We start from the raw sequence: 71870 nt of genomic DNA, 5'->3' as shown, positions 1-71870 counted from the left end.
CACCCACATATACATACAAAATAAATAGATGTAATAAAAATAGAATCCCCTTCTCTAAAACACCTGCTGTGACTTACAAAACTTTACCCATCTCCCCCACACTGTGTGTCCCCTCTTCCTCACCCTCCCTTATTGTGATCCGTCCACACCGGCTTCCTACTTCTGTTCTTCAGTATGGGAAACTTCTTCCCACTTTGCAGTATTTATTACTGTAACAGCCAGAAAGTTCTTCACCTTGAATATTTCAAGGCTGCCTCCTTCTTACCAAAGCCCAGCTCAAACATCATTCTCCACACACGCATGCTCCCTTACTCTTGGGGTCATCCTCTCCCCAGAGCCACTGTCCCATGGTAACAGAGTTCCCAGACTTTACAATTTAAAATATAAACTGATTAACTAATACAAAAACAAACTTCATTCCCAGGCCCAGCTCCTTGTAGGGAAATATCATTCCAAAAAGGAAGACAACTCTCAGAAGCCCCAACACCTGGAACAAGAACAGGTTTTTCAGCTATGTCACTGGGGTGGGCAGCCAAATTTAATGTGTACATTTCCTGGTTTTTGTTCTGCTCTCTGTGTGAAGTGTAGTGGTGGGGAAGGTAGAGACAGATAATAACTGGTATGGGCCTGTCTTAGTTAGGGTATTTATTGCTGTCAACAGACACAATGACCAACAGAAACTCTTATAAAGTAAAACATTTAATTGTGGTGGTGGCTCACAGTTTCAGAGGTTTAGTACATTATCATGACGGAGAGCAGGGCGTTGTACAAGCAGATGTGGTGCTGGAATTGAGGTCCTACATCTTGACTCAGAGGCAACAGGAAATCGACTGCCAGTCACACTGAGGGAAGCGTGAGCAAGAGACCTCAAAGCCCACCCCACAGTGACACATTTCCTCCAACAAGGCCACCCTTCCTAATAGTGTCACTCCCTTTGGGGGTCATTTTCTTTCAAACCACCACAGGCCCATACTGTAAATAAACCCACTTTTCCTTCTTATGTACCTTATGTAATTTCTTCTTAATAAGAACAAGTAGCCAGAACCAAAGCCAGGTCATGTGGCCAGGGATTCCGACCACACTGCTTGGTCTTATCTTCTTCAAGACGTTCACCTCTCTGCATCTTCATCATCCCAAGAACTTTTCTATTGGCTGCTTTTATCTTCTGTGTCATCCACTAGGATACAATGCACGTGAGGAACTTTGTTTACCAAGGAACACTTTAAGTATTAGTGGTTCAGTGCCTGGCATCCAGTACGTCTTCAGTAACATAAAAACTAAATTAATGAATAAATGAAAGAATTCCATTAGCCCAAGGCCCACTTGTGAAACTTTATTATTTACGTATCTGGCAATATTAAATTTTTTCAGCTCTAAAATTCTACAAATGGGGGGAGCACCCTGTAGTCCTGGGTCCAGTACTGAAAGGAGAGAGAGAGAGATCTGGAGTGTGAAATTCCAGGACATGCTATGCATAGTTAAGATCTGCCAAGTCTAGAGACATGGCTGTAATCATTGTCCATAGAACTAAAAAGCATATGCATTGTCAAAATGTCTTCCAAACGTCTTCTGTTGTAACATTTTCAACTCTTTCTTAGGCTGAAGAAAGTTGTGGCTTTCCTGTTGCCATGTTAAACACTGGCTAAAACCAAGTTGGACATGAGAGGCTTTATTTGGCTTAAAGGTTACAGTCCATCATGAGGGAAGCCAAAGCAGAGACCATAGATTCTGTGGAGTACAGGAACATTGCTCCCTGGATCACTCACCATAGCTTGTTTACCTACCTTTCCTATATAGCCCAAGCCTCCCTTCCCAGGGATGACACTATCCACAGTAGGCTCTGCCCTCCTACATCTATCAACAATAATGCCCCCCACAAACCAATCTGGTAGAGGCAATTCCTCATTTGAGGTTACCTCTTCTCCAGGTGGCTCTAGTTTGTGCCAAGTTACAAAAACTAATGAGCACACTGACCAACCAGCCAGCATGACCCTGTCCTGATCCACAGGTTATGTGGACTTCCAGTATCTCATATGAATTTTCTACTGAGAAGGATTCATCTTAAACTATGTAGGTACATCATAAGGTTCTAGGTGGACTTGGTTTTATTTAGTGTCTTAGCACTGAAACTGTCATTTGGGTACCCCGCCACTTGGTTTTTAAAAATTATTTCAACAAATGTGTCCCCTATCATGAGCAGTCAAGAGATAGTCAAAGGAGATGATAATACTTTTACAAAGTGTCAATCGATCAAATACCAAAATGATGGCTGTTTGTCAACCATAATAAAGACAATGGCAAGAATGTTTTTGGCAAAAAGAACTGATTTTTTTTATTCTGTGTCATAGGTAAGAAGATGGAGTCACAAGGGCAAAATGATTCTTTCTGACAAGGTACAAAGGCTGAAGCATCCTGTTCAAGCTGAGTGGGGTTGAGAATAGCTCTCTGTGCTCCTCCTGGGTGATACCACCCTCTTCTCAGCCTTGGCTTGTTTGTGAGGTTCTAATTAGCATGTTTGATTAGAAATCAAAGAACCATGGGGAGCTGAATCCATCGTTTCTACACAGTGTAAACTGGCTTCCTGAAGACCCTGATGTCATTACTCACCAGTTTCCAGTATATACATTAATTTGTGTTTATCCCTGGAGAGAGAAAGGAGGAACTTGCAGAACAAGAAAGGCAAAGCCTCAGGCAATGCACAAAGCCCTGTAATAGGCAGTTCTCGTAGGGAGGAGATTACATCAGTTTCAAATATCAGATGGCTCTTATTTTCCTTTGTTCCTGTAACCAGGTACTCCATAAATGTCAGATGGAGGCTGAGAAGCAGTAAACACATTATTATAAAAGAAGGGGAGCATTTGATTCCTGAAAGTTGTTTGGATTACAAAATATTGCAATGTCCAGATGACCTTGGGAATGGTGAAACTTGTGCAATGTTGACTATTTGTATAGATATAGTAAGCTCTAGCGTAGGCTAGAGAATGTATTTATGGGGATTACATGTTCACTCTCTTCCTGTTCTCTTGAATTGGTTGTGTTCTCTTTGGCTGGAATTTGTTCTAAGTCAACCTAGAGGCATGTAGAAGGTGTGTTTCCTACAATGGAGAATCTGCTGTGCTTAGAGATCCTTCAAAACACAAGAGAAGCATTTCTCCAGATAGCAGGACCCTTGGGGTTCAGAAGAACGTGTTTCTGGCTGTCAGTAAGGCTCGGTCATCAGTGTTGGCCTGCCACCTGTGCTGACTTGTAGTTGTACACTGTGACAATTTTCCAGCAGCCACATTGAATATTGTTATTCAGAAAGGAAAATTTTGTTATTTAGAAAGAAAACCAAGACTTTCTGTGATAAGTAAATAATATGATATGGAATTGATCTCAAACCAGCCTCTTGCCCTACACATCTAAAGGAGAAAATTTTATTTAAAATTGTTTGAAGTCAGAATATTTAAACCTCAAGTCCACCTTTACATTAACTGTGTGACCTTGAACCAGTTAAACAACATCCTTGTTCACCATATCATTTATCTAGAAAGTGGGAATAATTATTTATGAATAAGGTCACTGCATGGATTAAAAGAGATAATATATGCAAAGTGCTCTGGGAAGTGGCTGATGGCGAGCAAGGGCTGCTTTTGTTATATGCATTTCTGCATCAGCACAGCCAGAAATATAACCAAAAAATAGTTTGGGGGCAGAAAAGAGGAAAATCAGTAAGAGAGTGCATCTCCTCACAGCTCATTCAAAAGGCCATTAAGATCCCTTTCCTTATGTAACCTAGTCAATCTTGCAGACAGAAATCAGCACTGCGGACAGCTCCACACTCTGCAACTAACGCAGGGAGCTGTGGGCTTTTCATAAGCAGACAGGCAAATAGAGACCCTGCAGGGTCCATTCCTGTTAAGTGTCCAGTCATAACTATGCTCTGGAGACCCCTTTGTTCTGCCTGACCTGATCCCTCAGCTTCCAAAGAAATTTGTGGTTCTCTGTTCCTTTCATTGCATCTCTTTCATGCAAATTAACTTGGAAACTTGAGAGCAGTGCTAAAAAATATTTAACAACTAAATCATCTGAACCAATGCACTAAACCGTGGTGCCAGCCATAGAACTTGGGGGTTGTTCTAGTGTTTTCTGAATACATATCTTCTCAGTGGACCACCAATAGAGCACAATAAAAATCCAACACTAACAGCCAAGAAAGCACAGGGTGGGGAAGGCACACTCTGCTAAACTCAGAATAGAGATTTGATCAAATTCAAGCCAAAGGATAAATTAATAAGCTAGTAGTTTCCCAGAAAAAAAGAATGGTGAACCTGACCTGTTGGTATATATAATCTAGGGTTAGAGCCGGGTGTTGGTGGCACACACCTTTAATCCCACCACTCGGGAGGCAGAGGCAGGTGGATATCTGTGCGTTCGAGGCCAGTCTGGCCAGGATAGGCTCCAAAGCTACACAGAGAAACTCTGTCTCGAAAAACCAAAAAAAAAAATCTAGGGTTAGAAATTCTTTTCTTTCTTCACAGAAGGATTATGTCTAATGTATTCCATCAATGGTGAGCAAGAGGAGTGTAACTCATACACAGCTATTGACAAAGCTGGGATAGTTATGTAACATATTGCACCTTATAGTTGCTTTCTCTTCTATGGCAAGCAATATTGGTTTTTGATTAATGACAATGAAGCAAACTCTCCATATGAAATTAATTATTTAAGTAAAATGTGGCTTGATCTTTAAAATTATGTAAATAATAGTGTAGCTGGGACAAAGATAATATTACTCATGGAAACAAAAGAATCTGGGGTCAGTGAGGAAGCCCAGCAGGAAAAAAAAAAAAAACACTTGCCACACTAGCCTGATAATTTTAGGGTCTTATAATGGAAAGAGAGAACTGACTCCCAAAAGTGATCCTCTGACCTCCATGTGTGTGCTGTGGTACTCACACACACACATACACACACACACACACACACACACACACACACACACACACACACACACACACACAAATACACAATAATAATAATAATAAATTTTAAATAAATAAAAATAAGACCTGGCACTTAGGTAGTGCAATATCACACCATAGACAAACTAATGTCTGCCTGATGGGCCCTCTAAACAGCCCTCTTCCACTATATCAAGTAATCAGGGGGTGGTGATGCTAGCATTAAAGGATGCCATTGGAACATGGCTACAGAATATCACAGGAAACCCAGCTCTAGCAGCAGGCTGAGCTCCCACGTGCCTCACACAGACCACTGAACACATGTTGATGCTTACACACTGCAGACAGTTTTGCCCTGGGCTGGATTCAATTCAGTGACCTAGACAAGAGAAACTGTGCATGTCCTAGTTCCAAGTGTCTGAGTTGTGTGTCTTGTCCTTCCATTCTCAATGCTCGTATCAAAGTCAATTCCAAAAGGCCCAAGAATTTCCCTATCATCCGTTTCTTTCTGAGTTTTTTCTTAAGCAATGTACCCTTTAAAAATTAAAGTTAGCATTTAGAGCTTAGCATCCCCTGGGCTCAGTCTAAATGCATACATATTCATGCATTCTTAGACACATGTCAATAGCCATAAAGTATGTTTCAGAGAAATTGATATTTGAAGGGCTAGGATACAAAATTCAAAACAGATAATGTTAAATAGTAGTTTATTTGTTAATCAGGTAAGCATAGAACTGCCATGCTCAACTTAATTAACTAGATTACAGTGAGGCAAAATTTGAAAACTGACACCCATAAACTGGAAGGTGTCAGTTATAAATGGAGGAGGGGCGTATTGGAAGGTAAGGAAATGGTTTTTAAAGGGTTATTAAAATCAATTTCACACAGCTTAAAATTGGGGGCCTTCAAGTGAAAGTGATTATTCCCATTTTCTTTTTGAGAAAGTGCTTTTATTGTCAATGCTGTAGTTCAGGATTCCTGGCTTAGTATGGGAAATGACTGCCCCTATTAGGTACACCTTAGACTCTATAGTTAGCCACACTCACCGCTTACTCAACTGTAGTACACCCAAGCCTCTTGCCTCACATTTATTACCTGCCAATTATGGTTAGTTTTTCATCAACTTGATACAGGCTGGAGTAATCTTGAAAGTGGGAACCTCAATTGAGAAAATGCCTCCAACAGACTGGCCTTCTGGCAAGTTTATGGGGCATTTTCTTGATTAATGATTCATATAGGAGAGTCCATCCCACCATGGGCAGTGCCATTCCTGGCCAGGTCCTGGTCCTGGGTTGTAAAAGAAAGCGGGCTGAGCAAGGCATGAGAAGCAAACCAGTGAGCAGCATCTCTCTATGACATCTGTATCATTACCTACCTGGAGTTCCTTCTACCCCTTCAAACTGGAGCAATGGACTGTAAGCTATAAGCTAAAATAAACTCTTTTTCCCTGAGATGCTTTGATCAGGGTTTTGTCACAGCAACAGAAACCTAACTAAGACATTGCCTGAGACCAGAGGACAGAAAAAAACCACTGTCATAGAACTGGCCATATGTGTCCAAAAGTACTCAAGAAGGAGATTAAGTTTCACAAGCATACCTATGCACTATGTGCACTTTGTTTTTCTGTGTATCCCAAGAATCTGCCATGTGCTCTATATATTTCTGGGATGGATGAATGAATAGATGGATAGATTGATGGATGGGTGGATGCATGCATGGGTAGATGCATGGATGGAAGAATGGATGGATGGATGCACGGATGGAAGGATGCATGGATGGATGGAAAGATGCATAGATGGATGGATGTATGGATGGATGCAGAGAATGAGCAAAGAGATGAAAGTATATTTGACCAGAGGGAAAGAAGTCATAAGAGGCTATATTGCTTTGTGGGTGAGGCTCCAGAGAAATATGGGGACTTCCATATTCTTGTATGTCAACCCTTCCTATCGTCATGTCAGTAACCTTACTACTAGAAAGCACATTTTCCACAAAAAGGAGAAAAGCAAATAAAGGAATGATAAGAGGGAATGCCCCAAGAATTTTAAAAAGAGCACCTTGACTAGCACTGCAGATGATGGCATCAGAAGAATCTAGATTTGAATCATAGATCTGCCATTCACTAGCTTCTGGCCTTAGCTTGGCTATCTTTACTCTCTCCAGGCCTTCACTTCCTAATATTTAAAATGTGATTACTGCTTACATTGCAGAATATTTGATGATATCTACCCTTAAACTATTATTATATTTAACAGGCATTAAATGAGATTGTTCATATAGAGCACTTGGCTGAGTAAGACAAAACAGTAACATTTCCATCCACTCAGTCAGTATATATTAATAATAGAAAAATAACGGGTTTCACTGTGGCACTTTCATACATATACATGATGTACTGTGGTAAGATAACATCCGCCCTGCTGCTTTCCTTCTCTCTCCTTACCCCAAGCTGACCCCCCTTCTTCTTTCCGAATAGTCTCACCTCTTCTTTCACTTCTTTTTAAACCTAGATTCTACATAGGGGAGAAAACATGTGACACTGTACTTTCGTGCTTGGCTATTTCATCTAACATAATGAGCTCCACTTCCATCCACTTTCCAGCAAACCACATCATTTTGTTTCTCTTTAGAGCTAAGAAACACGTATTTACATATTTATATGTTATATTCATATGCATGCTAATTCCTTAACTTGGCTATTGTGGATGTCACTGCAATAAGCCCAGTGTAAGGATCTCAAGAGAAATACCTTAATAATAAGCATTGCTATTATTATTACCTCCTCTTACTAAACTCTTAGTATTTTTCATTCTCTGTAGATTATTTCCATAAGTATAAATGCACTGTAATAGATTCCATTATTAAAAAGATTAAAGGCCAGACATGGTGATACATCCCTTTAATCCCAGCACTTAGGAGACAGAGGCAGGCTGATCTCTGTGAGGTCAAGGCCAGCCTGGTCTACCTAGTGAGTTCCAGGACAGCTAGGGTTATGTAGAGAAGCTCTGCTTCAAAACAAAAAGAAAAGAAAACACACACACACACACACACACATATATATATATATATATATATATATATATATATAGAGAGAGAGAGAGAGAGAGAGAGAGAGAGAGAGAGAGGATTGTTGGGGAATCCTATTTATTATATCCCTCTCTGGATACCAACCCATTTCTTGCTTCCCTTTAAGACAAAAATCCTCCAAAAAAGGTCACATAAGCCAAGCACATGCCTGTAATCCCAGGGCTTGGAAGGTCAAGGCCAGCATCAGATGCAGGGGAGTTTCTAGTATGATGAATTTCAGATGTGGTCCCCATCAGACCCCTCCCTGAGCTCTAGACATCTATATAGAATGGCCACGGGTATGTGTCTCTACTTACAGGTCAAATGAGACCTTAGACTTAGAGCTACAAAAGTTGAACTTCTGAACTACAGGCAGCAAGCTCAGCTCTCACCTCCATCACGTGGCCAGAGATAGCATCATCCAATAAAAGGGATCCAGCTCCTTGGAGAAATGGCTGCTCTAAAGGCTAAGGAAGAAAATATTTACAATGAGCCCAGAGCACATACATTACAGTGCCAGAAAGTAAAGAAGCCTTAAACATATGCACATATGTGCATACGTGCACACACAAGCACAAACATGCACACAACATCTCAAAAAGAAAAAACAAAACATACAAGTAACATTATGCAGATCGAGGTTATATTTATATGTTTAAGAATATGTGCACATATATATACATTTATGTATATAACAACAATTATCTAAAAAGAAATCATGAATTTGAAAGAGATCACTTGGAAGGGAGGATTTGGAGGGAGGAAAGGGAACTGATGTAACTATATTATATTCTCAAAAATTAAAAAACAGAAAGGGAAGAATATGATCAAAATATGATCAAAGTAAAAATAATCAAGGGCATAAGAATCAAATGGGAGTTCTCCCAACAGTCAAAGCTTGGATAACTTTACAAACATGTAGAGTGGTATTAGATTATAGACAAACAATAAAATAAACATCCCTGCGTCCATACTGACACAAATGATCAAGTAGCTAAGTGAAGGATAGTAGGTACATGCAGAATTCAAAATCATTGATTGAAATCCTCTGCCCAGAAAAAGGCAGCAATCGCATCCTTTAAGGAGAGGGGCACATGACAATTTCCTCTCAAAAAAATCTCAGCATGAAAATGAGGTAAAAACGAGTCCTTTATAACAGAGACACCGAGAAACAATTCCTCACACTCAAAATAAGCATGAATGTGAAGGCCATGCAGACAGTGTGTACTGTTGAGAGGATGGGATGGGATGGGAAGGGCATTTTGTCTCTGGGGTCTTCCTCTTCAAAGTCTATAACCCTATCGTGAGAAAACAGCAGACAAATCCCAACTGACAGGTGGCCTACAAAATATTTGATCAGCACTTTCCAAACTTTCAAAGACATCAGAAATGGGGAAAGTCTGAGCAACTGTCACAGGAAGAACTTAGAGAATGACAGCTAACATCAAATGATAGCCTGGATGTGGTGTCAGAGACGAATAGGAGCAGTGGGCAGAAACTGAGGGAGTATAGCAGTGTAGGGACTCTAGGTAAGAGGAGCATGTTGGTGGCGTGGTGGTAGCGCATACCTTTAATCCCAGCACTCGGGAGGCAGAGACAAGCGGATCTCTGTGAGTTCCGAGGCCAGCCTGGTCTACAGAGTGAGTTCCAGGACAGCCAGGACTGTTTCACAGAGAAATCCTGTCTTGAAAAACAAACAGCCGGGTGTTAGTGGCACACGCCTTTAATCCCAGCACTCGGGAGGCAGAGGCAGGCGCAGGCGGATCTCTATAAGTTCAAGGCCAGCCTGGTCTCCAGAGTGAGTGCCAGGATAGGCTCCAAAGCTACACAGAGAAGCCCTGTCTTGAAAAACAAACAAACAAAAAACAAAAGAAAGAAAAGAAAAACAAACAATCAAATAACTAAAAGGAAGCTGGTTTATATGAGTGGCTGCTGCTGTTTTCCACATCACAGCGTGGGGCTTCACTGAATAGATAAGAAACATAGACTTGCCATGATAACTAACTAATACACTCTCAAAGATGGTGGCATCTTTCCCCATCCCGAGATGTGTGGCTATGACACTTCCTATGACGGAAGGGAAATTGTTCACATAAATTAAGTTGAAGACTTTTAGGTGGAAGAATGACCCTGAGTTATCCAGATGGGCCCAATGGTCCTTGAAAGAAAGACAGTTATTGAAGGAACAAGTTATTACCATGTTTCTGGTTTGAAGACAAAACAAGAGGGCACAAACTGTGGGATGAAGGCAGAGGCTAGAAGTCGGAAGCAGAGAGAGGCAAGGAAACAGATTCTCCCCCACTGGATCCTCCGGTGGGAATCTCCCTGCTGACACCCTGACTTTTAGTCCAGTGAAACTGGTTTTGGGCTTCTTTTTCCAGAACTGTTGTTCTGTTATTTCAACCCACTAGGTTATAGCTACAATAGGAAATGTACACAGACATCCAGGAACGAACGACCATTAGTTCTTGGCAGCATCCAACCTGCCTTACTTCCTTACCCCCCCCATGTAGCCCCCAAATGATTTCTTCTGCTATCTTCCTGAGAATCACATTTCTCCCAGAGTGCATTCCCACCTTCCTTTGCCGTGAGACAATATGCCCAACTTGGTTCAGTCCCGGGTGCTCTGTCAGGTTTTGATGGTAGGTCATGGAAGACCATTCTAGGATCTAAACACTTGTTACAGCTGGCTTATCACCTGACTCTTCCAGCACTCCATCACCACAACTGGATGTTTGTAGACACAAAAACTAAATAGATAAATTTTAAGTAGTATATTAATATTTCTAAGGATTTCTCAACAAGTAAAATGGAAGAGAATATTCTAGAGTCATGCATCAGACAATGCTAAGAGGTAGTCAAATTCAATTGTGGTGGGCAAACATTATTTTCTTTATTTATTCTTTTGAGTCACTCCAAGGGTTGCATAAATCTTCTTTTCTTGCCAAAATGCCACTTGAAAAAGTTCAGCCTTGGAATAATGAGAATTAGAAAGGTCTATGCTGTAGCCAGGAACACCTACCTGGACTTCAGGATAAGAAGGGGCCAGAAAGAGTGGCCTAACACCATACTAATGGCATGCTAACCATTACTAATTGTTGGCCCACTTACTGATTTTATACTTTACACCTGAGACTATGACAATATTTTTGGTGTTTTAAGTGCCTTTATTCATGAGTATTTGTTACAACACGAACAGAATGCCACATTCTTACCCCTGTGTTGTCTTAGCTTACTCTGAAATAGATCAAGAGTTACATAAATTTACTGTCTCTGTCTGGGACCAAGACTAAATCCTTGGAATGCATATAGAGCTAGACGTGACAGCATATATCTGTAATTCCAGTAGTCCTACAGTGCACTGGGAAACCGAGAGGAGAATCCTGGAAGCTCACAGGCCAGCTAGCCCAGCACACACAACAGCCAACAAGAGACCTGGTCGAAGACAAGATGGAAGACACAGACCAAGGTCTGAGTTTGTCCTCTGATATCTATTCACATACGTTACTCAAACAAGAACAGAGAGGGAAGAGGGGGAGAGAGGGAAAGAGAGAGAGGGGAGGGAGAGAGGGGGAGAAAATTGAGACTTAAAAAGATGAAGCAGGAACAGTAAGATGGCTCAGTGAGTCAAAAAAAAAAAAAAAAAAAAAAAGCACTTGCTGGTCAGCTTGATGACCTGAGTTCAATCCCCAGAATTTACAGAGGAAGGAGAGAACCAACTCCTGAAAGTTGCCCTCTGACCTTATAGGCATTCTGTGGCACAAACACACCTGTACACATATGGAGGTTAAGGGGCACATATTTTTATATTTGGGGTTTTTTGTTTTGTTTTGTTTTTAAGATGAAGCAATTTGTATGCCGTCAAACAGTTAACAGGTGGTGGGGTTTGAACTCAGATTTGTCAGATTCGAATTCTCCTAGTCTGGGCCATTATCATCCATGAAAGCTATCTGCAACGTGGCAGGGGTTAGTGCTCTGGATCAATGCTTAGAAAGGAGCATGCTGGGAAACCTGGGTACTAGCTTCTTGAGCTTAGCCATCCTCAGTTCCTTACAACTGATGGCTAAATCCAAACTCCAAGAGTTCTCTGAAGGACTTCCCAGGCCCTACTGTTATTAGATTCCATGGGAACAATTCACTCAATCAGTACTTGTTCATGTGGTGCCTAGGCTGTGCCCGTGCTGAGGCAGGATACGAAGCCCTCTACTCAATTAAGTACAACTGGAGAATATTCCCGATGGGTCTGGCTTATTCTGGAGACTGAAGACTAACATACCCTCTGGTCTTGGAACTAGGGCTTCCCAAACCCTTCAGGTGACCAATAAGTACCTCCCTGCTGCCCTCTGGCACTTTCTGCTCAGAAATTTGGCAAGAAAAATGACAAATTCAGAAGCTGTGTTACATCCCAGAGAGATAGTCACCCTAAATTCCTGGCTGGTCAAAGTCAGTGCTCAGCCCTTGAACTGGACTGTAGAGTCTGGAAATAGCCTGGCTGTGCTCCCTGTGGAGTCTCCACACAGCTTTGTTAGGGTCTAGTTGACATTTGCTGTAAAGACCTATTAAATCCAGGCTTTCTTCCTACAGCTGAGACTCTAGGACAGCTGCAGCTGCCAAACAGTGGGGAGAGCTATTGAAATCACACAGGGGTCTCTCTCTCTCTCTTTCTCTCTCTCTCTCTCTCTCTCTCTCTCTCTCTCTCTCTCTCTCTCTCTCTCTCTCTCTCACACACACACACACACACACACACACACACACACACACACGCACACACACTTGTTTGGCACTAGCAGAATGAAAAGTCTACTTGATGCTTACCTCCTCTCCATGGAGGTCTCTGAGGGGGGAATTCTGGAGGCAGTCACAATGCAGGAGGACAGTGGCAAGTTCAGAAGCCACCATCACAGGCTTGGCAGGGAAAGACGTCCTCAGGTCTAACTCATTTACTCTTATTGATTTTCAGATCAAAGGATCCAGTTCACAAATCAAAAGCTGCTTCTCCTCACCTCCTGCTAAGTCTGCAGCCTCTCTCACCTGCTTCATAAACCCTCCTTTGGTTTTGATTAGCCTAGACATCTCCAAGTTGGAAGCTGTGTAGTGAGGGCAGGGGCTTAGGGGCAATAGGTGTGGCATCACCTAGCTCAGCATGCCTGAGCTCAGAGGTCCCAGGCCTTAGCGTGGGGATATGAGGGGTGAAAGCCTGAGTGCTGATGTCAGTGTCATCACCCATGTTACTTTATAACATTTACAAGGTCACTTAAAGCTTCCTAGGGTATCCTTTTCTATGTTGTCAAATGGAAACAGGAGCCCATACTTCTTGCAGCAAGGTAGCAGAGTCTTTGGAAACAAAAGAACTGACTTCAAATCCTGTGGTGGGATATTTGTACAATGTGTGAAGATGTGTGGTTGTGACTGGTTTCATAAAGAGCCCAATGGCCAATAGCTAGGCAAGAAGAGTTTAGGCAGGACTTCCGGGAGCAGAGAGGATGCTGGGAAGAAGAAAGGCAGGGACACGAGGAGACACAGAAGAAGCAGGAGGTGCAAGGTGAAAGAGGTAACACCACGAGGCAGAACATAGATTAATATAAGTGAGTTAATTTAAGTTGTAAGAGCTAGTGTGGCAAGCCTAAGCTAAAGGCTGAGCTTTCATAATTAATAGAAGTCTCTGTGTTGTTATTTGGGAGCTAGCTGGTGGGACAGAGAGAGACTTGTTACATATGGCATCCAACATGGAGGCTTGAATATCCAAACACAGGGCCTGAGAAAGCTAAGAAAAGTTCTGGACAAGGGGCCAGATATGGATTCCTAGTCCTGAAGTCTCAGGTGGGTCAGCAGCATATGGAGATGTGGCCCCCAGCCACTGCCTGTGAGTTTGAGCCATCGGCCAGAACCATGAGCCAGAGACATGAGCTAAACTCAGCCATGGCAGCTGACATGGCAGTTTAGGATTTGTCTCAAGCCAGGCGGTGGTGGCGCATGTCTTTAATCCCAGCACTCAGGAGGCAGAGGCAGGCAGATCTCTGTGAGTCCAAGGCTACTCTGGTCTACAGAACTAGTTCCAGGACAGTCAGAGCTGTTACACAGGGAAACCCTGTCTTGAGAAACAAAACAACAGCAAAAAGATATGTCTCACATGGTCAGAGAATGCTGCAGATAGCTTAGTTAAACCAGCCCCCCAACACCCACAACAAAATCTCTAAAAAGGTACAGTATGTTTTAAAATGTGCTCAGATGCTAAAGAAAGAAAAGGAAATGGGTATAGATAATCATAGAAAAATAGTTTAAAAATAATAGTCTTTAAAGAAAGAATAAAGTAATATAAAAAGAGTAATCCAGGTAAAGATGGGAAATACACAGAGTGTCTAGATCCTGTATGTTTTGCTGATTTTAAATTTTTTTGTTAGGAGCCAAAGATCTCAGGGCTTGGCATGAGATCCTAGGCCATGCTTGGCCAGCCATATAGTTAATTTTAACCTTTACATAGCAGCTCCTTAGAACCTCAGCTCAAGAAAAGAAACAACTTAACCCAGTCCTCCACCCTATGTTACACCCACAAGCTCAGTCACCTAGGCAACCCTACCTGGACCTCTTACTCATGAACTCTTTACCCTGCCTGTCCCGCGCGCACTATATGTTCTCGCCGGCAAGAAATACACACACACAGGACATTCGGATCCTTCTGCAGGAAAGCTTTAATGCATCTTGAGAGTGGGAGAGCATAAGCTTACCAGAGTGGAGACTCTGAACCAAGAATCCCATCCCTTAATAAAGGCTGGCAAGCAGCCGCCTGGGACGTGTTACCCTATGAATGGCTTCAGCTCCTCAGGCCAAATGAGCCACGGGATAGGCAGAGATCAAAGGAATGGAAATTACCCAGCGCCTGTGAAGTAATTTACATTTTGGTGTCTGCAGGCACCATCATTGTAATGGAGAATGCAGGAACGGCTCCCTACATATCCCCCTTTTTTATTAATTAATGATAAGGCTTTATATTTTTACAAGCAAATAGGTCACCCATATGTTGAGGGATAGAGGCAGAGGTTGTACCTTCCCAAATCAAACATTAAGACTGTGTACAAGAGTCGCCATCAGGCTGTTAGCTTGACCCGAAGCACTCTCGACCTGTCCTCTGCCGTTTTTCTGGGAAAGGGAGGCTGGGGCAGGCAACCCTTATGCAGGACAACATACCTCCCAGAGAAGCCTGCATACTAGGCAACTCTGTGCGATGCCTTTGCTCAACACCCTCATGGGCTGCTCAAACCAGACACTCTACCCTGTGCAATGAGCCTAGGCTCCGGGTGTGCAAGAGCTGTCTGGCCGGTGGCCTATTGCTTAAGCATAGTTAGCCAAATATAAGCGCTTGGGCGATAACCATCTTGTCTCTCTAAGTTTTGAGCCTAGAGCTTACATACCAGCCAGAAGTAACACCAATCCGCAAACAGCTGCATCAAACAATCCCACCCCCACCCCTTAAGCGATACAATCTCTCCGTCAAGGACAGGAGTTAATCTGGATAACAATAGCGGCTCTCAACTCCCGCGGAGAGGGTGGAGTTCCGACTCTTGAAGGTCCGAAGGGGCTCTTCGGGTGAGTCTTTCTGGGATTCACAGAGGATTTTCTTCATCCTGTGGGAAAACACAATAGCTCCCCTGGATCTTATGAGAATAGGATCCGGGCCTCTCCAAAGATCGGTTAAGATATCTTTCCATTTTACCATTTTCTTGGCCTTTTAGGTTTTGAGGTGAGACGCTTGGCCGCGGTATGGCCCCCAGCGTCAATGTTTATGAGGCTTTAAAGCCCCAGGCATTCCAGGCCTTTAAGAAGTGTTGAATAACATACATGGCCTTTTCCCCTATCAAAGACTGGGAAAGCCATCTGTAATTTTCTCCGCTCCTCTAATGGTAAGAAGGAGTTGGTACCAAATAATGGGGGTGCTGATGGAAGTACACCCACTGGATTAATAGGCGATGGCCTCATATTTGCTTTCACTTTTGGCAGCCGATATCTATCGGGGTGGTATCGTGCTGCCTCCTCCTCTAGCTCTGCTTCCTTGCTAGAGTCTAAAATCTCAGAGTCTGAGCTGCTCAGCTCCAAGGCCTCTAGTTTCGTTGTAGGGCAGAGGCTAGGTTTTGAGTCTTTATTTCTCTTAAATTTACTGGGGTGTGACCGGTTATCTCCTATTTTCTCTCCCTCCATTTTTGTTTCTTTTTCAACTAGCTGAGCTGTTTTCTCTAAAACTTTATCTCTTGAGCTTTTAGAGTCATCAGAGCTATCAAGATTTAAAGCTTTAAACTTATTTACAGAATCATCTAACAAATTATTCACTCCCTTGTCATTAGACATCCCAGGAGGTCCTTTTTTCTTATTTGTTGTTGTTCTTAACAAATTACTCACTCCCTTGTCACTAGATATCCCGGGAGGTCCTTTTTCCTTATATTTTATTGTTGGGCGCGCCCCATCTCTCACTACATTCGGTTTCTGACATGTAATTCTGGACTTCTTTAAGATTGTTACAACAGTGAGAAAGGTCAAAATAGCTCCTAGTAAAAGCATAGAAGCCTCTACATTAACCTCCCAAAATAGCAACATTCCCAAGCCAAAGTCCAGAAAAAACATACCTCTCCGAATTTACCACCCTGCAGTTCTGAATCCGCCTTGTAGCCAAGGGGTCTCCGCGGTGCCGGTGATGTTAAGCTTCCCGGGTTTCGGCACCAGATGTCCCGCGCGCTGTATGTTCTCGCCGGCAAGAAATACACACACACAGGACATTCGGATCCTTCTGCAGGAAAGCTTTAATGCATCTTGGGAGTGGGAGAGCATAAGCTTACCAGAGCGGAGACTCTGAACCAAGAATCCCATCCCTTAATAAAGGCTGGCAAGCAGCCGCCTGGGACGTGTTACCCTATGAATGGCTTCAGCTCCTCAGGCCAAATGAGCCACGGGATAGGCAGAGATCAAAGGAATGGAAATTACCCAGCGCCTGTGAAGTAATTTACATTTTGGTGTCTGCAGGCACCATCATTGTAATGGAGAATGCAGGAACGGCTCCCTACACCTGCCAAACATCCTCTCTTTGTGGTTTCTTAATATCCTGCCTACAATAACACCTGGTGCACAAACAACCCATTCTACCCTTCCCCAAATCCTGCTCTGCTGACTATATAAACTAGCCTGAGAAAAATAAAGTTTGCCACTTGATCAGAATCCTGTCTTTGGTCGTTCTTTCTGTGTCTCTTGTCCCCATTCCCTATCCCTGACTCTCTTGCTCCAGTTTGACGTCCTGTGGGTCAGGACATTTTTTAAGTGCTAATGTACAAAAAAACAATAGCTACTGACAGACATTGGATTATGGAAACTGCTAAATTAAACCAACCTATGTATTTTAAGAAAGGCTTTACTTAAAAATGGAAGTCAGAAAATATTGGGGGAGAGGTTATGCCTTTGTTTCCCTGGGAAACAACAATCAATGAAGATCAGATTTGTTTGGGGGAGACCTCCTAAAATCTTGGCTACAGACATGAAAGAAGAAACAAAGAAAGACTACAGGACAGGTGATGTATACGCTGATCCCACTGCTATTGGAACAGCTCTGAGACTGGATGAGACACGATAAATCTTGTTGGCTGCAGACTTATTATTACATGTCCATCTTTATGGATGGACACAGATTTATAATGTAGTTTGGTCATACAGTTCAAATGGACTTACAAAATCGACAAATGCCTAAAACAAATGCATAAAATGCAAACAAATGCATAAAACAAAAATATCTTTAGCTGACTTTTATACACCACACATTTCATATTTACATTAACACACCACACACACATACACACACACAAATCCTTTAAAAGTTTATGTGTTTTCAGAAAAAATAAAAGGCCAGACACCAATAAAGACAAGTAGCCCAGGTGATTCAGCCTCTCAAAATGTCTCTGTTGCAGTTTCCTCAAAATTCTGTGTCCAGAATAACTTCAAAGCTGCTAGCTAAGATGGTCCAGCCTCACAAACTATTTAGCCAAGACTTCAGATAAACTCTACACTTTCCCATCACACATCAACTAAACAAGAAATAATACAGCTAGCTCTGCAGGGAATTGACCATTACCCCAATTTTCTCAGAGTCACCTAAAGATGCCAGTGCCCCCAGACAACAGGAAGCAGTCTAGAAAACAGGGTACCCACATTCCCAAGAGATAGAGTGGATAGTTTTTGGTCATTTGTGGGTTATGACTGTGATCGTTTAGGGGGTTTGGTTACACGTTGTTACTGGTGATGGTCAGGAAAAAAGCTGAACAAAAGAGATTAGATTTAGGGATCTTTTTCTGAAGGGAAAAGGGGGATGTAGTAATGATAGGATAAAACAGTGAATGTTTGAACAACCACTAGTCTCAAATATTTTATATTGATATCAGTTTTTGTATATTGATACAAATTTAAAGTTGTTTTTGTTATACTGTGTATATGTTTCTACTCTTGTTTAAGATATTGTTCATGTGCAGCTCATTTAAAAATGTAATGTAAAGTTTTTGTCCTTGAAAGTTATTTAGGATAATAAAGAAATACAGGTTAGTAGTTAGTCAGCTATAACAACCAACTTATGGTCATGCTAGTTATGTTTTCAAGGTCAAACCAAGTCTTCAAAGACTTCAAATACCTACAGAATATGGCATTTAAAGTGTTTTAATAACATAAAGCTTTTCATGATAGTGAGATATACCTACTCCTGTCAGTACCAATTTACTTCAAGAAAGGATAAAGGGCATTGAAGAACCTCCATATAGAGTTTGCTTTCAATGTAACAAAGTTAGCCATTTGGGCAAGAAAGTGCCCTTGCTTTGACTGCTGACATCATGCTGTCCAAATTGGACAAACAAGACACAAAAGAAAACAACTGCCAAACTTTGCCAAAACAAGGTAGGACAGTCCTTCAAAAATTCTTCCTTCACAGAAAAGTCTGTCAGATATTCTAGGCTTATAGGCCAAAGATAGATGCTCCAACACTGCAGAGGAACCTTGGGTGACTGTCCAGGCAGCCAGAAGTTTCTGTCATTTCCATAGTTTTGGAAGTTGTTTACTCTGCACTTCCTGTTTACTCAGGCAATATTATATCCTTCTCAGGAGAGAAAGGAAGAGGAGGAAGAATCTAGGTGCACTAGAAAACACCAAGGAGACACAGAGGAAGTCAGACATACAGAATGAAAGAAAGGTAAAAAGGCAAATGGCAAAACATAGATTAATAAAAATGGGTTAATTTAAGTTATAAGAGCTAGTTGGAGACAAGCCTAAGTTAAAGAAAGGCCAAACTTTCATAATTAATAATGCCTCTATGTCATCATTTGCGAGCTGGTGGCCCAGAGAAAAATCCATCTACAAATTCCCAACTACAGGGCTGGGGAGTTGGTTCAGTGGATCCCTTGCTGTCTATAAGCACAAGGACTGAGTTTGAAAACTCAGCACCCATGTAGAAAGTCAGGCATGACTGTGTGTGTCTGTAATCCCAGCACCTGCAGGTGTGGGGAGCTGAGAGAATGGTAGTAACTCACCCGTGGCACATATATAACTAGTGGAGACTTGTTTCACTCCACAGATCATCTTTTAAAAAAATTTTCAGGTTTTCAGTGTGTGTGTGTGTGTGTGTGTGTGTGTGTGTGTGTGTGTGTGTCTGCATTCGGGTATGTGCACATGAGTTGGGATGCCCATGGAGGCCAGAGGCATCATGTGCCCTAGAGCTGCAGTTACATGTGGCTCTGAGCCATGTGACTTGGGTGCTGGGAGCTGATCTCTAGTTCTCCAGAACAGCCAGTGCTCTTAACTGCTGAGCCATCTCTGGAGCCCTCAAAGATCATCCCCCTAACCACTAAGGTTAACTCCCAGAAAGATCCACTCCAGAGGGTGGACAGCAGGTACCTTTAGAGGTACAATCATGCAGAGATATCTTCTATTTTGAGCTTTTTAACGCACTTTATCATTTTTTTTATTTTCTAGTACATGATTTTACATTTACAGAATGAAAAACACAGCACTTTAAAATGGTCTTAGCTTTTATTTTGTGTGCATGAGTATTTTGCTTACACGTATGTATGTGCACCATGTGTATGCAGTGTCTATAGCGGCCAGAGAGGACATTGGATCCCCAAGAACTGTAATTACAGATGGTTGTGAGCGGTGATGTAGGCACTGAGAATCAAACCCAGGTTTTCTGTAAAGATAGCAAGTGCCCTTAACCATCAAGCCCAACATACAGCATTGAAAAAGACATCTTAAGGCTGGACTGTGATGGCTAATCCTGGACTTGAGAAGGAGGGGCAGAGGCAGGAGGATCTCTGTGAGTTCCAGGTCAGCTTGGTCTACATAGAAAGTTTGGCAGACCAGCCAAAATCCACATAGAGAGATCTTGTCTCTCTTCCCCCAACCGTCACCTCAAAAAGAGGCGTTTCAAGACTGGAGTGATGTCTCAGTGGTTATTCGCACTTACTGCTCAGGCAGAGAACCCAGCACCCATATGGCAGCTCACAACCACCTACAACTCTAATTCCGGGAGAATCCTCTTCTGACCTCTGAGGACACCAGGCACTAATGTAGCATACAGACATGCATGCAGTCAAAACACTAATGCGCATGCAACAAAATAAAATCATTAAATGAAAATAAAGACATCCTTGCGTCATAAATCTGTGGCTTAGGAAACTGAATAATAATCTCCATACGAGATTCCAATCACCAATCACCAGTCACCATATCAGCATCCAGAGCTGTGCTGGACTTAGCTCCCTTGTCCTTCAGCCACCACCTAGTCATGACGTTCAACAAGGAAACTGAATCCTGGGAAACTTCTTTATTCTGTTAAACTAGCCTATTTTTTATAGTCGGTATAATATGGTCTAATATAGTCTGTATTTTGTTAGAGTTGACTCTTCAATTAACACTGTATTCTGTCCCGACCTGCAGGACGTCAACCTGGGGCAAGAGAGTCAGGGATAGGGAATGGGGACAAGAGACGCAGAAAGAACGACCACAAGACAGGATTCTGATCAAGCGGCAAAACTTCACTTTTTTCTCAGGCTAGCTTATATAGTTGGCAGAGCAGGATATGGGGAGGGGTAGAATGGGTTGTTTGTGAGCCAGGTGTTAGTGTAGGCAGGATATTAGGAAGCCACAAAGAGGATGTTTGGCAGGGTAAAGAGTTTATGAGTCCAGGAAGGGGTTGCTTAAGTGACTGAGCCTGTGGGTGGAGGGCTGGGTTGTTTCTTTTCTTGAGCTGAGGTTCTAAGGAACTGCTGTGTAAAGGTTAACTATGTGTTCTGCCAAGCGTGGCCTAGGATCTCATGCCAAGCCCTGAGATTCGGCTCCCAACAGTATTCTAAAAAACATTTTGAGTCTGGACACGCAATTCAGTTGGTAGAGTGCTGATCTGGTGGTGCAAAGCCCTGGGTTCAAACACTACCAACAGTTTAACATGGGTGTGGTGGTGCATGCCTATAATTTCAGGACTCGGGAGGTAGAGGAAGGATTGAAGTTCAAGGTCATTCTTGGCTAGAATTGGCTACAGGCAATGAGATGGAGAGGGGAATTGATTTTTTTTGTAGTTGGAAAGTTCTAGAATGTTTTAATCTTGAAATTTCATAAAGGCCTGCAGAAACTGGCTTGGTTGATAGCTGCATGGTTGAAAACCTATAAGTAGTAACCCACCTGCAGCGGGGAGCTGGAGCCATTCCTTTTAAAAGCCACCGCCAAAAGAGAGGGGACTGAGAGCATGTGGCTAGCCCATTTCCTTGTTCTCAGCCCCTTGCCAGGCCCCAGCCTCCCTTCCACCAGCCCAGCCCAGTCAGCTGCTTCTAAACAGATTTCCATCTCAGTGCCATGGTTTCTGAATTGCTGCTTGGGTTTCTCTATCCTATGGACATTGTGACCTTTGAGGTGGAGGGAAGTGGCTGTTCTCTGTAGAACGGCTTAGGGTTCCCCATGACTAGAGTCCTTCCACCAGGAAGACTCATGGTGTGTCCTCCTTCTCACTCTCCTTCTCTTCCTTTCCTTTTTAGTTAAAAATACTGTGGTGAAAGTTTTCAACTCTACTCTGACGTACAGACGATGGTGTAACATCCATGTTACCATAACCCAGCTTCAGTGCTGACCAACACACAGCCATCTTTTCCTCCTGGGCTCATTCAGTGTTGTCTCACTCCAACTAGACTGTCTGGAAGTGAAAACAGCAGCATGTATCTTAAATACACAATGTGTCTTTAAGCCACGGTCAAAACATGGCTGCCATCATCCCTTGCTGCCATCACCTTGGTCTTCCAAATTTCCCCACTCTTTACAGTTTATTCAAATCAGAATCAAAATGAGTCGCACACTTTGTGGAAATGACCCCTTTGTGGGAAACAGTACTTAGAGAGTATAAACTGAATGCCAGGCTCCTTGTTGCTATGGAGCTGTTCATTACTTCTAAGGCTTTCTGGAGGACGTACAACCTTCCCTCTTCTCATTCTCCCTCCCTTCCCAATGGCTACTCTGCGTTTGCGTGTGTGTGTGTGTGTGTGTGTGTGTGTGTGTGTGTGTGTGTGTGTGCAGGCAATATATGTAAAATAATACAATTTCTATATTTAGATGTGATTTATCTTCCAAAAGTCCCTGTGTGACTGTTGACAGCCCTCTGTTTCAGGTATTTTGTTATTGGGACAGAAAACGACTAATAGAAATACCAACGTTATTTCTAATGGAATTTTTACTGAAAGCAGTTTGGTTTTAGTTATTTTTGTCCTTGGGATATATTCTACTACATGTGTTCAGTTAAATTACTGTGTGTGTGTGTGTGTTGGGGGGAGGTCATGTGCCTTCGTGGTGTATGTGCATATGTGCCTGAGTGCCCAAGTGTGAATGACATATATGTGTGCACATGGACATGATACTAGTTATACAGACATACCAGGCTAACTAGCCAGCTTGATGAGGAGACCCCTCTGTGGTCCCTGGGGTTGTAGATGGGCCATCACTCCCAGCAGTAGTCATATGATTTCTGAGGCCCCCCAATTCTGTTCTTTATGTTTACACATCAAGCCCTTTACCTGATGAGCCATCTCATCTCTCAAGCCCCTAAATTACTGTGTTTTAAAAATCATTTGAAATAAATGTCTAACATTTAGACTACAGAAAAGGTACATCAGGAGAAGTCCATGTCTGTCCCCATCCCTTCTCCTGTTTCTTCCCACTGCCTACAGAGAATTTGCATTTTAAAAGTTATTGGTACCGTTACTTCATTTCTTAATGTAATCAATTCAAATAAGCCCATAATAAAAGACACAACTTTAAATGTTTTGCTAATTGGCAAAGAAAGACATTCCCTTCTATACTGTAATCATAGAGGCTTCTAAGCAAACAGCACTGTTGGGAATTTCTTTTAAGAACTTCCCTTCAGAGTCCTTTACAAGAGACGGGTTTGACTCATTTAATACACAAAGAATTAGGAAAAGGGGGAACCTTTTCCCAAAGCACATAGCAAATCCACTAGGGTTCCCACTGGCTCTGGGAGACTCTGGGATGGTCTCTATGCTAAATTCCCACAAAGCCCTAGTCCCCAGTTGCCTTCGCTGTCAGCGGGTTGGGGAAACTTGAGGGCCCAGGCAGAATTGAAGTATACTGTGTGCTCTTGAAGATTATATTCAGGCACCCTCTCTCCCTCCCTCTCCCCTTTCCCTCCCTCTTTCTTCTCCTTCCAGGCCACCATGAAGTAATCTGATTCCTCTGCCATGAATGTTTGTCATAACATTCTGCATGTCCAAAGGCCCAGAGCAACAGAACTAGACAAGCATGGGCTGAAACCAGAAGCCAAGATAATCTTTCTTCCTTTTGAGCTGATTTTTCTCAGGTATTTTGTCTCAGTGACAGAAGGCTAACATAGCCTTAACCCAACCAGCTGAAGGCATAGGCCTGGCCTTCCCTGAGAGCTCTGATTTCTCTGAGTCTGGAAGAAGGTTTGATTGCAGAGACAAGAAGAAACACTCCACTAAACTACAATCAAGTGTGGATGAAATCAGGACCAGGCTGGGTATGGGAACGAAAGCAGGAAGAGTAAATATATGACAGAAAGCAGGGTCCAAACAGGTGGATTTTTCCATGTTCCCAGGGGATTCTGAGTAGCAGCCCTGATGGCTCAAACAACATAAACTAACAATGTCCAATCTGGTATTTTTTTTTTGAGACTCTCAAAGCAATTTATTGTGGGAATAAATCTTGCCTCCAAGATACACGGCTACAAGAAACATGACCTTATTTTTCTTTAATACAACTTAATCTCTATTCTGATCCCTCGACACACCAGAGAACAGACACTAAATCTTGGCTGAAATGAGGACATCCAAATTCCTCTTCCCTGCCACGTGTCTGTTTGACCAAGCAGCGTGGAAGGTTATGAATATAATCCTGTGCTGTTGTCACCTCCTTGGACTCAACCATCACCCCACCCTTCTCATTGCTACATCTCACAGAAGGGTGCTAACATCCTGACCACAGGGTGCTCAGGGTCAGTGGCTCTCCATCTGGCTCTGACACCAGATCCACAGCACTGACATCACTACGATACCCAGGGTCACTGAGTCTTCTGTGGCTTTCATTCCACAGAGCTAAGGCTTTGGTCAAACCCACTACCCTGGCCACACCCCTTGACCTTTCACAGACTTGGTGGTGTAATTTAAAGAGAACAGGTGCTCAAGAGAAAGACGCCGTGTGACAGGGTTCAAGCAGAGGGGTATTTTGGGGGGATCATAAAAAGGGGAAAGGGAAGGGGTAAGACCCGCATCTGGAGACAGGAGCAGCAGGAGAGAGGAAAGAGGGGGAGAGAGAGAGAGAGGGAAAGAGAGAGGGAGAGAAAGAAAGAGATAGAGGAAGATGGGAGGTGGGCAGGACCCTTTTAAAGGGGAGCATAGTGAACGTGCACAGGTGGTGCTCTTAGTGGCTGCAGCTGAGGGCATATCCTGTCAGAACCCCAAGGGCAGGCCAGTACAGATGCCTGAATACTAACACTTGACCCAGGAGCAGAAGGTAAGGTCTTCTTTTCAGTGAAGATGACTGATATACACTTGCTTCTTCCTCCGATAGCCCAAGGAAGCTTTTTTTAGATTGAAGTTGCCTGTTTTCAATTATCTAACAGTTACCCATCCTTTTATCAGTGCTACAAGTCCCTTTTGTTCTCTAAGAGCAAGGGGGTTTTGAATGTGAGAAGTTGGAAGCATTACTCCTTTCCTGTGTTGTCACATCCCTCACCCTGGTGTGTAATTCCAGGAATCCATGTGCATGTGACCCGGATGGACTTAGGCAGTGAGTGCATGCATATAGTTCTTTGTTAACAAAGAAAAACAACAGCTAAAACTGCCCCAAATAAAGCTCAAGAGGGTGAGCCTGGGTGGTTACTTGGAAATCTGTTAACGAATATCAAAAGCAAGAATGATTTTCCTCTTCACGTTTTACCTTCTGCTCTCTTCAGTCTTATCCCCACAGCACACCGAAGAAAACCTCAGCCTTCCTCATCTGAGCCTGACTAACTTAGACTCTAAGAGGGAAGCTGCAGACATCCAATGTGACCAGGAAGAACCTCAATCCCTCCCCAGGGCGGAGCACACCGAGTGCTGGTGTGGACTGGGGGAACCTCGGGCAAAGTTGGCACTCACTGATAAGCTCCAGATACCTGCAGGAGCAAAAACAGAGCCTCTTCAAAAGCACCTGGCCTTGCCTGTCCTCAGTCCCCCCAACTTCTAAAATGTGTCGGTTGCCATGGCAGCCACTGTCTAATTGAAATTCTCATTCACAGAGATGTCCTCGGACACAAAAGCTGCTTTGTCCAGAAACCATTCACAGGAACTGGCCTGAGAGATGGAGCTTAAATCCTGACATCGAGGCACCAGGTGACAATGAACAGATGACCCATCCGGAAGATGTTCCCACTGATGCCCACGGCACTTACTGTGCCACCATTGATTCTCACACTCGACAATATCAAGTCCCTTTTCTGTGTTAAGCAAGGCACTGAGAAACACCATGTCCCTGTGGCCACCAGTGCATTTAGTCAGGGAAGCTGATTAGGAAACAGAATTAGAAAGCAACTTAATAATTAAAAGGATGAGTGCAGGCATGTGAGGGCCACAGAGACACCAGACTGGGGAGGAAGTGTCTGGATGCTCTTCGGGTAGGAGCTGAGCTGAGACGTGAATCCTAGGGCTTCTCATGCAAAACTCATTACCAAAAGTCTGACTTTTAAATAGCAAGGTCCTGTGGTGGCATACCACTGTAGTGTTCTGTGCCTGAGACTGTGAAGGAAGAACAAGGGCAAGATGGCGAGTGAGGGGACCGGGTCAGCGAGGTGACACGGAATTATGCCATTATCGTACCACCATTATATCCCATATCACAGATTTTCTGTGAGATGTCCAGGGTTCTACATTACTTCTAGACCAAACTGGAATTCAAACCACTGACTGTGAATATGCGTTTATGCTTGCTTCTTTATAGTGTCTTAAGAGAATTCTGTAGAACAGTGCCAAACATTTCTGACTTCCCCAAGCCCCCAGTTCAACATGGAAAAATGTAAAGGAACTAGCAGGCCACCCCTTACCATGGGCATGGTAGAACTGTCCTTGATGGCATGGGCTGGGAGATCTGGCTCTGCCCCTCACATGATGGGGGCAGCCCCAGTGGCCCAAACTGAGCAGCTCAGCTACTGCCCAGGCCCACCCTAACATCTACCCCATCTGCTGGAGCGTGTGAAGGGACAGTTCCTGTGAAACGGTATCTTCAGGGCCTCCATGACTCCGGTGGCTGAGGGATATCCAAAAGGAGTTTCCGTGAGGGTCCAGTGATGATGATGTACCAGAAACCAAAGACCTTGAACCAGGCCAATGACTCACTGCAATGAACATTTGCAAGGAAAGCTGATTGGACGAAAGGGTCTACCGTGTGACATCTCTCGGCTCCCAATGCCACTAAGACAAATGAAGAGGTGTTGGAGAGGCGGGAAAGACAGAGGAGTGAAGAGGTTTTTGTTTGTGTGATTTTTAATATTTTTTAAATTGTATTTTATGGGAGACACTGCAAGAGTGATGGGTGGAAATGGGGGGACTGGGAAATGAGCAGAATTAAGGTGCATGATGTGAAATTCCCAAAGAATCAGTAAAGAAATTATGTTAAAAAAAAAAAAAAAAGACTCAAGCCCAGAAGCAGCTTCTCTGTTCGTGTTAGAAAATGTGTGTAAATGCTCCATGCCTGAAAATAATAGACCCATAGCTGCTCCCTAATGACAGGGAACTGGCAGAAAAGGAAGTCAGAACTTTAGCTCGTCTGGAGCTTCTAAAAGTCCTCCCAGGACAGTATGCATGGGCATGGAAAAACTGTCAGCATATGCCATTGAACCTTAGCAAGTTCACATGACCACAAACAAAATATACGCAGAGGCAAAGGAAGTGAAAGAGAACCAAAATGCGGCTAATGGCTACTCGGGGTGACATCATGGGAAGCGTTTTCTTTCGTTTAACAGCACTTACTACAATGAATAGAAAGAATGTACATGTGTATCTGTGCTTGTGTGTGTGTGTGTGTGTGTGTGTGTGTGTGTGTGTGTGTGTGTGTGTGTGTGTGCACATATGTGTGAGCACACAGACCTGGCCAGACAACCTTGAGGTTGGCAGGTCACTGGGTGGGAGGAAGGAGGCAGGGCTGGAGTCCTCTGTCCCTCCACATGGGTAGAAAAGTGGATTTTGTTTTCAGCCCCGTCAAAGTCAAGTTTGGTTTGGAGACTGTAGCAGGGCAACTCCCTGGCTCAAGCTTGGGAAATTCAAGGCCTACTGGTGCCTCCCTCCCTTTGCAACACAGACTTCATGTGGAGGTCTGTGGGGGATGGGGCTCACTGCAGAAGCAGTGCACTGGCCAGGGTGCCAAAGCATCAGGGTAATTAGCACCGCACTCGTCAAAGGGTCTGGTGCTATTTTTACAATCTTTCCAACACATCAGCTTGGGAGAGGATTCCAGGAGTCCTGCCTAGTTACCTAGTGCTTCAGGAAGGCGACAGAACCACCCAGAACCTAGAGGAAGATGCCCATCACCCATATATAAGTAACCTTTATTTCTGAAAATGGGGGGGGGGGCGATGAGTCAACTAGAACATTCCCATCTGTACCCCTGTTGTAATTTGACTGTGAACCGGCACCCAAAAGCTTTTGAACCACTTGGCCACCCAGCTGTAGACTGGCCTCGGGGTTGGGCCTAGAAGAAAGGATTAGGCCAGGGGAGGCATGCCTTGAGGATTCTTAGCTTCACCTAGCTCCTGTAACTTCCTGCCTCCCCATGCACTGTGACCAGCTATCATGGAGCTGCCTCAGTTCTTGCAGCCATATCCATCCACCTCACCATGATGGACTGTATCCCCCACAAACAGCCCAAATAACCTCTCCCTCTCTTAAGTTACTGCCTGTCAGGCATTTGGTCACAATAATGAGGAAAGTTAACTAATATAACACCCCTTCTCTGACACCAGGAGCCACTTGACTGGGCCTGGCTAAACCCCTGATGCGGGGACATTTCAGTATGGTGACATAAGAGCTAACCTGCTGGTCTTGTCACTCACAAGTATATGACCTTTCTATACCTCCATTTCCTTATATACGAGCAGAGAGATGTATAAGAGCCACAGGCTTCTACAGAAAGCTGTTGTCTCCAGCTAAAGGTCAGCAAACTGTGGCCCTCAAGCTTAATCTGGCCCTTGTCATGTTTTAATAAAGTTTTATTGAAAAACAGCTGTGCACATTCATTGGCATCACAGCTCCAACTTCCTTTAAGCTACAATGTCAGTCACTGTGATGGAGACCACAAAATGGCCCATGGAGTCTGGAATGTTAATTTTTATACAGAAAGCCTAATTAACCCATTTTAGACCAGATTCTTCCAGAAAGAGAATTTAAGATGACGATTAAGATGCAAGTGACTTATCAAGGAAATGCTACTGAGAGAATCCTGTAAGGGAGAGAGGGAAGCAGACAGATAGAGCAGACCAAGAGAGGCCATAGTTTCATGCTCTTAAAGTCCCCAGCCCGATCCCAAGAGCAGCACCAGGTCTCTCCCAGGGGAAGAGACTCAGGCAGTCTGGGAAGAAGGTATCAGCACACATTAGAAGATCAAAACCCACAAAGCTGGGCCAGAGCAGGGCCTGGAGGGGACCTGGGCAGAGCTCAAAGAGGTTTGCCCTGGATGCTTGTAGTTACTCCCATTAATGAAGCTTGTCAGGTAGGATCAGGGTGCCAAGCACTTCAGGCTATTACAGTGTATGCTCCTCATCACCATCCTAGAAGCAGGAAGTAGGTGATGCTCACTTTGTATCTGAGAAGTAAATGAGATCACACTGGCTGGGTGCTGGGCCCCAACCTCGCAGAAGGCACTGACTAAGAAGATGCTGCTGGGGATGCCTGTGGGCAGGAAACCTTGTAGAGAACAGACCTCAGAGAAAGGAGCACCAGTTTTCTTGGGGGAGGGCACTCTGCAGTTCAGTTGGCACTGTACAAAGCCCGCCATAGTCTTAGTTGGAATACCACTTGGGGAACAAAGACCAGATGTGGGCATCTGTCCAGCCAACTGGTGTCTCAAATGCCAAGCTGCATTACAGGGGCTGAGCTGGGCCTCTTCTCCATCTAAGACTGACCCTTAGCTCCAGACTTGAGAGAAATAAAAGGACAATCTGGGACTGCTGGACAAAGGCAAGCAGCTAGTATCTAGCACATCTGAGGCCCGCAAGGCAAGGCAAGGCAAGGCAAAGCCATCAGAAGCATACAGCCAATTGCTACCAGCCCTCAAGGCCAAAGACAAAGTGTAGGTTGACTTCCTGGGTACTAACTACCTTAATGGAGAGACATCCAGACAGTGGTACCCCATTGCCATGCTTGACTCCCTGTTTCTCCAGCACTATCTGTTTTATTCAAGAAGCCAGATGATGCAGAGGGGTCTTGAGTTTATATCAACCTATTCTTGGTTGCTGGGTCCCCAAAGAACCTATTTATCTTTTTCTTTTAGTCCTGGGCCCAGAAGCATCTGACTTTCATCCTTTAAGGCTACAACCCCCACTCCCAAACACACACCACAGTTCCCCAAGTTCTGCCACTCAAAGAAAGCCACATTCCCCTTAGTCCAACCTTCCCTTCCTGGGAGGAAGAGGGTGCAATGCATTAAGTCACCAACACCTTCGTGTGAATGCTCTAAGCAGATTCTTCCCTCTGCATTAGCCAGGTGTTAAGAAAGTCCCAAGCACTGAGATAGAAGGTTGCTGAAAAGATATGGGAGCGGGGAGGAGAGCACAGAACTGAAGCCATGCCTGGTCAGTCCAATGCTCTGGCAGATATCCGGAAAGGGCCAGGGACCCTCTGAAGCTCTTTTACAGCCACCCATTCTCTAGGCCTAAAGAAGAACAGTGGCCTCTCCTGTGGTGTTTTTGTCCACTGTCCCTGGGGAGGCGATGACAGGGTGACAAATGTGCTGGTGTGCGGGCAAGCCACTGCAGGCTGCTGCACAACACTGGCCTTTGGGGTCACACCAGGCTACAGAGAAGCAAGCCTCGGTGGGTTCTACCTGTCTTGACCTCTCTAGCCCATACCTGGCGCATGATGCCCTGTGGAGCCCACCTGCCCTGCTTCTGAGGTATCTCTCCAAGGTCTTCAGGGTGTTAGCATTAGCATCTGACTTAGGCATAGCACCCGTTAGGAAACTGAACAGCCCTCCCATCTTAGCAGGTACTTAGTCTTTTCCAGGCACTATGTGTACTTGCCATAGCCACCATTCACCAAGCAAGCCAGACTCCATGGCCAGGCCTGACATTCATTCATTACAGAGTTGTTATCCAACTCAGACTTACGCATGAGAGCAAAGAGTGGAGAAGTTAGTGACACTTGAGCCACGGGGCAGAACGCTCAGGTCTTCGGGGGCTTTGACGCTGGTTTCTCTGCTGCCTTCCACAGTAGTCTCAGAAATCACCTTGCAAGGTCAGACAAGGACCCCATTTTTTTCCAGTGGGGTGAAGATCAAGGAATGGAAGCCTGAGAGTGAGGGTCCAGGTCCACGTAAGCTCAGCTGAGAAATGGTAATGGTATGCTTTCTGGTGCCCCACAAACAAGCAAAGAGCTGGGGCCCCCTGCCTGCCATGAAAACACCCACGATTCTGACTGACTGCTTCACAAACCAGTGTCCTAACTTGAAGGGCCAGGCTTTCATGCATGGTGAGAGATGGATTGCCGTCTGAAGGAATGTCTTCGTTGCCTCTAATAGCAGAACTCAAGACAGGATCTCTTATGCCAGGAGGAAGGCTCCCAGGGACACCTATCAGGACAGAGAGGACAGTGGACAGAGGAAGGAACCAAGAGGAAGTCTGGTCTTTTCCTGATTCCAATGGGACTCTGCCTCGTGAGGCCAGGGGCCAACCCTTAACCTCTCATAGCTGTCAATTGTTTGCTATGGGCTTTCCTGCATGGGAGGTGGGAAGGACATTTTGGGCTGGGTGACAATTTTCTAGAGAATAGTACAGCTGCAAGCCTCAGCACCCAACATGCATAGCAGCTGTGGAATGCTGGCAGCTATTGAAGGCCCTGGGCAGGATGCCAGAGGCATCAGCTAGGAGCAGGTGACTCAGAAGGTGGGGTCATCATTGACTACCTCGAGTGCTGCAAAAGTCCGTGCCCATCCCTTCTCTCTTCCCCTTCTTCCTTGTAGATCTTTTAGTCCTGGGCCACCTGGGCTCAAGTTTCAGGGAGCATCCAGTTTGAACTCTTCCAAGCTGGGACTGCTCACCCCCAGCCCCTTCCAGCAGTCTGTCTGTGAGGGGATTCCCAGTGACGCACTCAGGAAGGCCTCATGGAGCAGCGGCCCCAAGCCAGGCCTGGGGATCATGAATGAGGGCAGAGATATGGCCAGGCTGTTCCTCCTCACCAGCCGGAGCTGCGGCCCCCAGCAGGGTGAGCAGCTGCCCTCCTGAGGCAGCCCAGGCGGGCTCAATGCCCAGCCCTTGATGGCCAAGAGCCGAGCTGGCCCGGTCCACACGAGAGGTTATTTCTATAGCTTCCAGAGGGGATCTGGCTCCATGTGCTCTAACCTCCTCATCCTCAACCTCCTCATCCTCTGTCCTTTTGTGATACCTTCATTGGTTCTATGATTATTCTCTAAGCACAGATGGGCCACAAACTGAGAGCCAGGGAAGGGTGAAGAGTGACACACACACACAAGGTCCTTCCTCCACAGCAGATGGGGGTGGGGGGTAAGAGCGGGGCACGGAATGAATGTTCTGAAAGTGTCACACTGGCAAGAAAACCGAATTCCTCTTTTTTCTCATAGGCCTGAGTTTCCTCCAGGGTCGCCACCCTACAGTGGGGACATAGTTTAAACTTGCCAGCCATGCTGCTTGCCAACTCATCCACCTTAAGAAAAGCCTTTCTCCTTTGTGGAGGTTAGAGATACAGAATTGAAAGCCATGATATCTTCAACCTTGGAGCAGTCTCTGCTCTTCCCATGGAGGGGGACCCCTAGCAAAGAGGAACCCCAGTGTGAGAGGGCAGGCCCAGCACAACCATGCGTGGACATATCTGCAAGCTTTTGGATTCCCAAACTTGCTTCTCCCACCTGAACTCTCCTTCAACCTCTGAACCTACTAAGTCTTCCTGCCTGGTCCACTCTTCCAACTACACTGATTCTTCATCAAAATCATTTATGCCCTTGTTGTGTTTGGATTAATGAAACAATAGAGATTTACTTCTCCCCACTCTGGATGGAGACTGGGAAATCTAAGATCAGTGTGTCGGTGGATGTGGGGTCTGCTGGGATTCCTTGTCCTGGTTATTCTCATGTGACAGAGAAGAGAGGTCCTGTGTCCCCCACATTATCTATGAGGACATTAATCCCCTTCATGGGGTTCCATTTTTCATGACCTCATCACCTTCCAAAATCCCAACCTCCCAACAGGAAGAGAGTAGGGATTAAGTTCAACCCAAGTTTTTAAAGGGCCATCAACATTTATTCCACAGCAGACTAATTCAGAGTGAGCTCAAACTCAACACATCCAATGTGACTAGGGCTCTCCTTCCCAAACAGGGCCACCCAGTAGGCCTCGCCATCCCAGGTGGGCACACTAGTGGGGTTGTTCGCTCTTCCCCAGCCTCTGATGACCAGTTCAGTACCAGTTCCCATTTGATGCCCAAACAGATCCTGACTCCTTCAGCCCATATCCATCGACCCTTCCCAAGTCCAAGGCATAGCTGCTCCCTGAGACAACAGAAGGGGATAGGTTCTGTTCCTATAGGTTCCACTTACACTGCTCTCCAGTCATCCCTGGAACTCAGAAGGAGCCTTTAAAACTCGTGTTACTTCTCACAGAAAACCCTTGGGTGATTCCCAGTCCACTAAGATCTGGTCCTACCTATCTCTCTAGGATCACTGTCTCTGCAGTTGGCATATGCCACATTCTCCACACCTCTACTGAAGTCCAGTCCCTCTGACTCACCTGTATGGGACCTCTGTGCCCAGGTTTAAATCCCCAGAGTTCTCACACACTTTCAGGGAAGCTTGGAGGTTTGAACTCAGGTCAAATCCCTGCCACACACCATTCCATTCAGTAGTCTTGTTTGATCAGTGTCTCCCCCAGTTGGACTCTTATCTGTTTATCCCCTGAGAGAGCACTATACTTTGTAGCCTGCTCTGTCCTCGAACTCACAATTTTCTAGTCTCAGCCTCCCAAGTTGTGGGATTATAGTCAACTCCCCACTGGACTTTAACTTCCTGGAGGATGTAACAGTCTCTCTTTTATTAACCTAAATTAAATGCCAAAGGCCTAGTACACTGCCTAGCACAATGTAGATAGTAATTAAATATTTTTTTGTTTGGCCTGAATGAATAAAATCTTAAATGAGCTCATAGAATGAATGAAACACTGCCCTTATCGTTTAGTGTCTCATTCTAATATCCCTTCCGCATCCTGGAGAATTCTAGAAGTGGGGCACTGACCCTCTAGGGACACTTTTTTCCATCCTGGGTATACAGGTCCAAATTCCCAGCCACCAGGAAGTTCCATTCTGGCAGGAAGTGGAACAAATTTGCTTGCTAATCAAGCCAGGGGCTCCCCGCCAGGAGCCCGAGTAGAGCCAGGCCAGCCTCGCACTAGCCCATAGATTCAGGTTCACTCATTACTGTGTTTCCTTTTGTGTTGGCCTGGGTATTGCCGTCATCTCCCCGTTCCCCTGTTCCTCTGCCTCTCTTCATTTTCTCCCTGTCTGGAGAGAAGTTCTCAGCTGTAGCCCAAGGCAAAAAGACAGACAAGGTGAGTCCGTGGGCCTGAGGCCCAAAAGAAAGAGTAAGAGGCTCTCTCCACTCAGTGCTGATCACTGCACTGAGCTCTCTGCCGACCTAGAGTGGCCACAGTCCTTCCATGTGGCTTCTCCTAGTGTTTCCTGCCTGGATAGAAAGGAGGCTTGGAGAGATTACTGAGGACCAAGATTATTTAAGAGATTAGGTGTCAGCTGACCATAACCTACAAGCCAAATGCAGAATACCACATGGTGTGGTGAACGTTTTATTAATACAGATCTGTTTTCTTTTGTTTACTCATTTGCCTATGGCTGTTTTTGTGCTACAGTGACAGAATCCCTATAATTCAAAAAGTCAAATAAATACATACACACACACACACACACACACACATATATATGTATGTATATGTATACATATGTGTATTTACATTTGTGTAGGTGTATATAATCTGACCCTTTACATTTATTTTTTATAATTTGTGTGTATGTGTGTCTGTGTGTCTGTGTGTGTGCGGGTGTAGTGCCTGCAAAGGCCACAAGAGGGCATTGGTTCTCCTGTGGCTGATATTGCAGAAATTTGTGAACCCCAACACGGGTCTTGGGAACTGAATTCAGGTCCTCTGCAAGAACAGCAAGCATTCCTAACCACTGAGCCATTTCTCCCATGATCAAGGAATCCTTGCCCAGTTCATCAGAGACCACAGTCACTGACTACAAAAAGGGCAGGAACACAAACTCATTGAACCTCAGAACCAGTCTCGCCAAGAGCAACAAATGCTCTCAACTGCTGAGCCATCTTTCCATCCTTAAGAAAAATGTGTCACCCCGTATCTCAGTCCCCCTGCCTTTCATACTTGGCCTCATGCATCAGAGTAGTTTGACCTACATTGCCAGAGAGTGTGTCCCTATGTCTTTTGAGCTGTTTGACATGGGAATGGCTCCAGTGAAAATGTGAGCTTGACCAATCTGACCCATCCCTGGGGAATTCGGACTAAGGCAACCAAGAGGCCCCTTCTACTAGGGGAATGGACACTGTGGGTTTGGAGGCTGGTGACTGTGACAAGAGAGGTTATGAGAGCAGGAGTTCCTCATTAGAGGGAAAATTAGAGTCAGAGGGCCAGTGAAGCATGGCCTTGCCTGGTGCTCTAAGAGAAAGGAGAGAGGCTTTGGTTCCTAAGTGTTCCCCTGTTCCAGCTCCATGAGGACAGTTGTTCCCTTCCTAGATCACCTTGGTCTTTGGGGGGTGGGTTGTATTAAAAAAGAAAAAGAAAAGAAACAAAAGCAAGTTACCATAAGAGGGCTTTATTGTTAGGTATATATTGATTCATTAACCAAAAAGTCCCAACATAACTTCAGGCTCAGCTTGATCCAGCAGCTCAAATGATGTCATCTTTGACCCCATTTTTTTCAGTCCCTCTATCCTGTCTTTTGTAAGGATAGCTTGACCCTCAGTCTCTACTCTTTGTCTCTTATATGGCCACTCTAGAGTCTTCAAGATGACTGCATCAATTCCAGACCTCACAGCTTCAGGCCAACCTGCAAACTGGGACACAATCCCAGCAGTTCTTTCCACTTTGGGACTTGTGACCTTGCTCATGATCTCTGAAGCAGTGACTGGGGTTGGTGGAGATGAAAATGCTATTTAGATCAGACACCCATCGCTTGCTTCAATTTTCCCACTTGCAATAACAACTGCTTATTATGATCCAGGTCCTGCAATGTTCGTTCCACACGTCACCTCCCCTAAAACTCATAAAACCTTCCAAGGCACTATCCAGGGCAATCTCTACTTTATTAATGAGGAAATGAGAGCTCAGAGAGTGTGGCCACCTTACCTGGGGTCACACAGCTAGCAGCTGACAGTGCTACCACTGTCCAGGAGTTTTAAAAGGCCTGTGAAATTCAGGACCCTGAGCTCCTGACTCCTGTGTGTCTGCCTTTTACAGCAGGCAGGGGTCACTTAACAGTCACTGACCCCACCCTATTGCTGCTCTTCGGCCACCTGTCACTATCCTCTGACCAAGGTCCCTTGCATAAGGGGAGATTTTTTTGTTCAAAGACTTTAGACTGGGTTACTCAAAAGTCCTGTTCCCACCTCTGGGTTTCTCTGGACTTTATTCTCATCACCACCTCGAGCCGTTTCCATGGAAACTGCTGTGCTCCTGCATCCCTTTCATCCTTCTTTCTGGGAAGCAAGGCCAGCTCTCTGGCACCCTGGTAGCCAGGCCTGACCATTATAAAGACCAAAGAGGCAATATCTGAAAGAAGCATTTGCAGGGAGAGGGAGGAACCAGGACTCGCTCCTGGGTTTTCTTTGAAGTGCTCCAAAATAACACCAGGTGCTCTGAGGAACTCTGCCAATTACTGCGGCCCACTATGGGTTGCAAGGTGTTTGCCATCCCATCTCTGGCATCTCATAGTCACATTCCTCACTTCCTGGGGACCTGGGAAGAGGGCTCATGGGGGGAAAATCTGCTTAGCGTGTCCTTGTGTCAGTGACAGCCCTCAGAGGGGACAGTCAGTGGGATGGCAGGAAGGATGCAAAAAGCAAGTCCTAATCCATTCACTGGAGGACTTCTGGACACTGGGAGACATGACACATGACACTAGTGGTCCAGGTGTAGGGGATACTTCCTAGATCTTGCCCAGGAACATGGCACCTGGCATACAAGGCCCCTGGTACCTGAATGAATCAAAGTAACCTCAATTATCCCATCCTTCTAGGCCCTGCTTAAGTACTGTTCTCTCTGAGCCTTGATTTCCTTATCTTGAAGATGGGTCCAAATCTTATAGAACATCTGAGAGGGCAGCTGTGTGAGCCAACAACATATGATCCAGTGCAACCACCGGTGAGGACATATACAGATACCAATATCCTTCACTGTCACTTCCACCACCATTATTGTCATCAGAGCTGTTATAACACTCAAACAGAAGTCCTCAGAAGATCTCAGACATTGGAAAATACTTAGGAGTTTCAGTTCTTTGAGAAGCAAGCAGAAAAGCATGGTTTCCATGTCACTGCTTTAAGATAAAGTCATTGGCTCTCCTTTGCTTTGCCCTTGCTTCACCTTCTGGTGCTGGGCAAGGCAATTTAGGCTGCTTCCATACCTCCAAGCAATGCTGAGTTTGAAAAAAGCACAGTGTCTTCACATGGGCCCTAAGAGCCCCAATTCTGCTCACCGCAATCTGTTTGGGACCATGTAGCCTCACATTGTCCTTCCCACAGCAGCCCCAGGATCTGGAGGGGTTTCCCGCCTCAGAGGAGCCAGGAAAGAAACCATACCCGTGCACCTCTTTCAAGTTGGTGGCCTCAGTTGGAGGTAGGGGGCGTTCTGGACATTCTAAGCAGACAGGAGGAGTCTGGCTCCTGGGTTGCCTGGTGTGGTCTCGGGCTAGTCTTTCAGAATGTCAAGAAAAGTTCCTCTTACCCCATATTGGTGCCAGTATCTACTTTTCCATTTAGCCCAGACCACACACATGATTCTTGGTGGCGAACTCTTGACGACATCATTTGTGGTCCTTGATATTGTAGAGGAATCAGGCAGGCACTGCCCTGGGTGTTTACAGACGGAAGCTGGGAGGGACTAGGAGGGAACTCAAAGGAAGGAACCCTAGTGGCAGGTGCCTTGGGTGCCCCGGAGTCAAAAGCTGCTACTCTGGAAACAGCAGCTACCTAGTTTGCCCCTGGGCCTCACTTTGGCATTCACCCTGTCAGTAGCAGCTTCACTCAGGGGTGCAGAAAGTTAAGGCTCTGAATCCGGAATGGTCTCCAAAGGCTTGTGTGTTAAGGGCCTGGTTTCCAATCCAGTGTTCGGCGGTGGGATTTGGAGACGGGAAAGTGATTGGGTGGAAGAGCTCGGACTTCACTGACGGGTTAATCCACTGATGGCTTAGTAACTGATTATTGGAAGGTGGTAGAAACTGGAGGTAAGTTAGACTAGTTGGGAGGCAGCCCGTCACTAGGGTGTCGGTGGGAGGCTGTGTCTTGTCCTAGCTTTGCTTCCCTTCTTTCATCTCTCCCAGGCTCACTTGGTGACCAAGGCGCCTCACCACCTCCCATGAGCAATGAACCAAAAGCCTACAGACTAAAACCTCCAAAACCATGAGTCAAAATAACTCTTTTCTCCTTTAACTTGACTTCCTCGGGTGTTTTGTCCCAGTGATATATATAAAGCCGGCCAGCACTCTGAACAAGGAGTCCTGGCCCAGCTGACCAGCGATCACAAGCGCTAGCTGCACGAAGGACACAAACTTGTTTAGTCCTTAGCAATTCCAATACGTCAATACCCACACTCCCATTTTACAGACTAGAAAAGCTGAGGCACAAACAGGCTGTATAATCCAAACACAGCTGCAGAGGGGTTTTGTGTGTTTTTGTTTTGTTTTGTTTTGTTTGCTTGTTGTTTTAGGAACCAGACCCGAGGGGCTTGATTCTAGAGCAACTGTTTGTTGTTGTTGTTGTTGTTTTGTTTTGTTTTGTTTTAGAACGGAACCTTCTTTCCTCTTCATAGACAAGACTCAGGCAAAGCGCCTCCAGCTTGCTAATTTCCGAGCCCTGGCAGCAAAGGAGCCTGGAATACCCAGGCCTCAAATGCTAGCTTTTTCTGCCTCTTCTCCCCGAGTCTGTTCCTGTGAATAACCTCTAACACATCGGACCTGGGCAACGCATGAGCAATTTGGGAACTTGGACTCTATTGTTGCTCTTTGAGGTCAGCTCAGAGCTGCCCCACCTGACACCTGCTCCTCTCTGCCCCGCCCCCAGGTTCTCCTCTCCCCTAGCAAACTGCTTTTGATTCTCACCTCCTTCTCTTTTGCTCTCCTTTCGAAGGCAGCTCGGCTAACACTCATTAGCACATGTTAATGAGAATGAGCACCAATTCATGTCTCTGTCCTTCTTTTTAGGGCGGGTGCTGCTTTCACTCTAAGGGTAAGGTGTCCACAGAGGCGAGCACACACTACAGGACCTAGACCTTCAGAGTGGGGAGGATATGGGAACGGACCAGGCTCTGATTGAGGGAGGTGTACTTGCTGTCTGTAGAGGATTTTGTCTAAGAGCAGCTCACAGCATCCCTGGGTCAGAGTTTAATGTCCTCTACCTAATGGAGTAGACACGTCCCTACTACCATGACCCTAGGTGGATGTGATTGACATCTGGAATTGTAGCCTCCAGTCTGCCAATCCCTGAACAAAAAAGTCCCGAGAGCAAGCCCAGGATGGAGGAATCCGACAGGGGAGCTCCTCCTCTCCATTCCCATCTGAATCCTCCCTGCACCCTGCAGATCCCAGCAGCCCACCTACAGAAAAGAAAAGAAAGCTTTGAAGACTCCTGCAATTCTGCGCCCCCCCCCCTTGAGGGAATAAGAGGGCGTGAAAAGAGTTCTGGGTTCAAATCTTAGCTTTGCTACTTTAGTAGTGTTACTGCTGGGTCCAGTAACTGGATGTCCTGAAGATGGACAGAGAGAAAGGAAGGCAGGAGCAACCTCTTCCATTTTCACAGAAAAGCCTGTGGTGGTGTCCCCGGCAGGCGCCCAGGAATCTCTTTGAACCCTGGGAACCGTGGCAAAAGAGTCCGTCCCCCCTTCCCCCTCCCGTGCAGCTAACGCCGCGCCCTATGAGATTCCCTGAGTGTGCGCGCCCCCTGCCGGCGGCCCAAAGCGGTGCAGCTCCGGGCCGCCTATAAAGGCAGCTTGGCGCGCAGCCCCAGAGAGAGAACCAGAGCCTAGCAGCACCGAGTGACAACGCTGAGAGGCTTAAGATCTCCAGGAGCGGCTCGCCATGGCTGGCCCGCAGCAGCAGCCCCCTTACCTGCACCTGGCCGAGCTGACGGCATCCCAGTTCCTGGAAATCTGGAAGCACTTTGATGCAGACGGTCAGTAAATATCCCAACTTCTGGGTCCCTTGATCCCCGGGGACCTGAGGTTGGCAAAGGGGTCAGGGGCATGGCTCAATGAGGGCAGGTGTGTTTTGTCCCTCAAGAGATTTGTTCTGGCGGCAGATCCTCCTGGGGTCTTGAGTTTGGGAAACGCCCGACTGCCCTGGTGACAACTGTCAGTAAGTTTTCCCGATGCAGGGTGCCCAGGGCCCGCGTTCTGAGCAAGTCGGAGCTTTTCCAGAGAGGAGGACTGGGCAAAAAAAGGCTCCCCAAGATTCCCCTGCCTCCTTCCCCACCTTTCCCTTCAAGCTAACGCCCTGCGGTCAGCCCCGTAGCCACAGGTCTCCAAAACCCACTCATTCCACCCCTCTCGCTCCTTACCCCACCGTCAGTGCAGGAGATGTAGAAAGCTGGGCGTCCTGAAGGGAAACTCAGGGGCCTCCCCTGAAGCTGGGGACCTGGTTGGCCAGGAACAGGAATAGAGAATGGATCTGGGGCTCTTAATAAACCGGGACTTCTTGACCCCTTTTCCAACCCCACCAGTGTGTAGGGTTCCCAACTACAGAGCAGTGGGTGTGGTAGGGAGGTTCCCGAGGCTAGCCCCCAGCCTGTTGCCTGGTGGTAGAGATTCAGGTATCCTGAGTGACTGTCGGGGGGGGAGATTATCTTAAACACCCCGGCGACCAACTTTGCTCTACGTGGTCTTCGCAATGACCAACCCCAAAAGTGAGGTCCAAGTGAATGGTTTTGGAGGTGGCTCCCACACCTGCGATTCCAAGTGTCTACAGAGAGCGCACACACCACCAGCCCAGCCCCCCATCTCTCCCCGTCCCCAACTCCCAGCTTCTGCTATTACTGGAGACTTTTCCATCACTCAAAAAAAAAAAAAAAAAAGAGGAAGAAAAGCCATTTCAATCCACCCTCCAATGCCTTGGCTAGAGTGAGCACACAGAACACATTAACATCTCAGAACTGTTGTCAGGGTGGTGGCTGAGGGGGGTTGGAAATCGTCTTATCAGTTGGCAACTCCCTGAATTCTCTCCCTCCTCTCTGAATCCCCTTGGCAGGGTATGAAGATGGGTGTGCAGAGATCTTCTGCCCTCAGTGCGGTGGCAAGGAAAGGGTTAGTGTCTGAGGAGGCCAATAGGTGAAGTTTTGTTTCCCTGGAGGCAACTGAGAAAGCTGGAGGTGTTGAGGACTATGTATCAGGATGCCTGAGAATTACTCAAGGTGGTGGCTCAGTTGCTCAATCTGAAAAATGGGGCCAAGGAGGGGATGTATTTCACTTCCCTGCTCCTGTCACCCAGGATGGAAAGGGCTCCATCAGCTCTGCAACCCATTGCATTGCACAGGGCATGCTTTGGCTAGTATATCTGCACCAGAGACTTGCTTGAGTCAAGGAAAGTTACCAAGCTGTCAAGGTTATGCCACTGGCCTCCTGCTAGATGAGTCAGCTATAAACAGCCGACTCCAAGTCTACTTTTCCCTGGGGACAGCCTGTAGCCCTCTCAATCATTATGAAAACCATATGATAAGGTCTGCACTGAGACATTTACTTTAAAAAAAAAAGCAGTTCAGTCCTTTTGAGTCTTGCTCTGGGATGCTTCTGGGTGGACTCCTCTGGTGTAGACTAGGAAGCTGCTATGGGGGACTTGGTTGGTGATGCTGCCTTCCAGTTGGGGCTTATGTCCCCATTCAAGGGGACTGACTCCTCCTAGGGTAGGAAGAGAGGTTCTTCTACAATGTAGTACTATCCCAATCCACATCCCAGCTTTGGAGGTGGTGGGTAATTCTTTTTATCACAGAAAGGGATCCTTGGAGTCACTCACACACCTCCTCAAGCAAGTCCCAAGTGGGACCAGAAACAAAAGCGATGTGACCCACAAGGTGCATATGTGGACAAACTGGAATCCCACTGAGGAATTTAGAAGTAAGTTTGGAACTGTCTCTGTACCTCTACGGTTGACCTTCTCCTTGGCCTCTTGGACACCCCAAGGCTGCAGGTGAGCCCATCACCTCATCACCTGAGCTGCCCTGGCCCTGTTTGAGCCTTTCTCTCTTCTAGCTGCCCCAGCTTCTGTTTGCTACTTACAGATCCATTGCAAGAGGTTTGCTACGCAGTACCTTAAAGACCCCTGGGAGACTCTCCACAGCTCACAGGTCCCTGGAGTGAGCTCACTGGAGCCCAGTTAATGACAGGCACCAGGGAGAGGAGCCACCTCCCTACTACCCCAGACTCTTGTAAACAAGGAAGCTTTATAGAAGACCTTGATCCAGTGACAGCAGGGCTTGGGGCTGGGGTTGGGATCAAAATCACCCCTTTTGATTCAGAAAGAAGGGGTGCTACCTAATTCCTTCATCCAAAAAAATTGTTTTCAAAAAGGTCACTAGCAGTGGGGAAGGGAAGAACAGGCATTTGAAGAGTGGGGGGCTGGGCAGGAAGGGGTCAGAGAGTTCTTTAGTCTCCTATACAACCCCAACTTGCCCTCATTGGCCACCAAAGGTCGGCACTGGGAGCCAACAGTCCCTCTAACCCATCAGTATCGGTATCAGGCATCAGTGAGGTGGCAGCCAGGTCACCCTATGCCTTTTCATGCTAGGGGACTTTTCTACATGTTGCCTCCACACTCTGAGAGACACAATATCTGAAATCTTCACTCTGTTGATTCCTGGACACTTTGTCAGCAATTGTTTGACTCTATAAGATCCAAGTGGCTGTGAGGCCTGGTAGCACAGGCCTATACCCAGTTGCTCAGGATGAAGACTGCAGATTTATAGACTTCCTGGGTTATAGAATGAGTTTCAGGCCAGCCTGGGCAACTTGGTGAGACTCTGTCTCAAAATAAAAAAAATAGATGAGGAATGAAGTTCAGAGGTGTATTATTATATCTAAATGTTTGTCTATCATGCACCAGGTTCTAGGTTCAAACACTAGCAACTCAGTAAGAAAGGAGAGAGAGGCAGAGGGGGAGGGAGAGAGAGAAAGGGAGGGAAGGAAGGAGAGAAAGAAAGAGGAAGGAGAAGGGAGAGAGAGTATGGAGAGTGGAAGAGAGAAGGAGAAGGAGACAGAGGGAGGGAGAGAGAGACAGAGAGAGAAGAGAGGAAGGGAGAGACAGACGGGGGAGAGAGGGGGAGACAGAGACAGAGAGAGAGAGGGGGAGAAGAGAGGAAGGGAGAGGCAGACAGAGGAGAGAGAGGGAGACAAAGGGAGAGAAAGAGAGAGAGAAGGAAGAGGCAGAGGGAGAGAGAGACAGAGAGAAGGAGAAGAGAGGGAGGGAGAGGCAGACAGACAGGAGAGAGAGAGAGAGAGAGAGAGAGAGAGAGAGAGAGAGAGAGAGAGAGAGAACCAGGTGGTTGAGGGACGGGCGCCCAAGTCAGAGTGCACATACCCTCTCTGTGCAGTTTTGACAGATGCTACCAGGCTCCTAGTCCACTGATAACCTGTGAGTAACCAAGTTGTGGCTCAGGAAAGAAATAGAGGGGTTCTTGCCAGTCTTCTAGAAGCAATTAGAAAGCAGAAGAGAAAGAGCATCTCCCAGGAGCAAGCTGACATTCATGGACCAAGACAGGCACCACTTGGTCCAAGCCTCTATCCTTTATAATACATAGGTTATATACTATATCCTATATATAGAATAGGATCTATATAACCTATATAATATAACACATATGTAGAAAGATATATAAACAAGAAAGGCTACTAAAGGAGTTATTTGAAACTAAACCCTCCAAAGTGGATTATATTCAGCCTCACTGTACACAACCATCAGAGTGGCTTTGAGTCTGTGAACATGAGGAAGTGCCCCCAAAAGTGCTACTTTTAAGACTGTAGCAAAACACAAAGGTCAGTTGGTTTTACTATGTAAGAAGGAAATAATCTTATGGACATTTTCTATCCCCAAAGAATGTATACCTAGCTACAGGTCTGGAGACCTACTCAGTGGTCTGGGCTTTGTCCACTTTCAAGCAGCCTTGGTGAGCTGGCTTCTCAAAGCTCTTCCCAAGTACTGAGTCTTATTCCTTATCTGTATGGAACTCAGAGGTCCCCTACACTGAGGACTTTGAAAGTTGATAATAAAAAAGACCATACAATACCGAGGAGGGCTCTGCCAGGCTCTTCTTTCCCTCCCAAACCCAGTGTTTCTAACAGCACTGTCCTGCAAACGTGTGCACCACTGAGGACCAGAACCAGTGCCCAGGCAGGCCCTCCCAGAGCCCCACACACTGCCAGCTCTGATCCTAGTGAAGGGGTTGGGGAGCTCGAACAGCATCACCTGCCAGAGGCTGGAGAGGCCTGAGAAACAGCCCTGGGATAGGAAAGAGAGAAGCTGGGGATGTAGGATTCCATCCCCAGCAATACACACACACACACACACACACACACACACACACACACACACACACTGACAACTCATGGTTCTTTAAACGGGAAGACTTGTGAAAACAAGGGCACGAGATGCACAGTAGACATTAAGTATTGACTAATGTCTACAATTCAACACAATTGCTATTCATAAGCTCATAATAGACTCCTAGAAACCACAGTGTGGAGGGTCTTCGGAGATGACTTCAGGATAAAGTGCTGGCTTTGCAAGCATGGAGACCCGAGTTTGATCCTGAGAAACCACATTTTAAAACAGAGTGGTAGTGCACACTTGTAATCCCAAGGTCGGGATAGAAAGGTGGGATCCTGGAGCTCACCTGCCAGCTTCAGGTCAGCAAGAGACTGTATCTAAAATAAAAACCACAGAACAAAACAGACAACAACAACAAAAAGATGGATGGCGCTCGAGGAATGATAGTCAAGGTTGACCCCTGACCTCAGCAACACACACACACACACACACACACACACACACACACACACACACACACACACACACACACTGGGGCAGTTCATTGCAGTTAGTGGGGTTTAGGTCTGGGGACCAAGGTATTATATGCTTGAAGACAGCTTTCTTCTAGCCCTGTGGTGGATCCCTGTAGACATTCTGGCTAGTTGGGAAAGCCTCCTGCCTCACTTGGGGCATTTCCTATGGACTCCCTGCTCCCCTAGTCCCTTTCACAATCACCGTAATCATTTCACTAACGGTTCCCTTTGGTGTGGAATGTGCACAGTATATCAGCTCTGAGCCATGTATCCTCTGGGTAGCCATCACCTTGTCTCTTGGACTGTGATTGCACCAGCCAGGAGTAAGGGGGCTGGGTCTGTGAAGAGCTGGGGCTCCCTGGAGAGGCAGCCAAGGAGCATGGCTGAGGAGATCTGTTTGTACTGATAAGATACTTCAGCAGGCCTTGCCCAGGCAGCCACCAACCCAGGTGCTCTATGTCCCTCCCTTGTTTCATCTTGCTTATTCCCACTCCAGGCACAGGCACCTTTACTAGCTAAGGCCCTTGGGGAGGTTGCTGGGGCTCAGGAGACCCCTCAGGGAAATCTTCTCCAATTCCCACAGAACCAGAATTAATAGAGCAGGCACTAGACTCTTCAAGAACAGCGCCTCTGCAGCGCTTGGCCGGCTGGCATCACTCCTGGTGGATTGCATCAGATGCCCTCCTGTGCCCAGCCAGCCCCATCTGGAGCCTCAGGCTCTGGCCTGCTCCCCTCCTCTTTGGCTCTCTGCAGTCTTACCTCTCGCTCAATCTGCGCCTTCCTTCTGGCCTCCGCATGGCTGGGTCTCAGCCCAGTGTCAGGCTGCCAGCTGTCCACGGGTTCAGGGGACCCATCCTAGCCCCTGTGCCCCGTTCCAAAGTAGCCCAGCCCAGGAGCAGATTAAAATGGGGATATCCAGACATTCTTCCATGAGCTTCAGATCCAGCTAGGGTCTCCCCTCCCCCAGGAGCCACTGTGGGAGAAGTGTGGAAAGTATATGTGTATGTGTGATGGATAGAGAGATCCAGGCAAGTACAGATTGGACAGACCTTATCCCTGGGATGAGCAAAAGGATTGTGACCTCTGTTACCCAAGTGATAGAAACCCCCAACACCAAGTTCTCTTTTTCAAGGTGGGATTAGTAACACCTCTCTGTTCCTGGCAGCAGCCTAAGAAAGCAAGGCAGAAAGTGGAAGGCCTTTGGAAGTGGCCAGTGCCTGCTGTGCAGACTAACTGACAAGCCTCCTGGGCACACTTAACTACATGAAATCAGAGAACACCTGTGGCATTCTTAAAACAGATCCATGGGCACCACACCCATTCAAGAGATTCAGAACGTTGAGGGAGGGAGCTATGATTCTGCCCTTTTGGGGGGTGGGGCTTAGGAATTAAAACTAATATCTCACATATGCTTTGTAAGCATTCTACCACTGTGATGGATTCTTGGATTCTGCATTTCTAACCAGCTCCTAGGTTACCACCAGTCCCATACCACACAGGCACAGACAGCTCTTCCATGCTACTCAAAAGCTACCAAACTAAACTTTTCACTTTAACAAGATCCCCAGGTAATGGCTATATACCTCCATGTCTGAGATGTACTGCCAGCCTTGGGAGCTTGGAAGACACCCGCACCCCATCAATTAAATCAGAAAACCTGGTGTAGAGCACAGGCAATGTTATCGTTGTCAAAGCTTCCCAAGGTTCCAGTTGAGGACCAGCACTCAAGAGAGCAGTGGTTGTCAGAAACCCTTAGGGCTGAGGATGTGAGGAGATGAAACATGATGCCTTTCATTTATAGGAGATGTTACATCTCCCAGGATGTTTCCAAACATTACTTTGTGTGGCTCTCATGATGAATCCATAAAGTAGAAAGGGTTTGAGCAGTTTTGCCTCTTGAGAGAGAAACCAAGGCACAGAGGAGTTGACTTGTTCTAGAGCAAAGGACAGTTGTGAAAGAGGCGGTACAGTCCCTCCTCCTCCGTGGGTACCTCTTGCCGGATCATCTCAGAAAAATCTGTACATTCAAACCTCAGGGAGGAACAAATAAACCTTTCTGGGGTACAGCATCCTTCAGTCAAGAATTTCCAATCCTCTGTGGCCAGATTAATGATAATGAAATGTTGCCTGTCCTTAGCTTTGGGGTACACGGTGTTGAAATACAGAAACAAAAACAGGCTCGGGAAGGATGCAAGGTCCCCAGCTCCCTTGCAGCCCCCTCTCCCTCGTGTTCATGGTTGGAAGGAAGTTAGTAATGATGGTTACTATGGTAACCACATCTTTATCAATGCCCATCCACATGAGATTTGCTTGCCCCCTCCCCACCAAGCGTAACAAGGTCACAGAAAAAAAGCAAGCCTCTCGCCCAGGGTTTAAATCTTCCTAGAAGGATGTTGACCAACTGCTCCTGCACCCCAGCCTTCCATAAAAGAGCTTGTTAAATGATGGTTGGCGGTGGCCTTAGAAGGAAGGTCTGCCCCCCCCCCAGTGGTGGGAACCCTTCTTCTGGACCCCACTTGTGTGTTCACTCCCTACTTCTCACTCTGCCCTTTCAATGGTTTGTCTGATGTTTTCAAGGCTGGTCACATCCCTGTGAACCATACTTATGTTTTTTGGGGAACAGGCCCGTGTCTGCAGCTTGGAGCTGTTGTTCAGTATGAAACATAAAGGCTCATTGCATGGAGCTAAATTTTTTCCTTTTGTTCAGGTGTATGAGGAGATTCTTATCATGCCTCAGAAGGTGTGTGGGAACCCCCTTGCTGCTCTCAGTATCCTGGGAAGGGAGCTTCTTTGTGCAAAGCCACCATCTCCGCTCTTGGCTCCCTCTCCCTGCCTCTAAGTTTACTCTTTCTTCTCTTTCCGATTGCCTGGGAAATTATTTCTTGTCCATCCTGCCCAAAGGTCCTAGGGAGAACCACCTCTCTTCCATTACATCCTAACTGGTAGTCCAAAACCAAAGTGCTCCTAATGTGGAGTGGGGGCAAGAGCCACGGTGGTGATGATGACTGCCACATTTTGTTTTCTTTTGCTGTTTTTGTTTTTCCAAGATAGGGTCTCAGTACATAGATTCAACTAGCCAATAACTCACTATGTAGCTCAGGCTTTTGTTTTGTTTTGTTTTGTTTTGTTTTGTTTTTCGAGACATGGTTTCTCTGTGGCTTTGGAAGCTGTCCTGGAACTAGCTGGTCTAGCTAGTTCCAGACTAGGCTGGTCTCGAACTCACAGAGCTCTGCCTGCCTCTGCTTCCCAAGTGCTGGGATTAAAGGCATGCGCCACCACCGCCTGGCTGGAGCTCAGGCTTATATTGACAAAGTTACTGGCCCTTCTCGTCAAGGGACCAACTCCTGATTCTCCTGCCTTAGCCTCCCAAGTGCTGCTGTGGGCCAGCGCCATGCCTGCAGCACTGGTGTTCGTGAGGCTTGTGTGGGCCAGTGCCTTAAGTTCATTGTTCTTCAGCTGCATTTTGCCAGCAGTCATGGGAGGAGGCTTATCATTATTCTCATTTTATGCCTGAAGAAATGGAGGTTCAGAGAGGTGATGCTCACAGTCTGGGTGTCACAGGAGAGAAACAGGTGCTGATCCCTAGATGAGAAGGGCCAGCTCCACAGTCAGGAGGTCAAGGGGCTGGAGAAGTGACCAAGCGTCACAGGCCGTGTGAAGCAGGACCCAGGTGAGGGCTTTTGGTAAGGGATGCTATGCAGAGCTGAGTGAGGGCTATTTTTCTCCGTGTGGCTGCCTCTTGTTCCAATTCCCATTAGCCACCTTCTACTACTCCTAGAAACACACACTCACCCACATACCTGACCTGGGCTCCTCCCCGCAGCCCCTGTGACCTCTACATCATGAACTCCAATCCATGCTCATAGTACCAGCTCTAAGCCCCCCATTCCACCCACCCTAGCCTTGGGCTTCTGGAAGCTGCAGATGGCCTCAGAGCCGAGCTCAGCTTCCCATGGCTACCTAACTCTGTAAACCCTCCGAAGAGAAGAAAGAGTGTAGAGACTAAGACTTTGTGCTCTTAGTCAAGGGGAAGCTGCACCTAAGCAATGGGATAACAGTCAGGTCACAGCAGGAGAGAAAAGCCACTAGGTGCCAACTCCTCTGCCTCTTTGCCTAGAAAGCTCCAGTTCACCCCACCTCACCCCAGCTAGTCAACAAGCCCCACCCTCTTGTGAATTCCCAACTCTCCCCAAGAACTCTGTAGAACATCCTAGAAGAAAAAGACAAGTGCCTCGTCCCAGAGGAACCCAGTAATCACCTTTTCTTTGCAGACAAAAATAAATGCATAATTCATCTCATGCAATTCTCTCTGCACAATATTTATTGAAGCATTTTCTCCAGGAAGCATGGCCTTCAAGGTTATTTATTTGGGAATTAAGACCTCAGGGACACTAGGAAGAGAGACCAGAAAGATCCTCCCATTCCCATGGTACCCATAGAGGGAAAGGCAAATGCTTCTGCGTTGTTCTTTTGGTATGTCTGCAATTCCATATGCCCTTGAAGAACGTGACCACCTTCTTCTTAACTATTCAAGTTGGACCACCTCTAGGGGGACCTTGCTCTCCTGCTGTCAATCAGATTTGGAACTCGACTTTAGTGATTGACTGACGTTGCTATACAGGGAAGTAAAAAAGAAGTCACAATCTTAGTTCACACCCTGAGCTAGTGGTATCAGAATGTCTAATGGTGAGAGTCAGACATCCATAGTTTTTTAATGATCCTCAAGAGATTCCTATATGCAGTAAATTCTGAAACTGTTGCCTTATCCCTGTCTGAGTTCCCTCCTGCAAGTGCACAGACCATAGACTCAGCCAGCACTGGCACCTGGGTCACTCGGGCTCCGGCTGTAAGAACCTATACGACCTGTCACTATTTATGTGATCTTGAGACAAGTCAGGCTTTGGCGTTCAAGGCTGGTTCTGATCATTGCACTCCTTCCTTAGGTCCTTTCCCATCTTGTACACAGATGCTGATAACTGGGCTTAAACAGTACTGACACTTGTGACACACTCATAATAGACTGTGTGATTTGCACACAAAACTCCCACTTAGCAGCTGGAGAGATGGCTGCAGAAAGCAGAGGACCTGCGTTTGATCCCCAGTATTCATGGCAAAGCTAGATGTGGTTGTACTTATCCCTAACTCCAGAACTTGGAGGGAGAGACAGGAAGATCTCTAAACCCACTGTCCAGCTGATCAAGCCAACATAATCAGATCCAGGTTCAGTGAGAGTCCTTGTCTCAAAAAGTAAGGTGGAACACCAGAGGAAGACACATAACATTGGCCTTTTGTCTTCATACATGCACACATGGCTGCACACAGCCCCCACATACATACATATGCATATGTACTCTCTCTCTCTCTCTCCAAAAATTTCCTGCAATCCATGTAACTAAAATCTTACCACTTGGGAAGCAGAAACAGTAGAAGGGCTGCATGGTGAGACATTGTCTCAAAGAACCACAAGCAGAACTATTTCGTTATAATAACCCAGTCTGCAGATGAAATGGATTCAATCACTTTCTTCCATGGTTTCTTTCTACATTTTGTTTCTCAGGATTGTCATAGCAAAGTGCCACAGATTGGGTAACCTAACACAACAGAGATGAAAACCTTTCTAGTTCTTGAGGCTAGAAGTTTGAAATCAAGATGTGGAGGGGGCTGGAGGGGGGCTTTGAGGGAGAGACTCTGTTATATGCCTCAGCTTCTAGAGGCAGCAGCAAATCTACAATAGCCTTTAGCTTGGAAATATGTCACTCTTATCTCTACTTCTGTCTTCCCTATGCCTTGACACCTGTCATAACAAGTGATACCCATAAAGATCTTATTTCCAAATAAGGTCACACTCTAAAGTTCCAGGTAGATGTTGGAAGAACACTCAACCCTAGAAACTCTACTTTCTCCCCCAGTTCCAGGTCTGCCACCTGCTGGCAAATCCTGATGCAGGTGACACTTCCTGAGGGACCCCAGCACTCAGGGCTTGCTTATGAACAGCAGCCATCTCCGCCAGGTAACCACATGTGTGTTCGTCCAGTGTTCTGCAGCTGCTGAATATTCCAAGGAGACCTATTACTAATTTTGCACATACACCTGCAAGTTCTCTGAGGACAAGGATCCATGCTTAACATGACTGGTCAAGATACCTATTTGCAGGGCAAAGTTTTCCATGACGTTGGTGTCTTCCTCCTTCCCTTAGTCTTGCCATTCGGCTCTAAGGTTAATTCTCTTTTGTTTGTTTTCATCTGTCTTTACAGGAAATGGTTACATTGAAGGTAAAGAGCTGGAAAACTTCTTCCAAGAGCTGGAGAAGGCGAGGAAAGGCTCTGGCATGGTAAGGCTTCACTCCACCCCTATGTTTAGGGTTTTCTGTGGTCTTCAACTAGCTAGGCTTGAGAATGGTCTGTCTCGTGATGCATCCAGTCAGAAGACCTGGGGTCTCCCTGGTCTTGACACTTAACATCTTTTCATTTGTGAGGATATAAAGAAAATCTATGTTTCCCCCAAGAGCATCTCATCTCAGTCTCTTTGGGAGACTGGGTTATCTTAGAGAGATAACCATCATGAAAGCCAAGAGTTGACGAATCCCCCAAACTATACAGTTATTTGTTTATGTATATATTTTTGTCCTGGGGACGAAACCCAGAGTCCCAGAGGGTTTACAATTTTCTCAAAGAACCCCGGACATCTGCAGTCTACATGAAAAATGTCTCAGTCTCAACACTGTTGACATTGGAGGCTGGATAATTTTTGTTTTGAGAGGCATCTAATATTGTAGAGTATTTAGCCAAACCCTCGCATCCACCCATGAGATAGCCAAGTTTCTGGGAATAAACATGTCCTAAGTTAGATGTGATGGTGCACACCTTTAATCCCAGCACTTGGGAGGCAGATGCAGGTGGATCTCTGTGAGTCTGGGGTTACCATGGTCCACCTTGTGAGTTCCAGGACAGCCAGGACTATATAGTGAGACCCTGTCTTTAAAATAATCATCCTAGACATTATCAAATGTTCCCTGGTGGAAAATGGGGAACAGAATCCAATATTCTAGACCAACAAAGGCTGGCTCCCCAGAAGGACCTAGAGGAAAGCTGAGGGCTTCTCAGAAGCATCCTCTGAGCCCTGACTGTCCACCCTTGGTTCAGAGGCGCCCTGAATTCCGACCTGTACACAGTGACTCCAGATCATGTCCCTGTCCTTATTATAGAAATGTTATTTCCTCCAGTACAAACCTGGCCCTGATGAGTTTGCGAAAACATCCTGGGAGAGCCATGTGAAATACTGAAAAGCTAAAGTGACTGGAGCTGGTTTTTTGTGTCCGTGTCTGGTCTGGAATATATAGAGCCAGCTCTCTCCTACAAGCCCCCTTGGCTCCTATGAGGCTCTCTCTCTTGTCTCTTGCTCTCCACTTGCTGTCTCGTCCACTACTTACTAGTAAATCTGGGATCTTTTCTTAAGAGAAATTCACTCTGTATGAGCTCCAGGCTCAATACTCAGCCAAGTACCCCCAGCGAGAAACATGTCAAAGCCATGGGCTTAAGAGAGCTATGGGTAGTGTATGGATGTATTTGTCAACAGTTCCTTCATCAGCTTTTATTACTGAGATGATGTGAGCACAGGTTTCAGGAACCACAGCTTCAAAACTGACTCTGTGATCAAGGACTATGCAGAAAAACATGTTTAATGAAGTTTCAAACCTAACCATCCTTTTCTTAGTCATTCTCTTCCTTGGCTGGCATGAGGGTGCCTGAAAAGCCTTGTCCATAGCAATCCCAGCTTCTGACATCTAGGACTGGTTCTTAGAGCATCTGTCATGTGGTAGAAAAAACTCAGACTTTGGGAGCTGCAGCTAGGCTTTCAAGTCCTGGCTGTATTTACCTGGGTGGTCATGAGGAAAATCACTGCATCTTGTATTCTATTTATGTGTGAGATCCAGGGATGACTTGCCAACTGGGGACCATGGTAAACCTCTGATAGTTGCCCACATTTATGTTAAGTACTTGACATCAAACTTGTGTGTTTGTAAATATAAATAAATACTGACTGACGAATATTAGTAAATTGAGATCAGGTTCCAAAGCCAAAGATGATACAGGACTCCAGAAAAGCTCTCAGAATGTGTAGAGTTTCTCTTGAGCCAACTTTAAGGAGCATGAAACCCCAGTGGAAGTCCCCAGGTAACTGAAGCAGAAGATCAGATGTGCATGGCGTGGGGGCTGCAACATTGACTGAGGAGAAGAAAGAGCTCCTTGGTGCAGATGACATCTCAGGGAAAGGTTCCGACTGTCAGGAGACCACTGTGTTTAAGTTGAGGGGTAATGGGCTGAAGGAACTCTTAATAAGTAATCTATTTTTCTATACTCAGAATAGTTGAGCAGGGGATTTAAATTTTCACTCAGCTGTGTGATGTCCTCACATTCCTTTTGGCATGAAATCAGATAGGAACACTGCAGAATTGCGAGCATGTCTTTGAAGAGGAAAGTGAGTGGTTCATTTTGGTTTGGTGGAGTGGTTGGAACCTATTGTGGAATATTGGGTTGATCTGGGTTATGCTAAGAGCATCTGAGTGGTGGGAATAAGCCTAAAACCTGTATGGAGCTGTGGACCGACCCAGCTCAAAGTTCAAAGGGTGTATCTAGTCACATGGTACGGAACATGCCCATGTGTCCTGTCTCCCTTTGGCAATCATGTGACTGAGCTCTAAGGCAGAGCCTGACCCTGAGCTCTGGCACCTCTGCTTCCTGAACCATATGTCCAGGTCACGAGATGACTCTCAGCCCTGCTTCACTGAGAGTCTCACCTCTGCATCATAACATGGCAGCAAGATCAGCCTCCTTTCTCTGTCCACAGATGCCAAAGAGTGACAACTTTGGAGAGAAGATGAAGGAGTTCATGCAGAAGTATGACAAGAACTCAGATGGGAAAATTGAGATGGCAGAGGTGAGAGCCATGGAACTGGCTGAGAGCTGTATTCCCTGTGCCTACCCCACGCTCAGGCTCAGCCTGGAACATCCTCACCTGAGCAGTGAGCCAACTGGACATAGCCAGTGGGACTTTCTCTGTGTGTCACCCAAGGAAAGATGGAATAACAAACAATGTGCTGGGGTTTGGTCCCTAAATGCTCTCAGGATCCAGCAGACAGTACAAATGTGTGATTAACCAAGCTTAAGACAGTGAGAAGACTGGTTAGCAGGAGTGTGCACACCCCACCTAATGGCATCCAAAAATCAAACTTAATATATATTTTATGTAGATAATTTACATTCATAACGTACATTCCATGCATAATTTTACAGGTATTTCTACATATATACACATGCACACACGTATATACTCAGACTTGCATATAAATATGTATGTCACTTATGATAATTGGTTTGTGACCCATGGTCAAGAGATCAGTATGATGGTGGTAGCACATGGGTTAGAACCTAGCTCTTCCAGGATACAGTGGTTCAAATGCTACCATAGACCAGGTGCTCTAGAAGCAAAGCTTGAGATTCCAGAGTTGTGGCATACTACAGCAAATAAAAATAAAGAGCGAATGACTGCACAGAGAGGGGGGGACTGGGAGGCCACTTCTGCATTGGCCTATCTCAGAACTCTTTAGATTGTGCCATAGATAGTGTTTCACCTGGAGGCCCAAGTCAGTAAGTCAGTGTTCACAAGGAAGGAAATGAAGGAGGAAAATGTGATTTCCATGCCTCCTATTGACTGGCCATTTTCCATCCTTCCTGTGGGAAAGTCTGCTCTGTTCCCTGATTGTCCATGCGCTCCCCCCCCCACCTCCCTGCACCCTCACACTGATGTGGTTTTCTGTGTTTCCCAGCTGGCACAGATCCTGCCGACTGAAGAGAATTTCCTTTTGTGCTTCAGACAGCATGTGGGCTCCAGCGCTGAGTTTATGGAGGTGAGTCTTCTCTCTGCTCCGGCATGGAGACCTACCCTTCTCTTGTATTCAGAGAAGGCCTGCCCTAAACACCTGCAGAGTCTGGGAGAAGCTAAACCCACAGACTACTAGAGGTGTGGTCTGTGCACTGGCAGTAGTGGCAGCAGTCACCTGGGTCTTTGTGGACAACCGGCCACATTCATGCCTCAATAAGATACCCAGGTTGGACAGAACCAGCTCTTAGGCTGAAAGAGTCGTTCTTTTTAGTGCAGTTTGCCCAAACATCAGATATGGGTTTAATTTTATGGTGCTTTAAAGGATTTTCTCCAGTTTTTCTGAGATGGTAAGATTCCATAAGCTGGTAATTGACTTGCAAATTTTGTCCATAGTTCTTTTGCCTGTGTTGAAGAAAAGTGGTACATCCTTAGCCTGTGTCAAGAGCCTGTGTTTGCAGGGGTCCTTATTTTTTCTGTCTATAAAAAAATGGATATGGAGTTGAAGATGTAGCTCAGTGGTGAAGTGCTTGCCCAGCATGTGCAAGGCTCCAGGTTCCATCCCCAACACAAAAGGGAAAACAGGGAGGGGGAGGAAAGGTGGGGGAGGGGGCAGAAAATGAAGAAAGGATGGAGGAAGGAATGTGTCTACCCCTTCCTTTCTTTATAGAGATGTGGAGATTGGTCTCTGCTCCATCTCTGGTCTGAGACTGGAAATGCAGGTAGCTTTCAAGAGTCAGAGATGCTTAAAAAGAAGCAACTCTCTCTCTCTCTCTCTCTCTCTCTCTCTCTCTCTCTCTCTCTCTCTCTGAGTGCGTGTATGTATGTATGTATGTGTGTGTATGTATGTATATATGTATGTATGTGTGTGTGTGTGTGTGTAACTTCTCTGCATGTGGTTGACATGATGCTGTACTTTTGCATGCCTTTACCCTTCTAAACCCATGAATATTTTCAGAGAGCCAGCACAGCCTCTCTCTCTCTCTCTCTCTCTCTCTCTCTCTCTCTCTCTCTCTCTCACACACACACACACACACACACACACACACACACACACACACCTCCTGGGATCCCACCCCTCAGAACCACCCCTTCCTGGGGTCAGCCATTCTTTCCACTCTTAGCATCTACAAACATGAAATGGTCCCTCAGAAGCCCTGAAAGGCTTGTGTTCCCCCATAGACTGCATCCTGCACAGCACAACACTTAATATTTAATTTTAGGACTTTTTTGAGATTCTACAAAGCCCAGGTTTCTTTAATTCCTTCCCGCAAGAAAGAATAAGGACACCTTGGTAGACAGACACACTGTTGGGAAGGACGTTGAGAATGTAGCGCCCAGAGCTGGCGTAGTGTAGAAGTGGGCTTGTCGGGGGTGGAGTCAGACCTGCCACAGCATTGAGGTTAGTTAGAATGGCATCTGGACACTTTGCCCTGTGGAGGACTGGGTAGCAGCTACCCAAGCTGTCTAGAATGTGGATTTGCTTGTGTTTCATAACTTGAAAAAACCAAAACTGAATGTCCTAGTTTGCAGTGAAAAAAAAAATCACACCTTTTTTTCTGATATAAAAGAAAGACCCTAATTCAGTGGTTCCCGACCTTCCCAATGCTTCCACCCTTTAATACAGTTCCTCATGTCGTAGTGACCCCCAGCCACACAATTATTTCATTGCTACTTCATAACTGTAATTTTGTTATGGTTATGAATCATAATGTATATATCTGATTTATGTGGGATATCTGACATGTGATCCCCTAAGGGATCTGACACTCTTGACAACATGAGACACACCTGTAGAGAGATGGCGTGTGCTGGAGGGAAAATTGAAGAGATTTGACCTTTTTCCCCTCCCAGGAAACCCAGTGTGGCTGGTGTTTGAGTGTGGATTTGAAGCCAGGGGTGATGGGCATAAAAGTCAAAGGAACGAAATTTGAAAGAAACCTAAAAAAACATGAAACACAAAAAATAGACCAAAGACTTAGGGCAGCAGGGTTCTGTGGATCTCTTTACCACAGACCCAGGCAGTACCCTCCCTGCCCTCTCTTACCCCCTACCTGATGGTTTCAGAGCACTTGTATCGGGGACCACGTGTTTTCAGGATGTGGTAAGTTACCTGTTGCTATGTAACAAATACCCCCTCCCATGTTTAACACCTTAAAGCAACAGAGACTTGCTATCTAAGAGTGTCTGTGATTAAGTCAGCTACCCCAGATGGCTCTAGTCTAGAATGTCTTGTGAACTCAGTCAGGGTGCCAACTGGGCTGTAGTTCTTGAAGGCTTGACTGGAGCTGGAAGATAGCCCATCTCCATGGCGGTCAGACTCTTATGTCACCCTTCTGAAACTGTCTATGGAGGAGTTAAAGGATGTGGTTGCTGGGGTCAGCAAGCTGGGCTCTGTTTTCACAGAGTTCCAATACCTTCACAAAATAAGTAACTCAGACCAGAGCAGGGAGCAGGGCAGGCCCAGGGCACATTTACTCTAGAGATGAAGGTCAATATTCCTTGAACTTCATGTATAGAGAGAGGGGGAGGGAAGAGGTTATAAGAAAACTATGGGTGTTTGGGGGACAGTCTAAAATAAACAATTGCATCGCCATGTCTGCTTCACCATTGAGCATATCTATCGAATACACCATGATGGAGGGATGGAGGATTAACAGTAACCAAGCCTGTTCCTGCTCCTTCCAGAGTTTTCCTCATAACCCTGCCTCATCCCTCACTCCACATCAATAAAAGGAAACCTCAAACTCAACAAATCTAAGATCCATCAGGCCCTTGTTACATCAGGCCCTGATCAAAGCTGCCTGCTTTTAAAGTCAACCCTACTTTACAGCATGATCCAAGGAGGACCCAGGGGCCAGCAGAATGACTCTGTGGGGAAGGGTGATTGCTGCCAAGTCTGGTGACCTGAGTTCAAATGCCAGAGCCCACATGCTGAAAGGAAAAGAAACTTCTACAAGCTGTCTCCTGACTTCCACAGGCATGCAATGATGTGCACACCATACTTCCCCCAACACACAAAACAAACAATAAATACAAAAGAGGACCTAAATCTGTAGCAGATTAAAGTAAGAGATCTTGTCCCGGCAGTTCCAAGCCCCCTTTCTGTGTAACCTTAAGTGAGAGACTCTCCTTCATTTCCTTCTCTGTGACATTGAAGGGACTGGCTGTGCCATCTCCATGTCCGGTGATAGAGTGAGGACTCTTAACATCTAAACACCAGGACCTTACATGTCCCATGACTGAGAACAGGGGGAAGGTGGCAGGGTTTGATACATTTTTATGAATAGGTTGGCATTCCCATTGCAGGCTTGGCGGAAGTATGACACAGACAGAAGTGGCTACATCGAAGCCAATGAGCTCAAGGTATGATGGATGGGCCTTAGGGATGGCATACAGGAGGACATGGAGAAGAAAGAGTGAGGCTAGAAGCTTGGTGGATCTAAAGAACCAGGGAGAAAGGGGTGTTGGGTGAGGGACTTGGGTTTGTGGTCTCCTCAGAGGTACTTGATCCTGGCACAGATGTTGGACTTCTTTGGAGAAATCCTGCGCCAGCAATGGGGAGCTTCAGGACCAGGCATTCAGCCAAACCAGACTCCTCCGCATCCTAGGGTACAGTATAGGTACTCCTGAGGAAATTACAGAGGATTGGCCATCTAACTTAAGCATCCACTCCAGTTCCTCTGGGAAATCAGTGATCCTTGGGCACAGCTGGGCCCTGTGTATTGGGTTCTGAGGAGGGAGTCAAAGCCAGTCTCTACGGCCTACTCTACAGTCAAAGTTGTATGTACCCAGGAGCCACTAAGAGGACTTTATGTTCATACCACAAATGATAAGGGGTTAGGGGAGTAAGAGAAGTGTAAGCTATGCATTGGTAGAGCTCAAAGATCAACTTGGATTGTGTAAATGAATATGTAAGCAAGTGAGTGGGGCTGAGTGAGCAAGTCAGGCTCTGAAGAGGCCTTTGGTGTTCCAGGGGTTCCTGTCTGACCTCCTGAAGAAAGCCAACAGGCCCTATGATGAACCTAAGCTCCAGGAGTACACCCAAACCATAGTAAGTGTTGGCATTGCCCCTCCTTCTGGTGTGCAGGGTCCTTTCTTTGTTGATGTTTCATGAGGTCTATGTGCAGTGGCTCATGATAGCAAGTGCAAGTTCATAGCTGCACACATCATTGGCTGTCCTCACTGAGTTGACTCCAAAACCACAGTGATATTGGGGTAGGGGGTTCTCTGTTTCCATGGGAACTGATAAAGCTCCAGGAGAAGATGAACCTTGAGAGGGAGGTCTTCAGTAATGGCTGCTGTGTCTCACCACTCCCAGAAGGGGAGAGATAGCTGGTACTGAATCCTCACTGTCTCCCCCAGTGACTGACTTAGGCCTCGCTGATCCCCAGCTTCAAGTGACCCCAGTGGAAATGATGGCAGGTGGAGGCCCTTATGTGAGGAGGTGAAACAGATAACCCAGCCATCTCTTTCTGTTCCCAACAGCTGCGGATGTTTGACTTGAATGGAGATGGCAAACTGGGCCTCTCAGAGATGTCCAGGTAAGTACTTTCCACACCCCTGGTGTCACTTTAAACAGGCCTGTGCTTCTGTCCTTATCTGAGCCCAAACAATACCATCTAGAACTAGAAATTTTGATACCACACTTCACCCATTTCTTTTATTTTAAAAATCCCAACCAACTCCTGACTATAAAGTGCTCAGTGATCGTTGCCATGGCTACAGATGCTGCCTCTCTACCCTGCTCCCAATCTGAGTGGCTGCTGCCATTGGCATATCCTCTAATCTCTGCTCTAATGTTTTCTTCCAGACTCTTGCCAGTGCAAGAAAACTTCCTGCTGAAATTTCAGGTACAAACGTCTCTTTGCTTTCTTTTGTCTCCCTCCATTCCTCTCATATCTCTGAACTTAGCCTTCTGGCTTCCTTTGCCCCCCCCCACACACACAGAGAGAAAGAGAGACAGAGAGAGAGAGAGAGAGAGAGAGAGAGAGAGAGAGAGAGAGAGAGAGAGAGAGAGAGAGAGAGAGAGAGAGAGAGTCAGTCATGATTTTAATTCTTAATTCTTTGGTCTTTCCAGGGTATGAAGCTGACCTCAGAAGAGTTCAATGCCATCTTCACTTTTTATGACAAGGTGAGAGGGAACAGTACGGGGTAGGAAAGCAGAAGCCCTATTACCAGTGGTGGCAATGGCCAGAACTGCTTGGTCTGTAGGAAGAGACCAGCTTTCCAGAGGGGTCTCTTGGGCCTGAGGGTTCTTTTTTCTGTTATTTGGAAAACAAATGGCGTTGATTCCTGACCTACAGGAACCCACAGATTTTATTTCTTACAAATGTAATAGAAAAACAGGTTTGGGGGTTTTGTTCCTTTGTTTTTTAACAGTTAAAGAAGGTTGTGGTCATGACGTGGCAGTTGAGCCAGTTTTTTGTTTGGTTGCTTTGCTTTTTCATCTTTTTTTTCTTTTTTTTAAATTGCTTTGGTTCCGATTTTGACGCAGGGTCTTGCTATGTAGCCTGGGATGCCTTCAAATTCTTCATCCTCCTGTCACAGCCTGTTGGGTGCTGGGATGACAGGTTTGGGATGTTTGTGCCACCATACATAGCCCAGCCAGTTGTTTTCTGGGACTTTGGGAGTGAGGATCATCTAGCCCCACCCCAATCTTAATTGTCCCCTGAGCTCTGGTGGTCTCCTTTATAACCAGAGCATTGGGGGCTGAATAGCTAATTCAGTTAACTTTAATCTTCTGGGTACTCACAATGCAAATAAGTACTATCAAAAAAGGAGACCAAGAGTTTGTATTGAATGATTGACTGGTGTTGACAGAAAGTGCATTATTCTGTCCTTATATGGTCTGAACACTTCTCTTTACACAGAGAAATGGGAAGATTAGACACCACACACACACACACACACACACACACACACACACACACACACACAACCAAAGCTTTTGAAATTAGGTGGGGGAAGGAGCTGTTGTGGTCAGGGTGACTGGGGGCTGGAGCTCAAAGGGCTGTGCTGACAACTCTCGGCTGCCACCCTCAGGATGGAAGCGGCTACATTGATGAGAATGAGCTGGATGCCCTCCTGAAGGATCTGTATGAAAAGAACAAGAAGGTGAGGAAATGAGCCCAGGGTGGTGTGGGTCCGATGGCTGGGAGAGGTTGAGAATGGATTCTCTCATCTCTGATCTGTGGTGATAAGTCAGTGGCAATTTGTGGGCTGGGCTGTGTTTTTCAGGTTGATTGATCTAAAATACACATAACAAAGTTCATCATTGTAACCATTTTAAGGATTATCGGATAGAGCTAATATATCCATCACACTGTGTAAGCAGCATCATGCCCGCAACCCTCGTCCTGTAAAGCTGAAACCCCACACCCATAGCAACCCTCTCTCCCATCTCTCAGTGTACTGCAGTCTGCATCTGCAGATTTCACTGCTGCAGGTACCAAATAGAAGGGGAGTTGTATGATCACTTGGTGGTTCGTTTCACTCAGCATGCCCGTGTTGTAGCGCTTCAGAATTATCCCTTTTGAGCTGAGTGATAATTGCCTTCCATGCGCAGACCGTCTTGTCTGCCCGTTTGCCACCTATACCCATGTATTGCTTCTGTGTGTTGGCTGTTGTGGATCATGATACTGTGGGGGCACGGGCGATGCTGAAGTAGCCCATCCTGTAGAAGTCCCAGCCACATGGCCATCATGAAAGACTTTTAACACAGACAGAGAATTTGGAGGGCAGAAGCCAACGGTGGTGAGGACTGTTCCAAACTCATTACCTGCAGAACCTGGGGCTGGGGAAGAGGCTAGAGGGGAATCACCGGTGTCTCTCAAAGACCAAGAAAACCAGCAGTTTTGTGCCTGGCACTGCCTCTTGGCAATGAATCCTCCAGAACCCTGGATGGGAGGGATCCGGTGGAATGGCGACCAGAAGGCAGGAGCCTTTGCCGCTGTCTTCCATCACCTCCCAGAAGATGGCTTTCACATAGAAAATTACTGCTTTCTTTAATTAGATGACAAACGTTCTGTAACTTCTAGAGCTGTCCAACTGCCTCGGCTGCCAAATAAGAGCTAAATTTAATGCTCAGCTTCAGGGAAAAAAAATCACTGCAGCCTCTGGGTCCATTTGTCTCTCTTTGCAAGTATTTTTCTGAGTAGCAGCCTTCATTGATTTCATCCTACATTTACATTTTAATGTAGGAGATGAGGATTCAGAAGGTTCCTGGGAAGAAGAAAGCCTTCCCCAAAGCCAGTATTACAACTCAGTAACCCTTTTTCCTGACACTGTATCCCAACAGCAAGTCATTTATGTAGCCGTATGTGCTCCAATGGATATTAGAAAGCTGAAAAGAAAACCTGTCTTTGACTTAAATTGCATTGATGAAGCATAATTAGTCTTTATAAGGTCATGCCTAATACTGGAGGTTGGTAAACTCTGCACACACACATTAAACCCCAGAGTGACCTGCATTTCGTGGTCATCAACTCACTGGGCTCTTTCTTAGTTAATATGAGGGACAGAGCATAAAACTGTACAGGTTGCCCCAGATATGCAGACAGAAGCAAAGGGCCAGGTGCTAGGATTTGGAAGCAACCCTGAAGGTTGGAGAACAGGATATTTACATCGTAGGAGCCTTCTGTGTGTGCCAGGCCCCAGACTTGGCACCTGAGTGTTAAGAGAATGATCAGCAAAGAGAAAGAGCTGCATGGCTAAATTCCTGCACCTGAGCGGGGATGGGACAAGGCCATTTTTGGTGGGCTCACGTAGCAGGTGCAGCCTCATTTTAATGGTACCTGCATGGGCTGTGATAAGGTTTCTAAGTAGATTAGTGCCGGCGGCTCAGGAAGGGACAGACTGAAGGACTGAAACTTCAATAGTTAGCAACATTCCCAGGGATGTGGTAGCACCCTAAGGCCTTTCCCAAGACTTGAACAGAACCCCGAGACATAAAAATTAGGCTGTCTCTCCCTGCCACATTTCCCCCTGGGGGAAAAAAACTTTCAACTTTGGCATTGATATAATGCCCCAAAGGGGTCCCTTCTTTGATTCCTCATTGAGGCACACATATCCCTCCTCAGTGTGTACATGACCTTTCCAGGAACTTCCTAACTTTAGGGAAGATGTTCCTCAATCTAGAGATGCTTGCAAAATGCCTTTGGGTGGGGACAGTGGCATAAAACTGGGAATCACTGATTTGAGAGGTTGTCTCCAACCTATAAAAGAAAAACACTGACAGTTGAGCCCCCTAAAAGAGAAACAGAACACATGGAGGCCAGGTAAGTAGATAAGAGTTTGAGGCTCCAAGGCCTGGAGATATTTTTGATGAGGTGATCCAATCTTTTAGTAAGTGTTTAGCCTTTATCCTTCTGTTTTCTTATCAGTGGAGTTGAGACAAGGAACCATCAACCTAAAAGGAGAAGTATATTTTTAAGGTATCTGCCAATGTTTACCACCAAAAAAAAAAAAAACAAAAAAAAAAGAATAAGGAAGGGGGCCTGGGGATGTAGCTTGGTGGTACAGTCTTTATCTAGCATTAGAAAAGCCCTGGCTTTGAACCCCAACAATATAAAACAGTAATAACACTTAAGAGGAGAAGGGTGGAGGAAAGGGGAAGGGAGAGGAAGAGCAGAAGAAAGAAGGAAAGAAAAAAAACAGCTATTTTCCATTGCTGTGGTGACTTTGCTGTGTGCCAGACCTGCTGGCCATTTGTACCCTAGGCAATTATTAAAAGATGCCTATTTAACATAAGGACTATCAGGTATTGATCCTGTTTATATACATATACATATATATATATATATATATATATATATATATATATATATATATATCATGGGCTTGTGTTTATAGACTCTCTACCTCAGTGGTCCCTAAAGACCACAGGAAGCCAGTGAACAGGAGAGCTGGTGAGCTTTGTTGCTAGAGGAGACAGAAGGTAAACAAGCCCTCCTTGTTTAAAATGGAGGCAGATTAGGGACATGTGATCCAAGAGACCTGGAGGCAAGACCGGGGAGGCTTTCCTGACCTCATCTCTATGACCTGCAGAGACCTATGTTTGTCCTGAGTAAATGGAGTTCTAGGGAGGTGGAGGGTAGATTTGACTCACACAGAGACCTTAAATGTCACCACTGGAGCTCCCTTCTCTGAGCCACTCAGCACAAGTGCTAAGTGTATTCATTCCCCCACCTAGCCATCACCCTGCCTTCTCCAGGCAAGGATTGTTGGTGTTCCCATTTTTACAGCTAAGGCTGCTGAACCGCAGAAAGGGAGACTGCTTTATCCAAACAATGCAGCCAGTAAGTGAAAGAGAGAGGGCTTTAACCCAGGTGGACCTGACTGCAAAGTCCATGCTTTTTGTCCCACTAGGTTCACGCAGTATATTTGTGAATGTATGTGTGGCAGTGTCAGGGGCAGGGGACCTCTTTGGACAAGGCCATGCACTAAGCCTGCTCTCACCTTTCTCCCTCCTAGGAGATGAACATCCAACAGCTCACCACCTACAGGAAGAGTGTCATGTCCTTGGCCGAGGCAGGGAAGCTCTACAGAAAGGACCTGGAGATTGTGCTCTGCAGTGAGCCCCCCATGTAAAGGGGTGAAGGGACAGGGGCTGCTTCTGCATCTCCCCTCAACCCCGCCCCACCATCCTGTCTCTCTGACACTCCTTCCCAGACCTAGAGAGCAAGACCTTCCCTTCCCCACCCCTGTAACCTGCACACACCAGCCTGTGGAGCAGGAAAGAAGAGCTGGAGACTGGGTGGCTGCTAGCGTTCCTCCGAGCTGCACCAGCCCAACCCTGGCCACATGGACAGTTGTGCTTGCAGTGGGTCACCAGCCACATGGGTGGTGGGTGGGGGCACGGGTGGGGCTCCCCTAGTCTCTTCCGCTGTGATGCATGAGCTCCTTTGCTGTATGATTTAGGCTTCAGAGTCCCACAGAGTGGACTCTTTCCTCGGGCTGCTCCCTGCCCTTTGCCCCAGGCCACCCTCAACCCCAAGTTTCCAGGTTCTGCCCACCAGCTTGCTAATGATGTAGCTGTCTTCTCAGAGTTCCTGTTGTGGAGGGTGACTGCCCTCTTGTGTTCTTGACTTGTGTGTTCCTTTCATCTTTGGGTTTCCTGTCTTCTTGTTTACCAAAGAAGAGTTTACAGAGAATAAAGTGGAAATGTTCTGCCGTTGACACTCACCCACTTCTTGTCATGGGCAGCATTTTGCTGGGACAAAGGGTCATAGTGATGGGGAGGGTACTGAGGCTACCAGTTTGGGAATTAGGCCTGCCAAGATTCAGCTGGGGGTGGTGGCACATGCTAGGAGGATCGGGAGCTCAAAGACATCCTTGGATGCACAGTGAGTTTGAGGCTAACCTCAAAAACAGAAATGAGGCTGTGGTGGAGATAGCTTAGTTGGCAGAGCTCTTGCCTTGCAAGCACAGGGACCTGAATCCAACCCCAGAATGCATGTCAAAATGGCAGGTGCTCACAACCCCAACACAAGGGAGACAGAGACAGGAGGATCCCTGTGGGGTTCTGGCCGGCCATTCTAGACCAATCAGAGACCCTGTCTAAAAGCAAGTGGGTGGCATTTCTTAGGATGACACCTGAGGTTGTCCTCCAGCTCCATGGACATACAAACACATACACACACACACCTGTACATAGGTGAACACACACTCAGGAAATTTTTTTTAAAGAAGACCTCAAAGCACTATGGCTCTCTCATTTACTATCCCAGTTTGCTTTCCTATTGCTGTGATTAACACCATGGCTAAAAACAAGTTGGAGAGGAAAGGGTTTATTTGGTTTATATGTTGCAGTCAATAATTGAGAGAAGTCAGAGCAGAAACTCGAGGCAGAAACCTGGAGGCAGGAACTGAAGCAGAGAAGAACTCTGCTCACTGGCTTGCTCATCATGGCTTGCTCAGCTTGCTTTCTTATACAGCCCAGGACCACCTGCCCAAGGGGTGACACCACCCACAGTGGTCTGGGCCTTCCCCCGTCAATCATTAGCCAAGGGAACACTGAAGGATTGCCCATAAGCCAACCTGAGGGAGGCAATACCTCAATTGAAAGTCTCCCCAGGTGACTCTAACTTGCCTCAAGCCGACAAACAGCAGCCAGCACATTTATCATAGCTTGCTTGTCCCTACACTAAGCCAAGTCATTGTTCCATGTTTGTTATGTTCCTGTATCTCAGATTATGTTGTAGTAGCAGTTTCTAGTTCATTGAAAGCTTGCTTGACTCCAGGTAATTATGCTGAATGGGTTACTTGGGTATCCCCTTAATCTTTTAAGAAAGATGCTGTGATTCTAATCTCGTCAGGGCAACTGGAGGTGAGTGCTGAGAACTGAGCTTTACATCCCAGGGCCAGTTGGGAACAGAGCCAGGGTATGACTCTAACAACCTGGATCCACCTTCTAAACCACTGTTTCCCTTTGTAGTAGAGATACCCATGGTCAAAGTGATCATTGCCCAGCAGCGCCTGATCAGAAACACCTGGCTGTTAGGTCAGCTTGACCTTTGGGTCCACAGAGCTAGCCGAGATCCTAGGATAGAAAGAGAACTCATTTTCCAAAGGCCATTATTGTCTAACAGATTCATTTTAATAACACTGCTTTATTGAAACCCCAGCAATTCTGTGAGACAGATACTATACAGGTGAAGAAATGAAGGCTCAAAGACACTGAGTAACTTGCCCAGGGTGTTATAGCTCCTAAACGGCAGTTAGAACTCACACTTGACTGGTCACCTGTGGAAACATCCTTCTGTTTAACATCCAGGAGCCCATCTGGAGCAAAAGACAAAGATTCTAGTCACATGAATCAGACATAACACGCGTTTCTTTCTCAGCCATGCCCATCTTTAAAAGAACCCAACCCTCTTCGCACAGCAGATGGCCCAGCACAGAGAGCCAGCTGACTTCTGCCCCCTCCCTTGTAACTGACTGGACATGTGTGGACATCTGATCCCTGTGGGCCTGTAACAACAGTCTGCTGGAACTAGATGTTTAGACTCACGCTGCCAGGCAGGAGGTATCATCCTGCAGTGGGTAGATGTATGGCTTTGAGACTAGAGGTGGTGCTTTGGTTGAGTTTGAATGCTGGAAAGAGCAGAAACTCTAACCTTGGAAGAAGAGGACAGTCAGCTAATAGTGAAGAAAATACACAGAGGTAAACTATGGTAGGAAAACCAAAGGCCAAAGAAGGATGAAAGGGAAGGGGGGAAAAGTGGAGGAAGAAAGGGGAAAGAAGGTGGAATGGAAAAATGGAGGGAAGGAAGAGGAGGAGGAGGGAGGGAGGGAGGGAGGGAACTGAAAATGTGGCATAGGGCAAGCCACCTAAAAGCATCTTGGATCCTCTGGTCTTTGGCTACTGTCTCTGTGGATGAGGAACCATTGTCCACACTCTGTGACCTCAAGCATTTGTTGCTCTGAAAGTCCCCACCCCGGGCAAGATGAGTGGAGCAGATGCCATAGCTTGGGATCTCAGAGTTGTAAAACTGGGTCCTGTCTACTTGGCTACAGCTCTGCACCGGCTGCTGAAGCCCTCTCTCTGGGGCACGTGTTCTCCTGTCAGAGGGAAGAGTTGTGCTCTCCTGGCAATGTCTCATTTCTAAAACAAACTCTGTTGGTTAACCCTGAGCTAAAGTGTCTGAGCATCAGGACAAAAAAGGGAGGAGAATGCTGCAGATGCCCAGTGCCACCTGCAGGGGGCTTCAGTCTCTTCTGTGTTGAGGAGACCATGTCAAATCACCTGGGACTGGGGTGGCATTTGATTCATCCAGACCATTTCTCTCCCATTGTGCTGCCGGTCCAAGATGCTTTGGGAATGGGTGATCAGGTTTACCCTCCTTTAAACTCCGTAAGAACCCTGGAGAGGCAATCCTAGCTAAGCTCCATGGCCTGGAAAGGCAAGGCAAGAATGTCATGCCTCTGTTCTACAAGAGAAACTTCAAACCCCATGGGGGGAAAAAAAATCAACAGCAGTAAAGCAACCACGTTCAACCCCAACCTTAAAGACCTATCTCTCGACGAGTTTCCCCTTTGAAAGCTTATGGAAAGTCAGTCACCGGTCCTTATGAGTCTATTGTAGAGGGGAACCCTGGGAACAGGGCTCACCCTAGGAATCTCCCAGCCCCTAGGGCACTAAGGTTCTCTGAAGCTGAGGGCATAGCTCAGTAATAGAACAGTTACTTAGCATGCAAAAGAAGACCTTAGATCAATCCCCCAGCAACACTGAAGGGAGAGAGAGAGAGAGAGAGAGAGAGAGAGAGAGAGAGAGAGAGAGAGCGAGCACCTTTTCCTTTGGGATGTGTCCCTGGAACAGATGATGTATTCATGTGTTAAATTTTGAGGGAGAGTCTTGGGAGGTAATTAGGATCAGATAAAGTCGTGAAGAAGGAGCTGGAGCTCTGTGGTCCAAGAAGAGGACAAGAGAGGGTTGGGATATGACTCAGCTGGTAAGATGTGTGTCCACAAGCATGAGAGCCTAAGGTTGGATCCCCAGCACCCACATCAAAAGCCAAGCACAAGTCTATAATTCCAGAGCTGGGGAGGTACAGATAGGCAGCCCCTGGAAGGTTGCTGGCCAGCCAGTCTAACTGAATCAGCAAATGCTGGGTTCATTGACAGACTTCATCTCTAAATAATAAATAATAGTAATAATAATAATAACTAATAATTATGTGAAGAACAATCAAGAAAAATAATCAGTGTTAACCTCTGGCCTTCGTGTGCACATGTGCACACATATGAACACATACACCACATACATTCAAAACAAAGCAAAAACAAGGGAGACCTAAGAGGCATACTTGTTGTACCTTGCCATTTGGTGTCCTCCACCATGTTATACAGTAAGAAAGTCCTCACCAGATGCCTCCAGAACAATGAATTAAATAGATCTTTCCTCTTTACAAACTACTATGGTAGTCTATGGTATTGAGTTATAGCAACAGAAAATGGACTAAAACGTTCTCTAACACTTAATTTCCTCCAGAGAGCTAACTCACAACTTCCCTAACTTCTAACACAGAGATCAACAGAAACTCCCTTTTAGGGGAAAGCAAAGGACCCAGAGGTTTTGGCTCTATTTAGGAAGTGAGGGGGAGGAAAATGGAACCCACAATAAGCTGCAGTTATTTGCATCCTATGCCACTCAAGGCCATGGTGCGAAGAACAACTCTATAATGTGGAGACCTTCTATGGTTCTTTGAAGAAAATGCTAACACTCTGTTCTCCTGACAAGTTCTTTCAGCCACGGAGAGACAGTGAGAAGACAGAGGTGGGGGGAGGGGCAGGTCTGGTAACTGGAAAAGCATGGCTCTCACCACTCAGATGACCCCATAATGGGATTTCCTTTGGGATGCTGCGGTGCCCTTGAACGTGTGAGCCACTGGCATTGGCACCACCACTTTCTCTGGGAACCCTTGGCTGGCATCCCAGTGTCTGGGTTGGAACAGATATCACCTATTTGCTCCCTTGTCTTCATTCAACACACATTTATTGAGTCTCTTCATGTCTATATTCAAAGATAGAATGGATGGGAATAATATAGTAAAGAATTATAGGAAACTTAGGGTTTTAAAGAAAAGGTAAACATGGAAAAGGAGGGGTGCTGTCTGAGATTCCCTATAAAGGGAAATTTAAAGCAGATTCCTAAACAATGGAGAACGTACCGCACGCTAGGAGAGGAGTTGTGCTGTGCCTAGGAAGCACAAGTGGGAAGGCACTGAGGTTGAGAAGTTCTTTGACGTGTGCAGGAAGGCTGCTATGTTGGTGACAGGAAGAGGAAGACCCGGAGAAGGAAAAGGTATGGATAGTAGACCACACCGTGGAAAGCAGGTGAAGCCAAGTCATGGGGTATCTTGGAATCCATGATAAAAGGGACTTTGAATTTCATTGGAAATGTTAAGGGAAGACTGCAAATAGGTAACATTGAGAGGTAGCTATTTATTTGAAGGATACCTATAGTTACAGATACCCTGGTACTGGTGTGGATGGTAGCAATAGGAGGCCATAGGGAAAACAGAGAGACCAGGTAAAAAGACAAGGCTCCGGGACAGTTGGGAAAAACTGATGACTTACAAGTCTCCTGGGACCAGAAGGATGACTCAGGGGTTAAGAGTATGCACTGTTCCTGCTGGAGATCCAAGTTCAGTCCCAGCGCTCACGTCTGGTGGCTCACAACCTCTTGTAACTCTAGCTCCCGGGCGTCTGATCTGTGTTCTAGCCTCCACCAGCACTTGCATTCATGTGCACACACCCATACACAGACACACAAATACACATAAATCAGAATAAATCTTTAAATGTCTGCTACTGGCACTGTATAAAGTAGAATCAAAAGTACTTGCCAGGTAGGGCCTAGAAGAAAGACACAAGTTTACACTGACTGTAAAGCTGTTGGCTTGAGTAGCTGAGAGCCTATCACAGAGTTGAGCCTGCAGGAGAGAGGGCTTGATGAGACAAGGGGAGGATTTCAGACTTAGACTGTGCTGCCTAGCCACCAGGACACCAGCAGAAAATGCCGGCATGTTTGCATTAGGGTAATCTGAGGAGGACTTTTAGTTTACATGGGTGGGGCATGGAGGAACTGTAAGTGTGCAGTAAATGGGACGAATGATGAGGGCTGATTCTCACAAGTGGGATGGGAAATGGGATGAGGAAAATGGCTCCCTGTGAGAGTAAATGGGATGAGATTCCAGAGAAATGGATTCAAATGTCTCTACCTTCTCTCTGCTTGCTCACACATTCCTGCTCCGTCTGTCAAGGGGGATTACTCTCTCCACATGGTATAGATTTGTCTCTGAAAACATGCATTTCTGGTCATTTCATTTAGGCTTTGAAGAAAGGGTAAATAAATAGGGCGTTAGTGGCTCACACCTTTAATCCCATCACTTCAGAGGCAGAGGCAGGCAGATCTCTGAGCTCAGGGCCAGCCTGGTCTACAAAGTGAGTTCCAAGACATCCAGGGCTACACAGAGAAACCCTGTCTCAAAAACAAAACAAAACAAAACAAAACACAAACCCTAAATCTAAAAAAAAAAAAAAGAGTTAAGTAAGGAAATTTCGTCAGCCACTTCTGCCCTTTGTCCCCTGGGAGATGAGAGGCCCTCTGACACCATCCTTGATGCTTTTTTATTCTTCCTATGCTCTGAAATGTGTGTTTGTGCTTTGAAAAAAATTCTCCTTTCTCCTCTGTGTGCTTTCTGAAGAATCCAGGTGACTCCAAAATCTTTGAATCCCCTTTTGTTGCCATAGAAACCAAGCACAACAACCATTTGAAATCTGCTGTTTTTTTTTTTTTTTTTTTTCCTAACTTCCTATTATCACTACTGCCGATAATTCTCTCAGGAATTGTGATTGTCCCTACTGCAATGGAGAATCCATGTTCCATTTCCCTGTGCCCTTCTTGAATAATGGATCAACCCAATCCCAGAATATTCAGGTTCTTTCCCAGGGCCATCTCCAGTGACAATTACTAATTCAGCCCAGGTCTCAAGAGACAACAGATGGTGCCTTCAAATTTCATCTTTCAAGGGGTATTTGTTACAAAGGTCTTTTACAAACATGTGGACAAAATACAAGAGACTCATGAGTACTGTGAAGAACCAGAGACCTTAACAATGGATTTGGCTGCTAGCGCTTCACGCCACAAGGAATAAGCAGCAACCAGGAACTGGTGGTAATAGCTCTATAATGCATGTCACATATTGGATCCAAGCACACAGCCAGTTCCAGGTTACAACCAGTCCTAGGTTAAACTCTGTCTGGGCTGGGGGTCAAATCCAGGGTCTCACCCATGCTAGCAATCATTCTACCACTAAACAACACCCCTGCCTCCAAGCTAACTCTGTTAGGGTAAGCACTATATTCCTAGTCTACTGGTTCCCTTCCATCTCCTTTTAGGGTTCCACATTGCCTGAAGC

At 46.0% G+C, this 71870-nt stretch overlaps 1 protein-coding gene across 3 annotated transcripts; it reads left to right on the top strand.

Moving 5' to 3' along the window:
* Nucleotides 1-40099: 40099 nt before the first annotated feature.
* Calb2 (calbindin 2) lies at nucleotides 40100-64536 on the top strand. Of its 3 annotated transcripts, none has more exons than XM_035441449.1 (11): nucleotides 40100-40193; nucleotides 51321-51397; nucleotides 53914-54003; nucleotides 54893-54973; nucleotides 58255-58311; nucleotides 58922-58999; nucleotides 59434-59489; nucleotides 59759-59798; nucleotides 60026-60079; nucleotides 60991-61062; nucleotides 64423-64536. In XM_035441449.1, exons 1-11 carry the CDS (start codon nucleotides 40100-40102, stop codon nucleotides 64534-64536), a joined length of 813 nt encoding a protein of 270 aa, XP_035297340.1. The 3 variants fall into 3 exon arrangements, with proteins under 3 accessions (XP_035297340.1, XP_027261917.1, XP_035297341.1); XM_027406116.2 differs by having other exon boundaries at nucleotides 64420-64536; XM_035441450.1 differs by lacking the exon at nucleotides 53914-54003 and having other exon boundaries at nucleotides 64420-64536.
* The last annotated feature ends 7334 nt before the right edge of the window (nucleotides 64537-71870 follow it).

This window comes from Cricetulus griseus, chromosome 3 (genome assembly GCF_003668045.3).
Source record: "Cricetulus griseus strain 17A/GY chromosome 3, alternate assembly CriGri-PICRH-1.0, whole genome shotgun sequence".
Lineage (NCBI taxonomy): Eukaryota > Metazoa > Chordata > Mammalia > Rodentia > Cricetidae > Cricetulus > Cricetulus griseus.
This window is presented reverse-complemented; position numbering and strand designations above follow the sequence as displayed.

Bases quoted from the DNA above. Each gene is read 5' to 3' on its own strand.
- Calb2 (XM_027406116.2), top strand. From the start codon at position 40,100: ATGGCTGGCCCGCAGCAGCAGCCCCCTTACCTGCACCTGGCCGAGCTG. The intron at 51,398-53,913 runs GTAAGGCTTCAC...CTCTGTCCACAG, and splicing joins CGAGGAAAGGCTCTGGCATG to ATGCCAAAGAGTGACAACTT. The intron at 59,490-59,758 runs GTAAGTACTTTC...GTTTTCTTCCAG, and splicing joins GGCCTCTCAGAGATGTCCAG to ACTCTTGCCAGTGCAAGAAA.